Here is a 72,089-nt window from a genome sequence, read left to right on the forward strand (position 1 = left end):
TGAATTTACTGCTGTATTTGGGTACACCGAAGCACAAAACGACTTCTATGGATTACCCAATCGTAAATACGCGTTTCCGCTCTTCATGAAGCCGTAGACCGTGGACCTGCGTCTCGCTGGAGCAATTTGGTCGGCACGGTGTGACTATGACATGAGGAATGATCAATTGCTTTTCATTGAATAGGAAGTAGAGACGTTGCACGCTTCAGCGGGGACTGTAAATTGGGGTCGTAAAAAAAGGGCCCCGAGAGCGAGTGACAGGCTTCTTTGCTGGTGCAGTTGATAGAGACGGATCTTGACAATAACACCTGCGAGAGAGCAGTGTCGCTTTATCGCTTCCGTTATATTTCTCATATCATTTCTCCCACCGAGACGAAAACTACCAATCTAAGAAGTGTTGATCAGGAATTAGTGAAAGGATACTATAATTTTTGTTCAGATGGAGAGGACAGCCGCGGAACAAGGAGACGAGGCCGTCGGGGTCCCGTCAGAGGTAAGTCGTAACAGCTCACCTGTAGTTGGTATCCTGTGAAGGGGGAGACCCGCCGGTGTGTACGCCCTTTGCGCCGGGCATCACAATGCAGCCACCAGCCCTCCGTCGGTATGCTTGTTTGCTCGTAACAACCCGTTGTGTTTGCTGAGCTCCCGTCTAATCTGATGAGAGGAGTTAAGAGCGTGTTCCTTTGAACATCAAATTCTGTTCTGCCGCCACTTTTCCTCGCAGTGGGGTATTATGGGGCATAGAAGAAGAAGAAGGAGAAGAAAACAATCCTTTTCAGAATTCCTATTCCTCTGTAATTTTATCGTGAGCACTGTGTGAAGAGAACTATTACGTGCTTTGTCCGAACTCGAAAAGGCTCTGGTTTCCCAGACATCCTATCCCTGCTTAGCGTTACCTAGATACAAATCTACTAAAATATTTTGTACGACGTTAGAATACCCAAGACGGACACAGGCGGAAATAAACACAATGATAGATTTTGGCAAATTCAAAATCTTATGTTATAATATTGACAAATTGGCAGTTATATTGACTTTGGGTTGAAGTAGTACGTGTACATTAAGGATCCGAAGTAGCAATTGCGATTATCGAAAATATCAATGTGTAGAAGAAATAGCAATGGCACATTTAATATGCCTATGTATACTCGATTAACTCCCGTCTTATCCGCTTGAAGGGTAATGTACAAACTATACCTTGATTAAGACATCGATCAATGAATGACACCGAACGACTTTTAATTTAAAAAAAAAGACGTAAGCAATGGCATCTGTAATCATAATGAGTTATCATAAAATCTATCATTTTATTGCGGACAAGTACATTGTTCTTTCTTTTTTCTTTTTTCTGACATTATGTGATTGTAAAATTGTAATAACCTCTTTATCGAAGAGAATGAGGCCTATATCGTAGCAAATTTGTAGAAGGTTACAATGCAATAGATATTTGATTCCATTCTCACTGTACATCTGTCACTCACATTTGACCTCATACACCTTCTGAATCTGACTCTTGACCTAAAGTATAGATTGACTCGACGCTGCAGAAACCCTAGAAGACGCAGAATTATTATTAAAGGGAGACTTCCACTCCATGCGCCGACTGATGAAAATAAAGAGTAAAAGTAAAACGAAATACGTATGTAAAGCTTCATTATAACAGTCGGTCTGAGAATAAAATTTGCTGGTTCTGTGTGATTTTTGCGAAAGAGTGCATTGATTACAACCATAAACTAACATGCAATTTAGACAAAGTATATGTATGGTGTTGCAAGCCTGGCTACCCTGATTGGTTCGTGTACACACACACAAACGCACAATTTAATATGTGATACACGTGTACTACGAAGTTCGAGGAATTGCGTATAAAAGAGTGTTACGACGAGTTGGATTGCAAACTGATTAAATGCCATTCTTTAACATTTTCACGTGAGTCCACATCAGACAGAGCAAAATAAAAACCTCTGCTGTGATTCCTCATGCACGTGTTACTATATAGGGATATTCTTGTATTATGATTGAAAGCATCCCACATGTCTTTATTGTTTTTAGTTTTCAGCAACTTTGATAATGATTTTAATAACGATGATATCGGATTTATAAGACGCAAAATCCATCTAATACATAATATATGCTCAAGGCGCAACCATGTGCAAGATACGAATTACTGGTACATAAGGGAAAGAAACGACAAAGTGAAACAGTACGCAAATATAATATCTCAAATCAACACGAATGGATTTCACTCATTTTGCGATTAAATCCTTCATATCGCATTTGCTCAAAATTTGGATGACGGATCGTCCGGCGGAGGCAGAAAACATTAACTGCCAGTATACTGTGATAGAGAGACGGGCAAATAACAGGGCATGATTATCATGATATTAAATTGCTGTGTCTTATACCTGAGGTGGTGATAGTGTATGTGAAGAGCATAGACAACCTACACTTTAAAAAAGACATCTGGGCCCCGTTTCATAAAACTTGTTATCAGTGGCAATTGCCACATTCTACTAGTATGATAAATTAGCTCTCAGCCAATCAGATGCAAGGATTGCAATAGCTTGTAACAACTTTACTATCAACTTGTTATGAAACGGGGCCCTGGAAATATCTTGTCCGTATATCTCAGTTTTGAGCATGAAAACTCGACGGGTCACTTTTTTCAAAGAAGTAAATGACTTAGTAGTACCTAAAGGTCTAATCAAGTGCTATTCAAGATACCAATGACAATTATTATACACCACTGCCATCTCATTCCGTTTTCATTTTTGTTTGTTTTTGTTTCTTCATCTCATTTATTTTTATATATATGATATGTTTATTAATTATTATTTCTTATAGCTGATTTTAATAGGTTTTGGGAAGCTCTCAATGAGCTGCAGATAAATATGTGGCAATTGAACAATCAATCGTTATTCGAGGTTCATTTCATGACATGTTATCCTTGTCAGTTACTGTTTCAATGTATGACATCATTATTCTAGCAGGCAATTCTCACGCTTTTTTCGACACTGGATTTGATGATTATTACAGATACGGTTAGGGTTCTTTTCTTTCCCAGCCGATTTGATCGATCTACATGTATGTCAATAGTCCATTGATAAGATTGTATGTTCTGCTGTGATATTTAAAGGGCCTATACTCCATCATCATGATGACATTTTGTGTGCTTTTAAAGAGCCCAGAGTGTAATTGTAATTATTAGTGACACTGCTTACGTCGTCGTATATACATTACATACCTCGAATGGCCTGACGCGGTGTCAAGGTCGTTGCGAGCATTCACACAATTTCAATTGACGATCATCATGTGGATATCGATGAATCAGTCATTGGAGTCGTATTAAAGGGACATACCAGACGATTTTCATAATTTTACATCATGTAGTACGTAAATCAACAGCCAAGTCCATTTATAGACTTGTGGAATTTATTGTGGCCCTTGAGCAGAGACAACAATAATCTGAAAATCTTAAACAAATTACACTGAACAGTGTTGATGACATAGCAGCCTCACATAATTATTTCAGTAATATACTAGTACTATGTAGCAGTGTAATTTCATTACAATACCGCTTGCTTAACAAGTTCACCTGTGTAGAATCTACAGTATGCAAACCTTCTGCTTTTGTTCTGCTTCCTTGAGCCCCAACTCATGCATTCTTATGGTGAGGCTGCCATGTCATCATCCTTGTTAATTGCAATTTGTTATCAATTTTGAAAACATTATTATTCCTCATCCCAGTCACTATAAATTCTGGGACTCTGTACTCATTATAACTTATTTATAGTTGTTCAAATATAAAAGTCTGAAAATCTTCCGGAGGTCCCCTTTAAGAGAAGCATGACCCTCTGTTTTGTTTAGGACTTGATACTCAGTGTCATTTGAATGACGAATTTAATGCAAGTTCACGTTATTGTTCTTTGTTGTTGTCGTGTGCGTTAAGTTGTCGTGAAGTGTGTGTTACGGGACTGTGTTTACTGAACATCGTTTAGATATCCCGACGCTAAAGAACATGCTATTGTGCTTCATTAATTGGTATCAAGCACTCCTTTTGAGGTGATCTGTTTAGCCATGCTTGATTTAAGGATATAAATCGCAGCTTGGGTTTTTTCATGGTCATTGTGTATAGTTTTCGTAAGCTCCACATTTCCTTATCTCTTGTCCTCGCAGAGCGTCATGGGCATTCAGCCGTTGAATCACTGATGCTATAGTGCAAATTTCTGCATCCCATAATTATCATTTTACAATGTCAAGTTTCATTGCTCAGTCGTCCTCGCGAAGCATACGTTTAGTAAGGACAATCGATATTATTGAGGGATGGCTCTTCTGGGCTCCTGCTTTGTCTATTATACAGGTCTGTAATTCTTGTATTTTACGCCATTACTATCATTGTCTTCTTATAATGTATGGTTTAAACTTTGCCGTCGTGAATTGTACTCTTTCTTTTAAGACTAGTTTAATGTATTTATTGTGAGGTTGTTGAGACTATGAGAGTGAGGTTTCATTGCTTTCCAAGGAGCTCTCATTACCCCAGATACAGTGTTTGATAACGAAAATTAAAGGCAAACGTTTGAAGGTCACCGCAGATTTGAATTAAATGTGGCAAGTGAATAAATTAGTGGATTATGCAAAATAAACACGAATTAGCAATAAGTCGTCAAACACATGACTTTCTAAAACCCAGTTGTACAGACCTGAGAATTGTCGTATAAATCATATTGTTCGTAAGAGCACCATCGCATAAAATGGGTATAGCCGCCATTTGTGGCAAATACATGCTATAGTATACAAGACAGTGTAACATCAATCACGTAGGGCCCTATTTTGCGGCGAAGTTTGGTAGACTGTTTCTTGAACTGTTAAACGTGCTATGAATAGGGCAACCAAGTTTAGTTTTGATGTGATAAAATTTGGCATAAGCCGGTGTATTTTATGTGATCAGTGATTGTGTTTGGTAGACTGGCGTGTATTTTTTTTAAGAGGAAAATGTCACTATGTGCAAAAATTAAATTAAAAAAAGCTCTCATTACCCCAGATACAGTGTTTGATAACGAAAATTAAAGGCAAACGTTTGAAGGTCACCGCAGATTTGAATTAAATGTGGCAAGTGAATAAATTAGTGGATTATACAAAATAAACACGAATTAGCAATAAGTCGTCAAACACATGACTTTCTAAAACCCAGTTATACAGACCTGAGAATTGTCGTATAAATTATATTGTTCGTAAGAGCACCATCGCATAAAATGGGTATAGCCGCCATTCGTGGCAAATACATGCTATAGTATACAAGTGTAACATCAATCACGTAGGGCCCTATTTTGCGGCGAAGTTTGGTAGACTGTTTCTTGAACTGTTAAACGTGATATGAATAGGGCAACCAAGTTTAGTTTTGATGTGATAAAATTTGGCATAAGCCGGTGTATTTTATGTGATCACTGATTGTTTGGTAGACTGGAGTGTATTTTTTTTAAAGAGGAAAATGTCACTATGTGCAAAAATCGGTGGTTCTTCGTGTTTTCGAAAAATACAATATGTTAAAGGGGATGGCTAGTAACCGATCAGTGGGAATCAGTGGGAATGCTGAGGGATGATTGTTCCAATCCTCGTGGGATTCATTTAAGAGTACATTATATATCTACAGTTGTGTGAAAATTATTTGCTTCAGAACGGTCTCATATTCAAGTAATGTGCAGATTAATGCCCCGTCACTGACCAGACACGCTAACCTCGAAACATTAAACTGCACATTACATGTACTTGAATAGGAGACCATTCTGGAGCAAATAATTTTCACACAACAATAGATATATAATGTACACGTATAGTTCTTAAATGAATCCCACAGGGATTGGAACAATCATCCTCCGGCATTCCCACTGATTCCCACTGATCAGTTACTAGCCATCCCCTTTAAACCTTTGCCGTTATAATTTCCATATGGTACATGTAGTTATGCATGACTTAAATCGCTGTAGCGGACCATTCTTTGATATACAGATTCTATGAATTTGAGAAAATGGAGGTAAATTAGTGTGAATGCGATCATTTTATCTTAAACAACATCCTTTGACTCTGTGACATCAGAAGGTTGCAATGACAAATCGCTTCACTATTCATGTTAAGTAATAAAGTGTCATCGTCATGACCAGCCAATGGTCCAAAATTTTCATCTCGTCCTACCACACTTTTGAAATGTGCACATAATTGCTTTCATATTATTTTTGATAGATCTCAGAGTCCAAATCTTGTCAAGTGACGCGAAAATAATCATTTCCGATCCTTTTATATAGTTACTAGGCAAAACAGATGCGAGGATACATGTATTTCTTATTCCTAAAGTCCAATGTCAATAGTCGTCGTGTTTTAGGGGTTAAATACTATGTTATATTTGTAGCTGCTTGACCGCAGGAAATGATTACAAACCATTGATACTGCATGACAGAGTGCTGTCATAGTGATCGATGACGGTTCGACAATTTTCCGGTAGGTATTGTGACGTAGGCCGACGTGTGTTCAGCACTCACAAAAGTATAGAAGGGAGGCATGAATAATTCAGAAGGTAAATGGATGGGAGGGTGGGTATCGACAGAAACGGAACGATGAATGACCCGTTACGGGTGACTTGTGCTTTGAAGGGTGGGAAGGATGCAACAGCGTGAGGGGAAAATGCATTCCGTAAAAATCCCGACAGTGATACTCTTTACCGTCTGGCTTTCGCCGCCCGTCGTGCGTTCTGCGTATATGGATAAACTTACATTTTCAGCTTCATCTTGAAAACCCCATGACAGATTTTCATCAAAACATAATTTGGCAGATAGCATTCCTAAGATCCTTAAGGGGTGGGATGGGGGAGGAGGACAAGGTGGGAGGGGAAGGAGGAAGGGCTGTGGGGACAGGCTTCGTGAATATCTGTTTAAATGGCTGCATAGATCCACCGCTCTCGATCATCAATTACACCATAATCACCTCTCTACAAAACACGAAACAAAACATCCCCCAAAAAGCACTTCAGCGGCCGACAAAATTAATCTAATTGTTACAAACGCATTAAAATTGATTAAGCCACGAAAATGGTTAAACTGGGACAGAGCAGGGAGGAAGGTTTACCTGCTTTGTGATAGTCGTTCGCAGTCTTGCATGTTCTATTCGGTTTTCATTCCTTTTCGAATTTGCGCCGTTTTGATAATGCTGTTACTGCTAGGGCTTCATCAAGTCGTTGCATCTAGTTACAATGTCATAACCGTAAATGTTCGTTTAATGGTACATTAATGCCTTAAATCACACTGTCCCTCTGGTTTATGCGTTAGATTGTTGTGGTATAGGTTACAATGTATGTTAGATTGCTTATATATCCTCTATCGTCACACTCCTCTTATAATAATGATGCTAATTAATAATTTTATCCTAAGTCAGTGTCTATCAAACTGAAAATTATTATACCCCCGCCAAACGAAGTTTGAAGGGGGTATATAGGAATCAGCGGACGGTCGGTCGGGCGGTCGGGCGGTCGGGCGGTCGGGCGGTCGGGCGGTCGGGCGGTCGGGCGGTCGGTCCGTTGCAAATCTTGCGTCGCGAACTACTTCCTCAGTTTTCAACCGATTCCCATAAAACTTGGCACAGATGTGTGCCTTGGGTTGTAGATGTGCAAGACGTATTTTTTGACAGTACCCAAAAGTACGTTGCCATGGTAACGGCATATTATGGGCAAAAATGGGTACAAATCTTGCGTCGCGAACTACTTCCTCAGTTTTCAACCGATTCCGATAAAACTTGGCACAGATGTGTGCCTTGGGTTGTAGATGTGCAAGACGTATTTTTTGACAGTACCCAAAAGTATGTTGCCATGGTAACGGCATATTATGGGCAAAAATGGGTACAAATCTTGTGTCGCGAACTACTTCCTCAGTTTTCAACCGATTCCCATTAAACTTGGCACAGATGTGTGCCTTGGGTTGTAGATGTGCAAGACGTATTTTTTGACAGTACCCAAAAGTATGTTGCCATGGTAACGGCATATTATGGGCAAAAATGGGTACAAATCTTGCGTCGCGAACTCCTCCCACAGTTTTTGATCAATTTTTATGAAATTAGGTACAGATGTTCATCTGAATATGTTAATGTGCAAGACACATATTTCCGCAGTGGCAAAAAGTGCGTTGCCATGGTAACGGCATGTTATTGGTAAAATATAGGGCAAAATGCTTCATGGCAAAACTGCTTCATCAGTGTTCTTCCAATTCTCATGGAATTCATATTGAATGTTTGTCTTAGGATATAGGTCAGCATGACACATTTCTTGACAGTGACAAAAAGTATGTTGCCATGGTAACAGCTCACATATTATGAGCCAAAATAATGGAAAATTTTGTGTTGCAAACTACTTCCTCAGTTTTTGCCCAATTTCCATGAAACTTGGTACAGATGTGTGCCTTTGGTTGTAGATGTGCAAGACGCATTTTTCGACAGTACCCGAAAGTACGTTGCCGTGGTAACGGCATATTAATGGCAGAAGATCAAGGAAAGATCTTGCGGATTTAACTACTTCCTCAGTTTTTTGACCAAAGCTTATGAAATGTTGTTTTGACCAAAGCTTATGAAATGTTGTTTGGCGGGGGTATAACCAGTCGCTGTAGCGACATTTCTAGTTAGGCATTGTCACAGTTACCTATATGGCCAGGGAGGTTGTCGCCAGCGGTTTGTCTATTGTTTGTCTGTTTATGGTTCTTTGTTTGCAGGCAGTTATTACTCAAAGAGTTATGACCGAATTATAATACAATTTAAAAAAAAAAGGTCCATTGTAGTAAAAGAAACAGGAAATAGAGGATATGTGTTCTTGTTTGGTTTTTGTTTTAGTTTAACTTGTCTTGATTTGTTGCTTTGTCTAATGATGGGTGCAGTTCTATGGCGTTAGTGATCCTTTACGACCTTGGAGGTTTGTTTTATGAGTACTTCTATATCAAAATTTTTATCGTCATCATTTTCACCCATTTGCTGTGTGTTGTCATTAGTGTTGTCAACTATATTCGTACGTGGAATATATCTCGTAGAGACATTAGAGAAGGAGATTATATATCTATATAAACAAAGAGAGAGAAAGAGAGGGAGACAGAGAAACAGAAGCAGCATAATTACGTGTTAATATTATGCAATAGATTTTTCTAAAAGACCGTCTTCTGCCCTTTGACCTCTCATCAAGCAGAGTGGTAAAGGGCATTAAAACTAATAGCCCCTATTATATTGTTGTTATTTACTAACAATTTTATTATTAGTAGTAATAGTATAAAAGTAGAGGTATTATGATTATAATTATTATTATTATTATTATCATTATCATTATTATTATTATTATTATCATCATTATTATTGTTATCATTATTATTATTATCATTATCATTGTCATTATTCTTGTTATTTATCATGACTTTGTGCTGATTTCATTAACTTGTCTCGATCCGAGGCCCCTTTTGGCTTTTGAAACAACGCTGTCACGCTGTTTTGCTCTCGGTTACATTCGCTGAGTGCTCTGTACGTGAACTACAACTTCATCGGCTGCTATTGATGTGTTATAGATCCACGGTCGCTGGTTGTATGCAAAACAAACAATAAGCTCACCTCGAAATTAACTCCATGGACCACTCTGCCTCAGCATTCAATTCCCCGCTGTCTCATTAAAGGAACCAGTCTATTGTTTCCACCATTCCGTCTCTCTCGCTGTCTTCTGTTCTTTTCTTCTCGTTGTCACGAATTCCTCCAGCTACTCGTGGCCTCGCCGGTGTATCGACTATAGAGAGAGAGCATCGCGATACGAAAGGCGAAATCGATATTGAGATAATGAGACCGATCAGGGCTCTGCCTTGAACGTATCGTCTGGTTTTTGAACCACTAATTGTATGAACGATGCCTATAGACGTTTACTGTTAAAATAGATTGGTTTGTTTGAAATTTGAATTCCATACATGCATACCTGTATATAGTAAAAGTTGCTCCTGATATCCAAATAGCTATTATCTGGATGCAGCTTGCCCAACATTATAGCAACAACAATCGCAAACTGGGTACAGCACGTATTGAACTTGTGAAGCGATAGATCGGAGAGCTGTAGTTACTGTAGCTTGTTAGGGAAATTATCATTCACACACTCAATCAATATCAAATGGCTAACCGACCCATATCCAAAGTTAATCTCAGTATTGTAGCAGGTATGGGTGAAGAGGAATGTAATGGTACAGGATTTTTGCCTTGGACATGTTGGAGATTGAGCTTTTCAACGCAGTCATTTTACTTGTGATAAACTGCTTTCCATGCGTTTTATGAATTTCATTGTTACGTCTCTCTGCAAAGTAATGATCTCTCTATCTACGAATTATACTGACATCTTTATCTCATGTAATGCGCAAGATCACGGGGGGGGGGATGTACGACATTCGTTTTCAACACAGTCAAAAATGTGCTACATTCCTGATTCAGAAAAGTATCATCTAACACTGGTTATCATTATTTTATACTCTTGATAAGTAAGTGGACATGTAGGCCCTAGTTTGTCCTTAAGCGCATTACTTGTACTATGTAATTGCAAATGTGCTGCGATGGGGGAAAATGATGATAGAGAGAGTGTTCCGGTGTCAGCGAGTGACATGAGAAAAACATGTATGCCGAAAGTAACCAGGACAAGACGTTACTTGCGGCTAACAATCAAAGCACTATTTGCTCAGAGCGGCTATTGTGGCGCGTTCATATGTATTGTCATTTTCCTGAGTAAACGATACATCGGAGCAAATACTCTCTGTATTGTTGACGATGTTTCCTCGTCAAGCACTGGGTTTTTAACCAATCAATAAAGAGGCGGATACCACTGTCTGACAGTTCTCGACGATTGCTGTCATTATAACACATTTTCTTCTCCTTAAAGTGCTCCTGTAACAGTCAAGGCACACGAAGAATTCATGTATGAGTATGGTAGTAACGCTTGCCACACGCAGTCCCTTTAAATACTAAAGATTTGAATTTTTAATTTTTCTTTCCTTTTGCCGGTAAATGTTGTTTTTTCAAATTCTGACGAAGAAAAAAAGGATAAGTATCATCTTCTGTTGGCTTTAAAGGAGAGCGCGTTGATTTTTTTTTTTATTTTGTAGGCGCATTACATGATATGTATACTTTAGTCAAGATTGGTAGTTAACAACTAATTATGCTTTGTAAAAGACAAACAAAAATGCGTGCTAACGCAATATATCATGATAAAAAACCCGATGTAATAATTAAAAACAAATGTAAGAGAAAGGATTGTTTTTGTTACTTTGTGTGCAAGAAAGAGAGACTTGCAAATCACACAGGGAAATGTATTGCATGTCACTGAATCAAAGTACCGTGTTGGCTGCAATTCCCATCGTAATAACCTGTTGAAACCGCGCGAACGGCAATAAGTAATGTCATTGATTGCCTTTCCCCATCATCTACGACCTATACGTGTGCAAAGGCCGAGGTCAGTGGATTTCATTTTGATAATGAGATTAGCATCGCGCATAGAAATTCAAAGACAGAGATTAGACTGGTCGTGCTTCGTGTTTCTGTATATAGTCATTTCATGTTTCTATTCATTCTCTGCATGCGTCATATATTTAATATGCCTTACTTGCAGGCGTAACGTTCATACGACTGACAACAAGTGAACATTATCAAGAGTGATATCGGAGGCCTCTGATTCAAATAGGCCGCCTTCTTTTAATCATATTACTTTTTTTTTTTACTTGGGATGACTAGCAAATTACAATAATAGCTAAACAGACCCAATCTCAGAGCTTCTAAATTTGATTACGGGCAATACCAAGAAATTAAAATGACCCCAAGGGAGATTTGTCAACAGTATCCCAGATCATAACAGATTCTAGAGGTCATTTTTGACGGTCCTAAGTCATTAATAACAGGCGCTGATCAAAGGACTTGGTCTAATAACACACATGATACACGGTGCCATTCGCAGTCCATCTGTGTCGAGCTTTGGGCTTATGTAAACACATTGCCGCTGTTTCACTTTGATGCAGTTTTGACAAATGACCTTTTCGAGTTATTTTTTTCTTATACATTGTTATTAAACAAGATTACCACTAGCTAAATTTGCAGACAACAAACCTTTGGAATTTGTTTACCGGGAGCAGAAAGGCGCGCCGAGGTGATTTCTTAAGATGATAAGTACTTGCGACATATTTTGTGAGATTCTGTGTTAAAGGTTATTTCTCAGGGTATCACGCCAAATACGAGACACGTGACTTATATTGGAAAACTATTATTGTTATTGCTATGGGTTTTTTTTTTTCCAAGATGAGTTTAATACGTATATTTGAGGCGACAAAATAACAGCAGATTCGTAAACGCAAATAGACCGCCGAAAAGACGTGTACAGTATCGATATCAAACTAAACTGCACCGGACGTGTTCCCGTATCCTATCCTTACCGTATAAGTATTGTGCAATGGGACCCTACGGCCATGATGCTGCATTGTGATACAGGTAGGCCCTTGTACAAAGGTGATTTGTCAATATGTCAATGAGAAAATGAATAGCATGTTTTCATAACATATTGTTGGAATGTATTGATCGGTCATGCATCATTGTCTTTCTTTTCTTTGTGTTTATGTTGCAAGTTGTCAAAGCGTATCCTCGGGCATACATTTGATGGTCGGCTGTAACCGCGCAGAGAACACGATATACAACGTGCCGTCGACTTTTGCTGTACAGCGGACTGGCCAAGGATAAATTATAGATGACTTCACAAAATAATGTCATTGGTTTGAGGTCTTACTACCTCGTATGGATTCTGCGACAATTCGATTTCACCACAAATTGTGACAATTTATCACTTAACTCGATAATCATAAGCCTGGGATACCGGAAACAATCGTACACAGCGTCCGCCACTTAAGTGCTGTCGACAAGACGATGATTCATGAGTACCACAGGGCCGGCGCACTGTTTTCAAAAGTGTGGGGGCCCACTTCCGGGTTTCATGAGCTAACAAGCAAAAAAAAAAAAAAAAAGGTCCTCAGCTCATCTCTCCCCGTCCCCGTCCACTTCCGGGTTTCTTCAGCTGACAAGCAAAAAAAAAAAAAAAAAAAAAAAAAAAAGGTCCTCAGCTCATTCTCTCCCCTCCCATTGTAGTGCCTCTTACGTACTTCCGGGTTGAAAAAAGTGTGGGGGCCCAAAGTGATGACACCTTATGTATTCCTTTGTATGGTGCACAAAAAGTGTGGGGGCCCGAGCCCCCACGGCCCCCACGGCTGCGCCGCCCCTGGTACATAATGTATATCAATTACAGACAATATTGTACGTGCAATCAGACTTAAGTCATCGGAATCAAGATGCCATAGTATACATATAAAACGCTATCAAAACAAGCCCTGCTTTGCACAAGAGTAGAGTGTTGCTAAGCAACCAACGAACGAAAAATCGTCTTTCGAGTGGCTCTCAAGGAACTCGAGATGATTTCATGCTCAGTGGAATCTAGTGAAGAGAAACGCAATGGCTATCAACTAAACTCCAAAATCTATTATTTTATCGCTTTCCGAACTCGTGTTTGCAATTTATTGAACGGAAATGTCGCTTGAAAGATGAACAAAAGAGATGCTACAAACCTTGTGCTTTTATAAAAAGTATCTCGTAATGAAGATAATCGTATTTTGACGATTAGCTCCTCTTGCATAGAGCAATGAGTACGTATGTAATTAAAGTATTGCGCATCCGTAGTTGAGCAATCAATCCTGTTAAAAACCAGCAACCTTGACAATGGATCCTGATGGGGACAAAAACAAACAACCATGAACATGTCAACCCCCGGCGATGCATGCGATAACTATAAATAATCCACGAAGGTATATAGAAAACTGCATGCTGTGGAATTGCGTTAGCATCCACTTTAGTGTGACTTATTAAAAAGGGAATCTCGTGACGGCCACGATAATTGAATGATTTGGAAAGGGTGACACTTGATGAAATAAATCGTTCTTCATTAACGTACAGCACTGCTTCAAATGCATCAAACAGCGGCGAGAAACTGTCGAAATATTTGCCTGTCAACATCGCTGGAAATTTGCTTCATACAATATGCACAGGTCTTCTACACGCGAGACCAAGGGTGGCCTATACTCAAGCTGCTCTATACACATGGTCCGTTGAAGCATTCTCGTTAGGCTAATGGATTGAGACATTATACCAACGTATATAGATGCCACGACATTACTGCAGACCGCATGATGTTTTCCAGGCACTGTCCTATAATAGTAATGGATTGACATTATCATATCATTAAGTCTATAGATTGACATTATCATAATGATTGAAAAATAAAGTTAGTTTCCAATCTTTCTCCTTCATTCTTTCTCCCCCTCTGTCTGTCTGTCTGTCTTTCTTTCTCTGTCTTTTACTCTCTCTCTCTCTCTCTCTCTCTCTAAGGGAGAGCAAACGTTCTCGTCCTGCCTCGCCCCATATTTTTTTTTGAAGGGGGGGGGGGGTGGAGGGGGAGTAAGAAAAAAAAATCTGTGAACCATGGGAGTTAATTGCGCAGACCAGATTTGATCTCAACCCAGAATTTCGAAATATTATGGCACAAATACTTCATGCTAAACGAAACCCTACGAATTCTAGATTTTTCTCATCTGTACATACAAGGATATAGAAACGAATATTCAATGTTTTTGTGGACCAGTTATTGTGAAGAAAGGAAATGACGAAGTACTTAGCTAACGCAGCCAAAGACACCGGGTCTTCATTATGTTGTATCAATCCACCTGCAATTCATGTCTCTCCCATTCCTCGCACGTAAACAGGATCACGATGACCCTTTGAACGGTGACAAACACGCGGATGACGTCGGCGAGGGAAACGGGCGACCCGACACCGTGGGCGAGCAGGTCAGCGTCCGCAAAGGGTCCGGTGGAGCACCGGTGCTGGCTACGGCTCATTTGACCATGGACCGACGTCGATCGAAAGAGATGGGCGGCGGTGGCGGGGACGAGTCCGGTGTCGGTTCGACGGCAGACAGCTCGTCCGTCGCTAACAGCAGTGTCAGTAGGAGCAACAAACAGGGTCGCGATGACGATTCTGATCAGAGCGATAGTGGCTGGGACACCGATCTGGAGATCGACGGTAAGTATTTCAGGCCCGACAGCCATTTTACACTTGGAAAAAACTTTGAAACAACAGAACCGTCCGGGAATCTGTAAGGCGTTTATGGTTTCTTCAAGTTTTGTCTTTATTTCTTCTAAAGAAAATGTTGGTGAGTCAATAAACGGGGATATATACGATATACATGTACATTATTCTGTTTATCAAGTATTCAATTCCATATTTAGGGGAGAGAGGGTGTATCTGACATGAGTCCGTTCGATAATTTTCGTTTATACATCATTTTGTAACTGTGTTGAATTTTACTCTCTTTTCGTTGGATTCAGTTTCGTTTCAGCATTGTAAATTTATTTTGTTTAACGCTGTGTGGATTACTCTGCTCCTTTTGCTTTTAGTTTATTTCATTTCAATCAATTCCTTGCATGTATCATGTTACGAGGAAGGAGTCAAATGTCCAACAAAAAAAAAAAAAAACCTATACGTACCAACAAAACACTCTTTTATTTTTGGAAGTTCAATATTTAATGACTAGGACGCGAAGGATCAGCGGAAGTCATGCACTCCTTCCTGTTCATTGTGCCATTACACGATACCTCGTATATCCTTTATTTTCGAAGGAGTATACCAATTTTTGAATAGGTCTTTGATATCTAATACAAGAACGCTAATACATTACGATGATAACGAGTAGTAATCTTCAGTACATTCAAATTCTCCGCTGTTGTCACATACAATGTACTATCAATGTTATGTGGTATAGTATAGAAGACATCGCTCTTCTAGTAATATTGTCAGAGAACGCGATCAGTGTGCCGTAAAATACAATTGTATCTAGCATTCCCTCCCAAGCGCAGACAAACAGATAACGAATCGTCAAGCGGCTAATTAGTCCAAAGGTCATTGAAATGAAAGCTCATTTCCTAATTTATCGCCCATTACATACAATACAATTTGAACCATGAAGGTCGTAAACATAGTAACCAAGGAAAGAGTCTTACCCGCCTCAATCTATCAACGGCAGGAAAGAAACCTGCTACCATGCATATGCATGTGTTATTACAGGTTGTATAAATGCGTATACGATCAATGCGGAGTGTAGTTGTTCGATATGTAAATCTCGTCTTAATGACCCACTCGTTCTCTCAATCGGTCTTTGTAACTCACAAGTGACATTGCACTTCTAAAACATACATGACAATATTTGAGACTCTGTATTATGTGATAAGATTCCTATGTAGGGCCTATGTGATATTCACCCTTTGAATATGGCTAAACAAAAATACATCTCCTTTATAGATTAGATATGATGTGAAGTTTTGTCCCCCCCCCCCCCCGTCAGTTTGTGGTGAAGATAATTATGGAAATAGCGGCTTTAAAGCTCATCAAAATTAGCTCATGTTGCGTCAATCATTATGCCTTGATTGATTTTTTCTTTTTTTTACATGTCAGGAGGTAGTGATTGGTTTTCTCAAGGTTTTCTGTCAAGCACTTTGTGTCTATACTTGAAAGAGAAAATGGCGGACATAATTATTTGAGCTGTATAGCGTTGGTATTCTTTGTTAAGATACATTGGTTGATAATGACAAAGAATGGAATGTATATGTGTATAGGTGACAAAATACATACTGCGTGATATCACATACGCATCATGACTTTTATAGAATTACGTACATTATCGCTGTACCTGTCAAATGCTGATAAACATTTTTTCTTATCCCATCTGATCTCAATCAGAGAAAGATGCGACGGAAGAGTACGACCCGACGGGCCGGAAGACATACGTCCAAGCATGCCGGGATATCGGCGTGGTGCCAGCATCACACTTCTTACGCCACATGACGTCACCGAGGATCTCCATGAAACACCACGGTCTGGGGCCGCAAGGGGCTAAAGCCATCGCCGTAGCACTTGTGGTAATTGGAACCGCATTGTCGTTGTTGTCTTTACTGTAATTGTCTTTTTTCGCTAGCATCAACATTTTCTGGGTTAATGTGATTGCCTCTGAATAGACTGCACACTTTCAGCGTCCCGTTATTTTTTTCGCCGTCAAAAACAACCACAAACAAACATTTTTTTCTTGTTCTTATTCTTTTTTACTTTCTCAGAATTGTCCCACTTACCTCGCTGACCATCTTAGGGACATGCTTCATCCTGAAGTAGCTTATCACCATTCATTTCAACATGTCGAAATGGATGTTATGACTGATAAGTGCAATTCAAGAATTTACGAAGACCTACGAATTTATGGCAACCAAACAGTGATATGCTATTCTATTCCTCCCCCATCTGTTAACATGGGCGTCACCGTTTGTAGCTATAGCTACAAACGGCAGTTTGGGGACTGTAAAATGTCACAATTTTCAAGCTCGCTTGCTAAGCTCGCTCGCATTTAAATTCTCCTGATATTGCTGCCAGTAATTGCCAACAGTTGCGCCCGGTGCGCCCCCCTTAATTTCGAAAGCAAAAAAAAAAATCTTTCTATAGCTTCAAACGGCAGTTTTTGGACTGTAAAATGTCAAAATTTTCAAGCTCTCTCGCATTTAATCTTTATGCAATTCTTCTAATGTTATTGCCAGTATTGTCAGCAGTTGCGCCCCGGGTGCGCCCCCCCCCCCCTTAATTTCCAAAGCGAAAAAATATTGCTACAAACGGCAGTTTTTTACTGTAAAATGTCAAATTTTTCAAGCTCGCTCTCTTCGCTCGCTCGCATTTAATCGCTATGCAATTCACCTGATGTTGCTGCCAGTAATTGCCAGCAGTTGCGCCCGGTGTCCCCCCCCCCTTAATTTCCAAAGCGAAAAAATATAGCTACAAACGGCAGTTTGGGGACTGTAAAATGTCACAATTTTCAAGCTCGCTTGCTAAGCTTGCTCGCATTTAAATTCTCCTGATATTTAATTGCTGCCAGTAATTACCAACAGTTGCGCCCGGTGGGCCCCCCTTAATTTCGAAAGCAAAAAAAAAAAAAAAGTTCTTTCTATAGCTTCAAACGGCAGTTTTTGGACTGTATAAAAATGTCAAAATTTTCAAGCTCTCTCGCATTTAATCTTTATGCAATTCTTTGGATGTTACTGGCAGTAATTGTCAGCCGTTGCGCCCCGGGTGCGCCCCCCCCCTTAATTTCCAAAGCGAAAAAATATAGCTACAAACGGCAGGTTTTTTTTACTGTAAAATGTCAAATTTTTCAAGCTCGCTCTCTTCGCTCGCTCGCATTTAATCGCTATGCAATTCACCTGATGTTGCTGCCAGTAATTGCCAGCAGTTGCGCCCGGTGTCCCCCCCCCCCTTAATTTCCAAAGCGAAAAAATATGGCTATAACGGCAGTTTTTGGACTGTAAAATGTAAAATTTTCAAGCTCGCTCGTTCCGGTCGCTCGCATGGGCTATGTAATCGTTATGCTCTCCTGATATTGCTGCCAGTAAATGCCAGCAGTTGCGCACGATGCGCCCCCCCCCCCCCCTTAGATTCCAAAGCGAAAAAAAATATAGCTACAAACGGCAGGTTTTTTTTACTGTAAAATGTCAAAATTTTCAAGCTCGCTCGCTCCGCTCGCTCGCATATAGTCGTTATGCCATTCTCCTGATATTGCTGCCAGTAATTTGTTCAACAACAATTTCCATCAAAATGTACTGCTACCTTAAACAAGTGTGACACGCAAAAAGCCTGCAACAAATTGCACCATTTACAACATCAAAATGCAAAAAGTTCTCACCGTGGGAGGAGGGGGGAGGGGGGGGGGGGACAACAGGCACTTCCACACCCTCCCCCCCCCCCTTGCTCGCTCCCTCGCATACTAACCCCCCCCCCCCCCAAGATGAAATCCTAGATAGGCCCTACGCCGGTGCCCTTTCCCCGCTTGGTTTCCCGTAAAAAACAAACAAACAAACAAACAAAAAACAATAACAGTCTAGGGATTGAGAGCTTCCTATATTCCAAATGTCTGTCAAAAAAAAAAAAAAATCTCGTTACATTTAATAGTGTCAAAACGCACCCCCCTTGAAAAAAAGCTGGTGACGCCCCTAGTTAATGCTGGCAGTTTTTGTTTTGGGCTGCTGTTGTCAAATGTGGACATGAGGCATTATAACCTGGCTTGAAAGTCAAGTGCTGGGGGGGGGGGGGGGGGGGGTGGGGGGGGAAGACTGAGAAAAAGTAAGACAGTGCGCAAATCCAACGATTCGCGTTATTGAGCACAAGAAACCGTCAGACATCAACGCTGCAACAGTATCGCTCACGATTTGATCATCAACATCATCTCCATCATGATAATAACAATGACAATGATGATTATGAGAATGTATAATATATGATGATAATAATAAGAGAATAGGCCACTTATAGTATATTATGCATAATAACGTCTTTCTCAACGCGTTTCCAATTAAATATTGTTAACTTGTGTTGGATCAGACAACGTGAATACGAAATAGAGTATGTTAAGGCCCTGCGCATGTTTCATGAAGCGTGTGTTATCGTTACGTCACTTTATTGGGCTTCGAGAGACAAGGCTGAAATGTAATTAATTTCTCGTTTGCAGCATGGACAGCGCGAATAATCCAGCGAGATTTTGGATCAGGAATTCAATCAAAATTAAAAGCTGCGGCAAAAAAAGGAATGGTTAGCATTGATTCATCAATCACATATTGAAAACCATGACTTGATTTTCTTGAAATAAGGTCGGGTCAAATAGATGATACCTGAGATATGTACACGAATAATGAAAAACGTGTACAATCTACACACACACACATACACACACACACACACACACACACACACACACACACACACACACACACACACACACACACAGGGAGATTGCTCAATGCACACACTTTATTAAACTAGGTACCATATATACGTTCATTATACTGCACAATGATCCTATATGATGAAAGATTTTGGCCATAGGGTCAAAAAACTTAAATGAAAATGTTAAAATGTCACAAAATTGCTGAAAGTACTGTTGTGAAACTTGGGCGTTCCCAGTTAATGATAATTTGAATAAAGTTGTGAGTCATGGTGTATAACGGCAGGGTCAAAGGTCAACTGAAAATGTCAAAAGTCTCAAACACTTGCTCTCTGAAACAATTCAGCCATCCCAATGAAACCTGCTTCAAGGTAGTTACTATCAATATTAAACACATTCTGTGGTTGTGCTAAACTTTCAAACATGTCATTTCAATTTTCTTCCTTTGCAGTCGTGATTGTGAAACTGTCATCTCACATTGTCAAAATGTACAATATAATTTATCGGGAGAACCATGTGATATGACGGAGGCACCCCAGTCGCCTTGGCGACATTTCTGGTTGATCTCTGTGCAATTTTTAATGTAAGGTTGTTTTGTTGTTGTTGTTGTTGTTGTTGTTGTTGTTGTTGTTTTTGCGTAGGTGCAGTATTTTAACACATTGATTGCATTGCCACTATGCTGTTACCTATCCATCACCCTTTTCCCTTTGTATGCAGGTGGCTTTTCTTCGTTGTTCACAGGAAGGTCATCTGAGCTCTACCAGTCTCATCCTTTTCCCAGAATTTTTTTAAGTAGATGGCAGCCACCAACTCTTTTCATTAATTAGTTTTCGGTGTATTGAAAATTTGTATTTGTTGTTGTTGTCTATTTGCAACAGGTATACTAATACTAATTAATAGAATAAGCTCTGGTATAGCAAGCGACAATGACCTTGAACGATGAGGTATCAGCCTCTGGCATTCGATCGGTTTTGTCATTTCAGATTGGCAGTAATCAATTTTAGCATATAATGACGGCGCTGCACATTGCAAGTTTTGCATTTCCTATTAATAGAGATATCCTGGTCTAATTACCAAAGCGATGCATTTCACCTGTGATAATTGAGCGTGAATTGTGTCAATGCTTAACCTTGAATGTACGGACTCAACTACCTCCGGTATTATTATCGCTTGTCGTCATTTGTGAATAAACAAGCTGCACCGTTTGTGCTTGATTGATATTTGGTGTTTAAATAAATTTACTCCCCAAAGTGGTTAATGAATAAAAATGCGCGCTGTGCATGCTTGGTCATAGCTGTTTGCTGAAGAGGACAAAATGAAAAGGGGGAAAGCCGAGGGCTACTTTAAATTGAACTTATACAACAAACACAACATTATCTTCTTGTTTCTGTTGCGTTTGTTAAAGTGGGGCGTTGGTTGTGACTAACTACACACGTTAAACTTCTCTTTATATATACTGCTTCATAACATCACCAAATGAATGATATACTATATCAGAATGTTGCAGTATAACTCGAGCCACATTATCACTCACCTTTAAGAACAATACTTTTAAAGCAAAGGCACACACATTAACGATACTTTGATGATACGTGCATCTCTGCATATTCAAAAGCATTTGTACATACAAGTGCAAATTCAGAGCTTAAAGAGGCAAGACAATGAAAAAAAAAATGTGGAAAATAACAGTTAGTATCTTCTCCTTCTTCCCAGCGTGACTTCATAAATCGTCTTAAAGAGAGACCGCGTCAGCATCACTGGTAATAATACCGTGAAGAGATTTGGAAATGGTGCTTGTATATATGTACGTATGTATGTATGCATGCATAATTATGTATGTATATATATATATATATATATATATATATATGTGTGTGTGTGTGTGTGTGTGTGTGTGTGTGTGTATGTGCGTGTGTGTTTGTTTGTCTATTTGTATGCATACATATAAATACATCTTTATCAAACGTTAATGGAACGCGACTGCTAACTTCAAGGCATGGACTATGGACTCGATTGACTCATCGTTCACAGGCATATTAGGCGTTGATGGGGGAGAGGGTCGGTCTTGTTAGATCTATCCCTAGAATTTTGCTTGAACTGACCGTTGGATGACATCCATTAATAATTAGATCGTCAAGGCTTGCCGAACAGCGTGTTGACCTGCGGGATGAACTTCCAAAGAGACTGATGGGATCACGGGAAGGTGAGAGAACTTTAAGTCAACTGCAGCCTACTTTTGCTGTCCTCATCAATTTACTGGATGTGAGTAAACTCTCGGCTGAAGGCTAATTACGCGGTAAAAAAAAAGTGTTCATCGCCTGAACACTCTGTAACGAATATTGAAAAACAACGACAACAACAAGAACGAGGTGATATAGCGAATAACTTCTCACGATATCTTTGCCAGAAACAACGACACAAAAAAGTCAATCAGCGTAATAACGAAGGCCAAGGCAAGTCAGTGGCATTCATGCAAGTGTGCAAATAACCAACAAGAGTTTAAAGGAAGTGTGCATTCACGTCTGACGAAGAGTCTGTCTGGTGTTGGCTTTGCCAAGCAGCATGAAGGTGTTACATCAACATTTCGATTCCCGAAACACCTTAATGCGAACTGAAATGCGAACTGACCTGATGGTTTTAATCGTAGCCGTTTAACACATTTGCGAAAATGTCTAATTTGAATCGAAGTTGACATCCACAGGAAAGAACAAGGACAGAAAGATAAAACGATAAAGAGCGCGGTAGATGAGGAACAAGGAAACCGTCATTTTAAATAATACATTAAAGAACCGAGATAATTATCTCATATTGCACTAGATGTGTTTTTGAACTTGTGAACCCCTCTCTTTACACACACACACACACACACGCACGCACGCACACACACACACACACGCACGCACACACACACACACACGCACGCACACACACACACACACACGCACGCACACACACACACACACACACACATGCGCACACGCATATTCACTCTTCTCCATACTGAATCATTATCAGGATGATAAGATCTTAACAGGTTTCCATTAGGACTGAGAGTGAAACGCACGTATACACACATTCTTAATCATATTCCTTCAACATTTTTTTTTTTGTGTGTGCGAAGGCGAGAAGTTTTTCTAGTCTGTAGGCAATTATGATGACTACATGATTGATAATCATTGACTGTAGCCCCGTGCCTCCAATCTTTAGAAAGGAGAGATTGCACATCATGCGGGCTTTTGTGCAAGTTTTGTAGTGTGTGTGTGTGTGTGTGTGTGTGTGTATGTGTATGTGTGTGTGTGGGGGGGGGGGTCAATAGCCCTTCACATCCCCCCCCCCCTCATTCGACGAAAAGAATCTTGGCGGAATCCTCCCAAGTCATTGGTTTTTTTTTTTGTTTTTCCCCATTTTTAAGCTATATATGATTGTGTGTGTGAGGGGGGGGGGGACTGCAGCCAAGTTCCCCCCTCCCCGTTCAGCGGTCCCTGTCATGTACAAACACAAGGCGAAAAACAGAGTATATCCTCTTATACTGTGACATCCTTACACAATATAATTTCATCCATTGAAAACAGAGTGGCTAAATTTTCTCATGAGTAAAGGTGATAATTGATAACTCGTGTCGTCTTGTGCTTAAGTTTCATTACATGACGCGCTTATCATGTACGCAGCACACAAAACGTGCGCTTTCGAACAAACATGCACACACCAAAACAATCAATCTTATATACACGCATCTCTCCTCGAACAAGAATGCGACACACTTGGACACAAAATTTGATAATCCCTTACGAGGATTCAACACATCTCTTTAGTGAATCACTGTTTGAAACATTCGCCTTACACAACAATGACACATATACTTGTCAATAAAGTACTTCGAAACTGGTGACCGAAGAAAAAAAAATCAACACTTTTGTCTTTCTTTTCAAAATGGCAATGTAAACTTGCTTTCGGCTTCCACTAACAGAGACATACTTGATTTTCGGTCGATTCTTATCTTGCGTAGATGGTAACGTACTGGTTGTGGTTTACACACGTATAGTTAAATCACCTCATAATGCTCAACAGTAATGGAAAATGTGCGATGATATAAACACTTTTTTTTTGCGCGCTAGGTTTGTAATCAAGTATCCTACACTCAGTAGATTCGATTCGTGTTCCTATATCCCGCCTGTTCCATGCCCCACCACTCTTTAAAAGCAATTTTGACAGGAGAATATGAAAAATGATGAGAGCACCATGTGCTTTGCCACCGTTTGTTTAATCCAAGTTGCTTGAGAAAAAGACACGTAAAATTAGTATTGTTTTGTTTAGACCAAGGCTGCAGAAGATTCAATAATTTCCGCACCACACACATCTTTACTGTCTGGAGTGGCGTGGACCTTAAATCTTAAATAGGCAATTCACTTGGTTTCCTTACTGCAATTTTTGAACAATTCTTCTTTCCGCGTGGTTTAAAAAGATGACTCAGATCAGAGTCAGCTCGTTTAATTTTCATGCCAGTCGTCAGCGGGAAATGAAACAAAATGTCCCCACAAATGAATGCATTTCCTCTATCAAATTTGTTTTTTCTATTGAGTATGGGTAATGAACGAAAATTGTTTTCATTTCTGTCGAATTATTTACACTAAGGAGTATGATACGAATCGCGTAGCCACTAATAAAAGGCTGTATGCACTGCCGGTGAGATAAAACAGCGTGCGAGGGGTGTATTTTACATCCCATCGGATTGCCGTTGGCGGCGAATGTTTTGAGAAGTCGTGGCAGGCTCAAAGTATCATTGGTTCCCGTCCTAATGAGAATAGATGTTTTCATACCTTAAAAGAATCACAGCCTAAAGATGACATCCGCATCTGCAGAGGAGCGTGCTGTGTTTGCTGAGCTACGGGCAGTCCGCATTCTTAGAATATGTCCGTCACTCTTTAATACCTTTTGAAAACTCTTTTGGCCAGTGGGAACATATCTGTCTTATGCGCATTGAGGGTTTCAATCTCTTAAAACATCCTTTCACCAGGCAAAACATTCTGCATGCAATAATATCATTGCTACAGATTTGTTGACCGATCCATTTTCATCTATTGGAACGCCTATTCCCCAGTCTGAGCGAGATTATCTAAGTCAAATCGCACGACCTAATTTTGAATGGACCGTGCTTGAAAGTCCTTGTGAGCGTGGTGTAATTACTGACAAGCTACGGGCATAATTAACAGGGCTGACAAGGGAAACATATATTCACTAATAATGTCGACATCAATTTAAACTTTGATCGTAACTGGGACAGGAAGATCAACGTAAGTCCGTGATATCTTTGTTATCGACAAATTCAAAAGTGAATAATCTTGTTTCCACCATTCATTCAAAGGAAAGCCAGGGACAGATTCGGTGTAATTAGCAACATAAATGTGAAAATCGGCCAAAATCCTGCCAACAGATTGCACCAGAATGCGTTAGCCATGGAGAGAGTGATTGCAAAACGTCGACAGATGATTGTACGGTATTTCTCCCTCCAACTCCCCTTATGAGACCTAGATATCGATTTGAATTGTCTCCAGGGTCTCTGGGTAAAGATGGGGTAGGGGAAGGAAGGAGGAGAGAGGGTCATTCGGAGGCTGCGATGTTTGATTTCCAATGGTCTGTTGGACTTGTTTGTATCGGAGTCCGTAATATTATGACAATCAACACAATATTTTTATATGGTAGAATCGTGAACAAAAATACAGTAAATAGGCATCAAATTAACAAATAATCTACCAATGAAATAAACAATATCATTTGATACAAACTGATAAGATATAACTTTTAGATGGTCGAAAGACTTAATCAATTGACATTAGAAAAAATTCAAGGACTTTATAGTACTGTTCTACAACCTTATATATGAAGAGTTCCTTCTCCAGAGTACTTAAGATTTATACAAAGTGAGTGAATGCCACATTATTACATTCAGTTAAATTGAAGCTCTGCACATACACTCATACATATTCATTTTCGGAAATGAGAGGCTGAGAGTGCTAATTCACTTACAGTCTTTACCCTATTTTACAGCAAGATGAGAATCTGATTGTCGGACGGCCACAAGAGTCTTTTCTAGAATCCATCTACCCTATTCACATGTGATGTCAACCCCCATGCACTTTTTCCCAATATCCCATAAATCAGTAAATTCCATACTGTGGCAGTAGGAGTGGTATCTTATTTATTCTTTTTTTTTTGGGGGGGGGGGGGTATATGAAACTGATTTCAGCCGGGGTGATAGTGGGAGCCTTACCGTACTATGCCTGGACTTGCATCACTGCTGAGAGCTTAAGTTGGAACGCGCCATGAGTAATCACCCCAGCTCATGCTTGACATTCATGTACTATTAACGCTTCCTCCACGCACCCCCACCCCAATCCCAATTCACTAACCACAACAACTCCCCAAGCTCGCGTTGCGAACAGATACGAGCGACCTTAACCGTGATACGGCCGCATATTGATCCCTCTCTCTCTCTCCTTCTCTCTCTCTCTACTTTATCAAAACTCGGCGATAACTATTGTGCAGCTGAGATTGCGATCACCCGCATCTACCCCGCTCTTTCGGTGCCATCAATATTACTTTTGCCCTGCTGCACACCCCAAATCAATGGTCCACGGGAGCAACCTCGTGAATCTGGCAAGAATTGATAAAAATGATTTGATCAATCACAACAAAGGAAGAAATTTCATGCCGAGAAGTATGCGGTTGCTCATAGCATTGTGTTTGCTCAAATACAAGTACATCGAAAGTTTTTGTAAAGATTAAATCACAGTCATTTGCATCAAAGTACAATAACAACTTGAACTCCTCTCTTGGTGAAATGGTACATATGTCACAAATGACGACTTACGAGAAAATTACACTTGTACATGAGTTATCAAGCGATGCATATCCTTTGCTGTGATATATCTCCCTCCGTGTCGTCTACATCGTTCTTGTTATCAAGACAATGTAACATTGACACTAACAATTTCACCATTACATTCAACACAAACTTTAGTTACGTCATGATATCAATATGAACACTGCAGCGTTTGAAAAGTATCTGATAATTATCAGATTATGTCAGGAAAACGAAAGATGTATATGACACTCTTAAAATAATTGATTTTTAATCAAACATTTCGCTGAAAAAAAACACGTTTTCATACATGCTGTATGTTCACAATTGACAACACTTCGTGACTAAATTGCCTCTATGTTTTACAAGCCTGGCTGTCGCTTGGAATAATACGCTCGAATGCGCTATTACAGTTAACAGGAAGAAAAGAATATATATTGCGCTTTGTTATTTATACCCCTACACAAGGTAACATAGTTTACATGTCTAAACATAAGTGAACATCGTCTGTAGTGGGAAATATCTTTTAGTAGAAGAGAACATTAGACATTACTGTGGTTATCATACAATTAAAAAAGTAAATACAGACAATTAAAAGGACTTTAAGAATGATCAGTTTGTCATATTTTATCCTATCAATGCTCGTAAGAAATCCGTTATGTGTACTCTTTTAACAAATGAATCTTATTTACAATTTAGCACAAAATGGCATGATTTTGGTCAAGTTGCATTTACTTCATAAGCACATGTCCTTGTACTAATATACAGACTTAGATAAGATCAGAGTACACACAATATGATGGCAGCTGCTGTTACAACATGAATGGAGATAATAGTTTGTACGAGTAAATATCTAATGCATCCGGCCAGAATGTACTCATCAGAGTACTTATTGTAACATGTTTGTTAGGTTATACAAACTAGGCCTACAGATCACGTAATGTTCGATTTACCAGGCACGTAACACCTTTAAAACAACACTTTGTCACAATTGCCACACATATTAACAACAGACTGATTATCTTCAGAACATACGCCATCATTAATCGCAAATGACACTGCCAATATATGAGAGACATTCATAATAGACTTCTCGTGCATGGTGCATCGGACAGCAGTGAGCCTATTACCAAGTGTGTCTGGTACTTTGAGAATATTGAGAAGGTTATATTATCTAAGCTATGGTAACATGTTTTGTAGGGGTATGCTGCTGACGTTACACTTAGCCTTGGTGGTAGCTGCCCGTGGTGATCTTCCTTCTTGCTAATTCGCCTAGTCCTCCTCACCGTCTTTAAGCCTCTTGAAAACCCTGGTGCACGACACAGATCCCTTACTGCACGTCATCACCATCTCTTCGCCCACGACTTCGCGCACGACGATGTGAGGCTCGTCCGACTCCTCCTCCTGGATAAGTTTCAGCTTGTCTTCGCTCTCCAGGGTTGCCACGGTCATCTGCTTCTCCCCGCTCGGGAGCAGGTCTTCGAAGGCTGTCCCCAGTGTGAACTGCTGCTCGTGGATTGTTATGACAGGAACGTTCATCTTAATGGCAAACTGGTCACCATTTCGCGTGATTTCGCACGTGGGGTACATATGGATGGCTAATTTACGCATAGGTGCGTTAACACCCATCTTCTTCAAGTACTCTTCGAAGTTATCACTGCGAACTAATTTCCACTTGCCCACGAGTTGCGACATAGTTTTTTTGCTTTTTCGAGTACTACTGCTGTAGTTTACGAAAAGGTGAAAATGTAAGGCTTAAGGTGACCAGCTTCTGTTAATTTCAAGTTCAAATTGAACAAGTACTGTTAATCTTTCAATGTGGGTGATCAAAATGTGCCGGAAGTGAAGTATTCTGATTCAGATATTCTTGTTGACGAAACGGCGCCAGATGGGGACCAGACGGAATGATGTTAAGTCTGTCTAAGAAGTTTCGATTCAGGATTACGGAGGATTTGCCGCGGAATTTTTCACGAGTGGAGCTCGGGCGACTCCCGCCAAATGGCTGGCATAATTCGTGGATGATGCCTCCGCGCCGGTGCTCGCCTTGTCTCACAACCGTGCTGGCGAGGGAGAGAATTTGATATGACTTCGTCTGGGGCGGAGGATTAGCTGGCTGGCTGCTGATGGCCGCAAGATGCACACCGTGGTTTATATAGTGAGCAGACGACAAAAACACATCGTGAATGCCAGCCTCGCGGGGGGTCTGCAGTGAATTTGGCGCATTCGGCCTATGATGCCAACTCTCAACTCCTGATTGGTCGGCAAGTTGGCAGTTTCGTCTACGTCATCGTGATGGAGAGCATCTCTTCTCGCGGATGCTGGTTGAAAATATGCTGTGTTTATGTACAGCCAAAAGATGAACATCTGGGTAAGGCACGACGGCAGTTCATATCAAAATTAGCACTGGCAATAATTTGTATAATAATGTACCCGTAGGAGGGGAAAACAATATCCTAACTTTCCATAGTGACCTTTGTCTGCAAAGGTATGCATTCAAATTACAAAGAAGGGTGGATTTCTGACATTAACGATAAAGTCTGATCCATTATCCGAGAGGATTTTTCTTTGTTTGAACTGCAATACTGCAATGTATAGGATGCGTCCGTGCACGAAATTGAACGAGGATGATAGTAGGTCAATGTCACAAGCAAACGATGTCCTCGTATGCAGTTAGGCCTATCATGTGTATTACTAATGACTGAATTGCAAATGACAGCAATATTATTATTAAGCAAGGTAATGGCCTTGACAGAGCAATAACTGTAATTTGCTTAATCGAACCGAGGTTGCTGCTCGCATTCAAACTGGCTGCCATGATTACTGTTGACGTTGATGATGATGGTGCTAAAGTCATCTTAAGAGATGTTGGCAAACTAGCAAATCAATATGTAATAACAGGACTTGATTTCTCATCTTTGTCAATAAATACATAAATATTGCACTATTCTGTCGATATTACATCGAACAAATTATATTTATGCAGCTTGGACGAATCCCATTCTTTGTCCGACCCCAATCATGCGAATCGTGATATAACAAGGCTCTCGATTTATTGATTTCCGGCCTGTAATTAGGACATATGAACATGACGGCCATTCACTTCGCACCCCTACTCAACCTAAGCGCCGGAGGATGATCCATATAAATTATTCATCAAATTACACATTAAGAGTCTTCGAGTCGCAATGGAACGTACACCCGGAAACGAGGTTGCCCTTGGCCATAGAAAGATGCTGAAATGACATGCACAGAGGAGGCGTCTTATTAATGAAAGAGAGAGAGAGAGAGAGAGAGAGAGAGAGAGAGAGAGAAGAAAAAGGCGAGTTCGACCCCTATTTCACTGACCGACATTACTTGTTTTTTTCTTATAGCTATAGGGGTAGAGCATGAGTTGCAATAATTCATCTTACTGAATGAACAAGTGTACTTAAGGCAGGGTTCAAAGACATTCCATGTCAGAGCAGCTAGGTTAACAGTATTACAACGATTCCTCGCTCTGTTCTTACCTACTGGTCGATAACCTTCTAACAAAATTTCTGTATAAGTGAGCAAAATTTGCTAGAAGGATGCCCTCTGCCTCTCTACTTTTATATTTTCTCGATGTTGCTTCAGTCCCCAAGAACGAGTGATATCTGCGGATTCTTTCACTCAGCCCTATTCGAGTTTAACTCTAACCTTTCAGACGTATTTTTGAACGAGTGACTCCATTGTTCATGCTTGGTCATACTGTGCTTTTTTTTTGGTAGAAAATTTAATCACTTCTTATTCATTTGGCTGACACATTTTTAAAAGTAACCTTCGATACAAACTGTTTAGTTAGAGTTTCTCATTACACATACATATATAATTGAGAGATAATGAGAGAGAGAGAGAGAGAGAGAGAGAGAGGATGTGGGAGAAACGTGTGTGTGAGAGAGAGAGGGAGAGAGAGAAACAAACATGTATTTACTGTGTTTTTATGACTGTGTTTTGTTATGCCGAGGAGCGTCTTACACAATTATGATGAACACGTGTTTGCATGAAAGTTGCCCGTGTTAGCGTAAAATCTGATGTGTAAATTCTGCAGAATGCTACATTGCGCTATACTTGCTGAACTATTCTGTTAATCAAATAGTATAGAAGGAACGGACCCTTGATTCTGTTGTATGAACCCATACTCTTACATATCTGTCATGCTCCGAACGTCCGAATAAAACTAATTCGTATGGTAATATGTCAAAAATGGTCAAAAGAATGTAAATTCCAGTTCATTTCTTCAATCATTTCAACTTGAGTGTAAATACAGGTACAAGGTACATAGTTAAGTAGTCGACTGATTGCTGTGTAAGTGTAAGACTAGATCTCCATCTTCGAAAAAATCGATATGATGTCTAGTATAATATGAACGTACCGTACTTACGTTCCGAACAGCGAATCGTGAACGACTATTGAACCAGTATACTCGCCAACAATCTTCTTTGATTTTAACAGTTAAAGGAAATATGCGATTGAAATGCATGTTGACTTGTATTGATTCATAACACCTGATCATCACTGAAATGTGGCCAAAAGAATATCTGAATATGTTCCATATGTTTTATAAACATTTCTATTCTATTTTCTTTTTCAGATTATCCCAAAAAACAAACAAACTAACTAACTAACAAACAAACAAACATCAACTGACATCATCTGTCAATTATTGCTTAGGTGCTAATAACATTGATTATGATTAACAAAAGACGTTGGAATCCACCTTCTCCAAAACCGAGCATAACCCGCATGTTTCCCTGCAAATGTCTTTTGTTAATCATATTGTAGCGTGGAAACATGTAAACCCTAGATTATGCTCAGTCTATAGGGAAAGATGCATTCCAATGTCCTTTTCAAAAATCATATCAGTACTTTCACATTATATCATGAATTTGAATACAGTTTTGGCAACGAAAGTGCCTTTCTTGGAATTTGGCATCATGTATTTTCATCGTATTGTCAGGTTGCTCTTTCTATATAGCCATCCAGATTATTAAATTTGTGGATAATTCTATATAGCATCCGCGTGAAATAAATGTATCGGCCACTCCTGCACGATTATATCTCTTACAACTTTGTTGAGCATGGAACTGTTCAACTATTTGCAAGATCCTCCTCCTTCTTGTTTTAAACGTTATTGTGTCCACAAGTATGAGTTTTCTCAAGAATGTTCCAAGGCTTTATACGCCATATCCGAAAAAAAAACAACAATCAGCAAACCAGCGATGCTTTCGTCAACATAAATGTGTCATGGAAGAAACTGGATCGTCAACATTAATGTTTGCCCTTAGCGTCCAATCGTGTTAAACCTACGGCCTCACATTAATGTTTCATGTTTGTGTGCGCTTATAGAGATACAAGTTTCATAGCGTCACAAACTCTAGGACAAAAGATGATCGCACTTTGAAATTATCGTGATGAATCCTTGCTTGTCAGGTTTGAGCTTTCTTACCCTTGTGCCGTCCATCTGAATCATGTATGAGACTCATCGTCTACGCAGTCCCAAAGCAACATCATGGTGTTTCATCTTCACGAGGGGTGGAGTAGGGGGAGATGACAAGATTTTCCAAAACAAAGAAAAAACAAAGGAGAGAGAAGATAAACGTGAAAAAGCCGCAGAGATGCAAGACATTGTTCTATTTCTCGAGAAGTAGGTCACGAGCTCGATGGAAGGCCTTTCGATCTTCCAGGCATGAGCGAGCACTATCGCTGGCTCGACTTATACGGGCGGCATCTTCGTGATATCATCTTCCCCGGAGCTTCTTCGTGCGCACTCATCTGAGAGATTAAAAGGCGTGTTTAGATTCATCCACCCGGATGCAGTGTGAAATTCCTCATTCTGTCTGTTTCCACACGGCTTCATTCTAATTTGCTGATTCATGTACGTTTTAACGCATCCTTCGTTTCAAAATCGCGAAATTGAGGTGTCTTGGGGTAACACGAATGCCTTGATTGTCTATTGTGGCATTTACTCTTCAAATATTTTGTATAAGAACAAATGCCATAGGTTTTCATTCATGTTTTCATTACCCATGGCATTATCAACCAACTACTGCAATTGATGATTATTTTTTTTTATAATGTGGAATCAGTAGACATAAAAGCAAGTTTCTTGCTGTTTTACTTTTTTTATGATGATCACTCATGTGCGAATATATGAATTGATTTACGAATTTCGTTGCGTGATCTATTACTTCTGAATAGGAGTTTTCATGACAATAGACATGTTGCGACAAGATTCCTGAAGTTATTCGTGTATATATATCATACCAAGGGAAATTCAGATGCATTGTGTTTGATGAGTATAGTGCAGTGTGGTTTACTCATTTATTGATACGAGGGCCACGGCTTATAACAACACAGATGATGATTATTAATACATTACTGCTGGGAATCGCATCATACGCTTTGCTAGGCTTGATTCATCCGCACGCGTGGGAAAGAGAAATGTGTCATTAAACATTCTAACATGGAATACCCGCTCTTGCAGAAACCTTAGCTGAGCGAAGCCGCAAACAGTTAAGCTTTCGGCACACTGCGCAACCTCAATATCATATTGATGATGAAATAAATGTCGATTTGTAATGTATATGTTCACAATTTCCAGTTAAATGAAACATTAGATTACTCAAATGAAAATGGATTAGTTTATGATGGAATGTATCTGAGAAAGGTATAAGTATGGCGACGCTACACTGAGTAACATCACCTACCGGCTACGGGACATTCAGTACAAAGAAGACGCCGATAAGGCATGAATGTTGCAGGAGGTCGTTAACACTTTAACCTACTTTCGTTCAACAATGATAAACCAAGAGTATTGTTTCTGCTCATCACACAGTTAGGATCGAGTGACAGGGCAGAGCGCCGAAATGTCTCTCAAATTCATGTTTGTCGGGACAAAATGGAACAACACATGGAAAAAAGGCCGGCATTCTTAATGTCTTGTATCGAAACCCTCGTCCAGACGACATCAATACTAGTGGAACATTCTAGGTCCCTTCTCTCAAGCAGCGTTGTTAATAAACGTTTTCAACGCAGCGAAGTGCGGAAGAAGGATTCTAAGAACACGTGTCGAAGCATGCTTGCCGTAATATCATGTCTCTATGGAAACATACCGTGTAAGAAGGACGGGATCCGCGACAGCTCCAACTGGGCGGGTTAAAGGTGGTTGTCGACCCCTTGTTGTAACCGAATCCCGGCCACGTCGCGACGAGAAGGTGGTCAATCGACACAGCGCTCTTCTCGCTTACAACCACGTGTTCCGCAGCCGAGGGAAATGGCGACACAATTTGGCTTGAAACCCACACCACGCGGCGCGACCAGGTCTTTGACATTTCACGGTACTCAAGAAAACAAAAGAGATTTGAACTGTCGTATTGGGCCTACAGTCAATGTTAATTAAGATAATCTAAAAGTATATCTTTAAAGGGAATCAAACCCCTAGTAATGTGGCTTGAGTGAAAGCAGCTATATAGTACAACACATCAGCGAAAGTTTAAGGAAAATCGGACAATCGATTAAAAAGTTATGAGTTTTTAAAGTTTCGGTGCCATCATCGCTGGATAATAAGGCTTTTTCATAAAATCTCCTTTGACTACAATGTAAAGAAAATGTAAGAAGAATTCCACAAAATCTTATTTTTTCATGAAAAGTACACATTTCATTACATTATCACTGAAATATTTTGTTAGGGGTAATATTGTCTGTCCCCCCCCCCCCCGCCTTCTGAAAGAGGTAAGTCAAATGCTCTCTCTTTGTTATCGCTTTAACCATATTTTAGATATCATTCCCGATAGCAAAGACGTTACAGTAAGAAATAGTTTATATCAAAGTACTTTTTGAAGTGCTTTGATTAGACTTTACTGGCTAGATAATGTTAAAGCGCGAGGAGTAAATATCTTTTTTTTTTCTTTTTTCTTTTTTTTTTTTGGGGGGGGGGGGGTAATCATTTGGAAGCATATGACAGTGAGAAAACATGAATAGAAATGCAATGAAATACTTGATCGTTTTATAGTATTAACCAAAGCATCACATAGGACCCAACTTTGGAATACCACTTTAGACTCTGAAAATCATATCCTCAAAAAAGATGAATTCCGACAGATCAGTAACTTCAACAATATCCATTATCCATATATACATTTACATTATATTACATGCCACTTTCAAATATACATTATCCATATCCATTATCCATATCCATAATATTGCTCTGTCGCTTTCAAATATCCATCGTATATATATATATATATATATATATATATATATATATATATTCACATATCTATGTATATGTCACTTTCAAATAACCATTATCCATGCCCATATATCCATGTATATATATCCATATCAATCATACTACCAGATTCAGTAGTGTTCATATCTTCAGTAGACGAAAGGACTGGCAGTTGTGAGAGAAGCTGAAAGATATTGGCATTCCATGTTTCTTGACATACTTGTTTGTTGTGTTACATTAAGTGCAGTTTTCGAAAACTGAATACATGCCGCGTAGGCCCTACATGACCATTGCATCCAGAGTAAACATTAAGGCCCGAATTCACGAAAGTGGTACAAATGAAACCATAGCTTAAACCATGGACAAATACCATGGAGCGCCAAGTGTCGCATGGAATATTTCGTTACGATATCAGTCATTTCGTTGATGAAATGATTATCTTGTAACGAAATGACAACATATTGTAACTAAATGAACATTTCGTCCACGAAATGACTCTAATTTCGTTAACGAAACGGTCATTTTGTCGACGAAATGACCAATTTCGTAACGAAATATTCCGTGCGACACTTGGCGCTCCATGATTTTTGTCCATGGTTTAAACCATGGTTTCATTCGCACCACCTTCGTGAATTTGGGCCATATACTGTGTAATTGGGCCAAATTTAAGCTGACAAAACCCCATTCATGCAACCTATGGTACAACATCTCAAATCTGGTGTTTCTGTGTGTCGTATGTTGTGTGGGTTTTTTTTTAACTTTCATTTTCATTTTCTTCGTTCACAGAACATAACATAATATACGAAAACTATCTTGAGTACACAATAATTGACTGTATCATACAAATAAGAGGTAATTAACGAATTAAAAGCATGTATATATATATATATATATATATATATATATATATACATGTTTCAAACCAAGATTGTTACATTATCAATGCTCTCGGGAAAAAAAATAAGGGGCCCATGAACACGTTTGTGTGCGTGCGTGTGTGTGTGTGTATTTGAGTGAGTGTGTGCGTGTATGTGTGTGTAGTTATGCGAGAATAATGAAATGATAATCCTACACTTCTGTTTACTACTCCAAAAACAACACACGTCACTCTACTTTTCAGCCGTTCATTACATAAGCCATCCTTCGGGGGAGGAGGAATTAGTGTTACTTATTTCAATTACACTGATAAGATTGTTTTGACTAGCCTTGTTTTTTGTGCGGAGTGCCACAATGAGGGTGTTTTGGTGCTGCTGCTAACTGATCCTAGCACACGTCTCACGTCACAGAAAGCTATTTCCGATGCTGATAAAATAACCACGGGCAAGGACCTGGATTTACGAATAGCAGGCGAGCTATAGCTGCGCTGCGCAGCACTCACAGTCGTTTAAGACGTATACATTTTTGCATGGTAGGAAAAAAATGGTGTAAACATTATTTTCTATTTGTCACTGCATAGGGAATCAAACTTCTCACTAAGATGTCTCTCTTTGAAGGAAGAAATAATTTTAGATCTTAACGGGGTCACCAGTCTCGTCCGATTGTACATGTCCTGTCTTTTCAAGATGACTCCTTGTCTTCAACTAATAACTCAAGGCTATTCAAGCTGTCTCAAGTATGCAAGTAATTAAGCTATACGGACCAGTGGCTGGGTCTCTGCTTTGTCAACAAATCTTGAAATGAAGAATGAATGATATTTTGAAATTTCACATGTTAGAAACCTTCCCCACCACCTTATATTGGTTATTACCACATACGCAGTAAAGAGGTGATGATGTCATCGCATCCGAGCTTTCTTATATTTGCCTGCACACAGTCATGCATAAACCTTTATTCGAACAAACTTCTTTGGGAATAAAATCGATTAGAATATTCTGTATATTTAATAGCCTGTACCCCGTGTGCTGTAGAGAATGTATAGTTGCTATATTGATTGCTCTCTAATTGCTCTTCACATCCAGCATTAAACTGCCCACGAAGAGAATTATAATGCTGTCCTCAATGATTATACAACATAATTACATTCTAAGTAGAGGGCCACGTATATAGAAGGACGTTAACCCCAGGTAATGTTCGTTAGTCCAAAGGTTCGCTAATCCGAAAATGAAATAGAGTTCGTTAATCCGAACATTATTTGTGGCTTTATTCCGAAGGTTCTTTATTTTTAAAATGAATAACGAACCTTCGGAATCACAAACTTTACTGCGTTTTCGGACTGACGAACCTTCGGTAGAATGAACCTTTCTTCATTTTCGGAATAACAAAGGTTCCTTCGTCCGAAAATGGCAATGTTCGTTAATCTGAAAAAGAAAAAGAATGTTCTCATTCAGAAGGTTCGTTGATCCGAAAATGAAACAAAATGGGTATTAACGAATCTTTGGAATAAAGAGCTGTAACCGCTAACCCCATAGATCTTAGGCAACACCATTAACTTTCACCCTATATCAGAATTAGAAGTCACCAGATTAGCTAAATAGGACCACCATCAATAGGTCTGTTTAATTGTTAAAACTCTCCGGGACATTACTCACTGAAACATATCAAATTGTTGTGTTCGAAACATGCATTTTATATGAATACTTACTCTCTAAAAAAAAATCGAGTGAAAATATTCACTCTTAAAAGAGTGAATACAAAAAAGAGTGAATTTAGAGTGGAAGTGGAGTGAATTTCGAGTGAAAATGTTCATTTTCACTCGTTTTGGAGTGACCTCAGAGATCACTCCAAAATCTTCGAGTGATCCCTGAGGTCATCCAAAATGAGTGAAAATAAACATTTTCACTCAAAATTCACTCCAATTTCACTCTAGATTCACTCTTTTTTGTATTCACTCTTTTTAAGAGTGAATAATTTCACTCGATTTTTTTTAGACCGTATGGCGTAGTAAAATAATGATAATTTACTCTTCGAAACACACGTAAAACAGGGATGTTTATTCATTGTTATTGTTATCTTTTGCTTGCTCATGTTCCTCCTGACGACCATGCAAACGACATCACATTTAATACATGGAGAACGTGGATGATACTGTTTGAGGTCGGTGACTGTCGCACCGGAGTCATCCCACGAGCTAGACACCCATGAGACAGACGGCCCACGAGTTAGACATTGAAAAAGGTCTATGAGTTATACACCAGCGAGTCATATACAGCCCATGAGCTAGACACAAAGGTGGTACCATTGAAACCATGGTTTAAACCATAGACAATTTGTATGTGGAGAGCCAAGTGTCGCATGGCCAATTTCGTTACAAAATCAGTCATTTCGTCGACGAAAAATGATCATTTCGTCGACGAAATGACTGATTTCAATACGAATTAGGCCATGCGACACTTGGCTCTCCTTACCAATTGTCTATGGTTTAAACCATGGTTTCAATTGTACCACCTTCGTGAATTCAGGCCTATAACAGGCCCACTAGCTAGACGCTAACGAAAACAGGCCCGTGAGCTTGACACTAAGCAAATAAGGCCGGTGATCTCGACACTAGGCAAAAACGTCCAGGATCTCGGCAATATACGTACTATGCCCTAAGCCCAGTAATTATAGTGTGACTGTCGAACTCGTGAGCTTTTTTCCCCCACTGTATCGCTCGTGGATGTCTTGAATTTATTGCCACTTCATGGGGTGGAACACCCTGATCAGCAGAGCTGGTTTCCATAGGGGTCCACAAATTTTTTTTTTTTTTTAGTTGATGTCGAGCTCGTGGGCCTTCTGCACTTATGAGTGTTTAGCTAATGAGTTGTATGACTCGTGAGCTGTTTGACACGTGGGCTGAATGACTCGTGGGCATTATGACTCGTGTGTGTCGAGCTCGTGACGTGCACCTGTTGCATCTGATGGGCCTTTCTCCTCTAACTCTTGTGTCTCCAAGTTTCATCCCCGAAGAAAAAAAAAGAAGCCTTTGTTGTGTTATACTCCATATCTTTTTACAGGAGGTTCATGCGTAGCTGCACGTGTCAATACATGTCTTGGGAAAAATAAAACACGCTTTTGAAAGCTTAAGACAAAGTTTGAGAGAGGAGAGGCTCTCAGCAGTGACAGTTTGACGGTCAAGTTGAGCAGGTATAAATGAATTCTGAGAATTCAGACATTTCATGATTACTTTAATGAATGTTACGTGCAAGAGTTACTCAGAGTTTGGGGTTCTCCTTCAACAATACATCGTGCAGCTAGATGAATTCTGAGAATTCAGACATTTCATGATAGCTTTAATGAATGTTACCTGCAAGAGTTACTCAAAGTTTGGGGTTCTGCTCCACAATACATTGTGCATACTGGTAAATTGCGCTGATGCTTCCAATGTTGAAAGACGAGGGGTTTTCGGGGCCAATCGAAGCAAATCGTCAAGACACAGTTCTCTGGATTACATGCTATTATGGAAATGCACGGCGCGGGGCGAGGGTTCCGGAAAACTATGCCGGGGCATGCCCTCAATGACCCCAGCGACTCATAAATGAAACATGACGACTGGCTCTGGGTGTTTCGCCCCAAGTCCAGAAAATGATCGTTAAATCAACACAAATAGCAAGAGCGAGAAAGTGTCAACAGTGCTACAAAGGGGAAGGTTAGGACACCACAATCGCCAAAAAATGATTTGCGACAGATTACGACGTGGCATGATTTAATCAGAGCGCACTGCTTGGCTCACTGGTATTGATTTGCGGAGAGCCTGGTAAACATCGCGCAGTCAAGAAGAAGAAAAGCGCAAAGGAGAGAATTTCCCTTGTCTGGATCGCAGTGTAATAACTTCGCTGCGCTACCGGAGATGGGGCTCGAAATGTTTCTCTTATCCGCATCTCGTCGATTCTCTCTTTCAAAATTTGTTTTGCCACCACAGGTTCTGCGAAACCAACAACAGAAGATTATAAGAGTGCTGCCAATAATGTATTTTCTCGGTCAGGAGCTGACAAATACACGGAAAATATTGTTCATCAATAAACCGCGAAAAAAAGAACGCGCCTCCAGCGCACACAATAACATTGCAGTTACAAAAGAGTCCTCTTGCTGTTTTCAGGCAAATTTTGCCGTCTGATTGCCAATTCATTTTGACTGCCAATGTAGTAATACAACGTGATATCGAGGGGCACTGGTAATATTGGTGACCCAGATGTGGTGTCCTCTCCTTGCTTTACCTTGAACAACATGATCTTCTGTGAACAGACCATGCTTGCTTCAGTCGAGAGCAGCGAGATAGAGGTTTACTTTTGACCCCAACATACTGCATCAGCAGATTTCATAATCAACCAATGAATGAAAATCCACAATTCTTAATCTAATTAGCTGATCTAATTGTATCGAAGGTGAGGCAACATATGATCATTTGTCTCGTCTGCTTCCGTTCAAGTTCAAGTTCAATGACTTTTACTTCCTGTAAACAATATATATATATATATATATATATATATATATATATATATATATATGCGAACCTGTGCTTTGGCGTCTTGTCCGCTACCGGCGGTTTCACGCTGTGGCGATCTTCATGCAGACTGACTGAGCCTAATATGCTCTGCTTTGCAGCGTCGAGCACTTTTCATCAATCCTCAACAAACTATATTATATTCCCGACGGATATATACCAACAGATATATATATATATATATATATATATATATATATATATATATATATATATACAAATAACAACATAAATTTGGAATATGCTGCATTTATGGGGGCACATTATAGAAGTAGAGAACTTGTGGCGAGTGTGCCCATAACATCAATGAATATTATGCGCAGTGATATATATATATACACGGAGAAAGGGCAAGGACAGAGACATACAGGATCAGAGAGAAAGACAGGAACACACATAATGGACTTTGACGTTGACAACGATGTGAACACGGACTTACCTAACAATAGCAAGAAAGACATGGGGCCTAACAGTTGCAGTGCAGGACAAGGGGAGTGTAATGTAACGGAAATAGAAACACTCACCATCAAAGAAAATGATGTATACCACAACAGTGATATCATATGAAAAATAGAATGTGTGCTCATTCATAACATCATACAAAGAAAATGAAAGAATAATAGCATGATCATGAAAGCTTCTTAAGCTTTGCATCAAAACTGTTTAGAGAGCCAGCACTTTTTATGAGGAATGGCAACTCATTACTAATTTTCGGGCCAGTGAATCTTATATTATGTTGGTTTATAGATTGTGAACGTCTTGTGAAGTGACATGTACAAGTGAGAAGATAAAGACGAACAGATGCGGTATACCGTTAATGACAACAATATCATGTAAATGAAACTATAATTCCATTACAAGTATATGTTTGCTTAGATCTGAAGTCGCAGTAGCTTACATATATGTCCAAATTCGCCTAGTTGTTACAAGGAGTAGGTCCTCCAAGTCTCCTCTTGAATGTACCTTTTATTTTACAAAGTGTGAAAAAACAGTTGAAACTAAACAATCAAACTTTCTTTAAGAGACATCTGAGAACTTGATAGATAGCGATCAGAAAGAAGCTGTGTTTTACGGTCAAGCTCTTGTTATCAGAATGATGCGTTTCGGCTCAATAATTTATGCGGCTATCAATACTGGAATTATGTATGACTTGCAGAACAAGAATAATGATAATTGCCGGGGGTGTATACTGGCTTGTGTATTGCAAAGATGACACGGAGGGTCAAAATCTGAAATATTCAAGAGGGCCTCAGTACATTCAGCTGAGGCAAAGTGTTTGGCGCTTCTTTACTGTCATACATTGCAGACAGACTTATGGGGATGGGGTGACACAGCTTTTGACAAAACATGGTTTGCTGCCTGCAACAGTTCAAAAGTTCACTCTCGATCCTCCTGGTTGTTCAACTGCCCTGTGATGAACTATATGCTTTATTTTTTGTTATGTGAAAGAAATAGTTCATTGGCATGATTGAGTTCCCCCTCTACTTTGGGCGGAGAGACTCCTTCCTTCGGAATCTGGGACGATGGCAGAAGTCGAATGCTCTCCGCGAGGAAACATCGCCCCATCACTTTTCCGCGCCTTTGCCACCGAGACTCCCGTGCATTTCCGGCCCAGACAACGCTTTCCAAAACGAAGGGGCACTGCGATATGATCACCACACCTCGGGAGAAAAGGCATTGTATGGAACCATCTCGACAATAGCGCGCCACACGAATGTCACTCCGATGTTTTCGAGGAAAAGCGATATCGACGAGGCACCGGACTTAATGTACCGGGAGGAGCCCAGACGCGTAAAACAATGTCTTATTAAAACTACTCCCACTTATTGCGCTGAAATGTCTACGTTTTATGCACCTTATTCAGGTCATGTTTGCGACTAAAGGGAGCGCCATTCAAGCGAGAGAGAGAGAGAGAGTCAACCGATATTCCACAATTCACTCACATTGTTTGCGTATGTGGTTTTCAATCAGATGAAAGTAAACCTTGCGAACTTGATTGGACGTTTTTATCCGACGGGGCGAGGAAAGAAATTAAGGAACAAAGTTAGGCTAGTTGGTCTTGATTGAGAAATCTTTTTTTTCATAATTCACAACCATGTGAAAAACCCGATTACGACTCATTGGTGTTAATGATATTTGTTCAATGTTATTTCTTCGAGAAAGATTTAATGAAGTTATGAAAGAAACGAAAGACGTGTTTGTGCTAGAAATGAAAATACTCCGTCCGCAGGAAAAGGGTGAAGAAGAAAAAAAAATGAATTGGCGGTGTGTAATTGCAGACGTGTATTCCTTAGTGACGAACCCCCTCTGGATACATGACAAGCAGTTCCTAAATCTTGCTCCCTTAAGTGGTTTCTTTCATCGCTCTCACACCGTATTTAGAAAGATGATTAAATTTGCTTCGTCTAATAAACTCATCCCGCTACCAGCTGACGATGGTTTGGAGCAGTTTTTTTTTTTCTACATGATCAAACGGAGCAGAAAAATAAGGCAGTGCACGAAACCACTTAAACCACGACAAGTCTTCGTGGTATATACCAGTATGTACGTGTGTGTGTGTGTGTGTACGTGTGTGTGTGGCGTGTGTTTATTAGTGTGTGTGTGTGTGTGTTTTTTTTTTTGTATTAGACATTATTATACTATTGCATTGGAAGAAACATCCGATTAATCCAAAGTCAACGCCAATGTTAAGTCGGATACATTCGTTTCGTCAATTCTAACCGAGTGTGGATTATAACCGTATAGCCATCGATAGAGTGTTATATACATGCATTTTTGCATGTGCGGTTGTTTGTGTCCGTATTTATACTTGCTTGTATTTATTTGTTGTATGTGAGAGAGAGAGTTAATGTATGGGCAGGCTTTTGCCTCCAAGAGAATGAGTTTGTGACTCAGGAAGTTGAAAATTGAACAAGAGATGGTGTCCAAACCATGATATCCATCAGTCTTACCCTCCGGCGTTCTATGTATTTACGTGATATCCAGTTTCGTCGCTGCCGACTGAGCTTAACATGAAATATCACATTGTTGACGCCACTTTGCTCCATTTCCTGAAACGTCGGGCCGAGATGGCAATCATGCCCTTTGTTCAATATTCATCAGTTCTGATACTGATCATTTATCAGGAAAAAAAAAAGACCTCACGGACATGAAGAATAATTCCTCTGCGACCTAGTTTATGAATGCGCCAAAACGGATCTTGAAAATGGGAATGCTCATCTCAAAGTATCAGTTTTAAGTTTGTTCGATTGATAAAGTGTGTATGCCTGGCTTGTTTGTTTGTTTGTCTGTTTGTCTGTTTGTTTCCGTTTGTTTGTTTTGGTTCGTTTGTGTGTGTGTTTTTGAAGATACAAAAAGGAAGGCTGGAAATTACCGTCACTAATGATCCAAATCGATACACGTCCTCACATTTTAAAAGCTTGTTTTGCCTTTTGGCATGCAATCTCTACAAGAACGTGATACTTATAGTTCTTGTGAAAATTGTAATATTAAGTACATCGTTTGTTCAACGATGAAGTATATTGACCGCCAAAGGCATGAATGTGCTCAGTCCCCCAGTTCCCACACTTTTCGGAAGTAACAATAAAAACAAAAATAAAATGTCACACATAGACCTACTCAAATCCAGGATTCTCTCAAGGCTATTCAGGAATGATGTATCTAGATAACAGTCCAAGTTGACTAAAATATACATGTGGTCTAAAATCAGTATTGAAGCTGACATTTCATCGACATAACATGTCTTTTGTTGCTGTTATTGTTTATTTCTAGTTGAAACGTTATATTTATTAAAGCGAGGAAATATTCGCAATACCTGATGACTCGCTGTCCTTGAAGATACGCAGAAAATTTCCCTGTGCTGACGTCAAGATGTTTCTCCAATGTTTGCTGCAAGTTCGACACGGCACAGAACACACAATGACGCACAGCCGGTTATAGTGTTGTCTGAGGTAGATATGAAAAAAATGTCTTCTACAATAATTCGATGGTTCGCCCGATACGTATGCTGTTTTGCAATAAGGAAAATACTTTATGAAGAAAACCTACATGACATGAATAGTCACAGATTCTAATCTGTCCTATTGGTCTGCGCTCAATCATTTGCGATGCTGTATGCCACTGCTTGGACCGATTTATATTCTAATAAAGAAACATCAGCAGCGATCAGTTGTTGAATAGAAGCTTCAAACTATCGTTCCAATCGTTGCAGTGCAAAGGAGGTAACGCCAAATTACACAATACACTGTGTCATACACTGGATTATGATTATGTGTGTTACTTTTCTCATTCGTAATGCTTATAGAACAGAACACTGGAACGCGAAGAAAGTGGAATTAATTGACCAATTAATTGAACAATATATTGTATTACGTCGTGCGAAATGACCGCAGAGGGGAAAAACATGAAGAAGTAAGATGACCCACACAATGCTTTAAAACATTTCTGCTTCCCCTGCTAACATCTTTCCATAATGTCTGTCTTTCACATACACGTACGCCCTTTTCCTTTTTCTTCTTCTTTGTAAGAAATGTGGATAGTCAAAATTATACCCCACGTATATTTGCCCGACGTATTTTAGTGTTCACAGAGAATAGGGTACATTTCGCATTATGGCATCATTGAGACCAAGGAAAACGGTGTCTTACCCACGCACAATATAACGATTTCGTAGGCTAGAATAAAGATATTTGTCATATCCCTCATTAATGAATCCTGTTTAGTGGTTGGCCTGTGCTTTGGGTCATGTGACAAAGCATAACATTACTGGGATGTTGATGATATTGAAAAGAAAATGCGCATGGGGCAAAATGTGCTATTCCCTGACGACATTCATTGCATAGTGAGTGCACTATACCGCGATCATCGTCATATTAAACACGCGTGATCGATCAATGTTTTTTTTTTTTCATCAATAGCATGTGTAAAGTGCTATCTGTATCTTTCTCATATGATAACTGTGTAAATCGCGTCCATCGCAGTACATTGATAGTCTGCGGTGCTATGTGGAAGGATTATAAAACAAATAGCATGCCATGTTTCTAGTCACGAGCAAAATCATGGATTTCTTGGTGACAGAAAAATTGAACTATTTCTTCGGGGCTGCACCCGTCAGAAAATAGTGTTATTTCTGCCTCTTTGGAATCCATAATTTCACGCAGAGCTTTTCAGTGCATGGCATTATTATGACCAGTGTTTACCATACCTACATAAACTACCCATTGTTGGCAATGTGCCAAGACTTAATGCCTTGAAAACCGGGGTTAAACATGGAAGAGAGTTTCATCGCGCACTCAACCGTGTATGTCGCCACTGGTTTGGACGATGAAAATGCGTACACGCCTTTCTGGACTCAGCGGGCGGGACCCGGACAATTATTAGTGCAAGCAGTCATGAGCACACACGGGGTAATCAACTTAGTTGTCGAATGCACCTCACTTAAATATTCCTTTAGTGGTTCAACAGACTCTCTCTCCCTTCTCTCTCTCTCTCCCTCCTCCTCTCTTTCCCTTTTTTGTACTTTCCCCTCTGTACTCAATTCGTTTATGTATTTTCTTTTTATTACACACATTGCGGCTGATTTACTAGTAGCTTTTTCCCCCTTTTCTCCAATGTGCTTCCTTTGGGAAGTTGTTTCATCCTCAGTCATTATTTCCGGTTATTCAGGCAGCATCGATTAATCCTTCCTAATAGAGAAACCACAGGAATGGAGACCATAGCTCAATGTTAACAAAATTTTGATTGCTGGTTCATACACGCATGCACATGTGCTTCTGTGCGTGGGTCTGTGTGTTTAAGTGAATGTGCCGTATAGGGGTGTTGATCAAAATTTGCATGTGTGCATTGGTAATCAATAAACAGTAACAATGATGTATTTACCTTAGGTTCCTTCTCGTTGAATTCAGTATTGGCCTTGATATACAACATGAATGGGTAAATTCGTTTGTTGGGATTTTGTTTTGCTACAAACCCTGATTATGCACTGCTCAGGTTTTTTTTTCTCCGTTGTTTAACATAGCATGTAGATACTCGAAATGGAAGAAAATGATAAAAATCCCCCCAAATTACGCCTCAAAATGGAGACCGAAGTCGCATTAAGCCAACAGGAACATTTCTTGAATTTTAGTTGCGTTTATAGGCCGCTTCCGTTAAGAAAGTGTTGGGTACTGTGCGCTAAAACGAGACGTTGTGCTCAGTGGATAAGAGGCCCCATGGTAGAAGCATCCACGTTCGCGGGGCTGGATAAGGAGTTTTCCTGAGCCAATTCTACCACCACCGTCATCTACATTTAACATGAGCTTTTGCTCTGTTCCTACTTCTTCAAAGTATAATGGTTTCCATCGTAAGCTTGCGTCCCGGAAGCTTGCGTCTTTCACAGGACGGACGGTAACTGTGATGTCCATCAGTGTCGAAGGGTTTTCCTCAATGAAAACACAAGTGATCGGAAGACTCTGCCATGAGAATGACTGTGACATTCTGTGCCTAAAAGAGACACACAGAGGCCAACACCAGATTCGTCCCAGAATTCCTGGAATGAAGCTTATTGTCGAAAGGCCTCATGAGAGATATGGCAGTGCAATCTCGATCAGTGCAATTATCGACCAGACATCATTAACTGAAAGCGACTATGAAGAGGTCCTGTCGATCAGCCTGGGGAGACTGTCGGTGACAGTGTACAAACCACCTGGCACTATATACGCATTTCACATCAATGTCATCATTGGAGATTTCAGCAGTCATAGCACTACTTGGGGCTACTGTGAAACAAATGAAGATGGTAATTTGGTCAAGAAGTGGGCTGAAACTCACCAACTCAGCCTTACCCATGACGCAAAACTTCCTCCTAGAACAGCTGCCGCTGGAGAAAGGGATACAAGCCAGACCTGGCCTGTCCTTCACTAGTGAGCGCATATCAGCCCTCAGTAAGAAGTATGTAGTAGATCCTATACCCCATTCCCCCAACACAGGCCAATTTCCATCGATATCATTGCTGCTGTGGTAGGCCTACCCCCAGGATGTTCCTCTCAGGCGACGTTTCAACTTCCAGAAAGCCATCTGGAGAACTTTACCAACGATCCCGACAACGCCTTGGCTGATCTTGACCCTACTCCAGCCAACTATGACAGATTCATCAAGTTGATACGAGAAATATCCGAAAAGCATATCCCCCTGGATGCAGGGAACATTGCATTCCTGGTATCTCTGCAGATAGCCCAACCCTCTATAATGAGTACCTGTGGCTTCATAATGAGGATCCCTTCTCAGATGACACCCTGAACGCAGAAGAGATGCTTATAGAGGCCATAGCAGAAGAGCGAAGGAAATCCTGGCAAGAGCTCATGGAAAGTGTGGATATGTCACACATCAGCAAGAAAGCCTGGTCAACCATTAAAAAAAAAATCCAACAATGACCCCCAAGAAGGAAATAGTGCATTCCAACGTTACCGCCAACCAGGTTGCCCACCAGCTTCTGTTGCATGGGAAAACTCAACATAAGCTGCAGCAAATAGAACATCCACAATGGAACCAGTCCAATTAAAAAAGAATACCCTTGGACTTTCACTTTGAAAGAACTTCAGACAGCAATCGGCAGTGGAGCTGGACTTGATGATATCTGTACTGAGCAAATTAAGCATTTTGGACAGGTTGCTCAACTATGGCTTCTCCCCCTGTATGACAATGTGCCGCAGTCCCAACTACCAAAGATCTGGAGGAAAGCTCGAGTAATCGCTATTCTCAAACCAGGCAAAGATTCAAATGTGGCCAAAAAACTACCGACCATTTTCCCTACTATGTCATCTCTACAAGCTTTTTGAGAGCCTTATCTTGAACAGGCTTGGCCCTACTACGGAACGACACTTAATCCCTAGAAAACAGGCGCTTCTTCGTGGAGCTGAATGGGAAGCGCAGTAGGTGGAGGATACAGAGGAACGGACTTACTCATTGCAGGGCAGCGTTCTCGCTCCAGTTCTTTTCAACATTTATATGAATGACCAAACTGTCTCAACAGGCACAAGGAGCTTCATTTACGCTGACGACATTGGTATCGCAGCTCAGAACAGCGACATCAGTGAGATAGAGGCCACCTTAACATTAGCCTTAAACAATCTGACGACATACCACAGAGACAACCAGCTGAAGGCGAATCTTACCAAGACCCCGGATAGCTTATTCCATCTTCGCAACCGAGATGTTAGGAAACAGCTGTCACTCACATGGAATGGTGAAAGGGAAGTAAGAACTCGGAACAACCTTCTTTGGAAACTGGCAAACTCTTCTTTTGGGTTCTAGTGCTTCTACACTACGGGCGACTGCTCTTGTCCTATGCTACTCAGCTGCGGAGTGTGCTTGCCCAATCTGGGAAAGACCTTGTCACTCCAAGAAGCTTGATTCAAGTCTCAACGACAGCTTTAGAATTATCATTGCATGTCTCAAGCCGACAAAGTAAACAGTCTTTACGTCTTTTCCGGCATTGTCCCACCTGACATACGCCGGTCAGTATTCAGCATTATGGCACTCAGACAAAGTCAGGACTGCCGCCACCCATGCTAACGCTCCCAACCAGCCCAGAATCAAGGAAAAACTTCCTTCACTCTGTCCAACCCATGACTGAATCCCCACAGGTGGTCAGATGTAGACTATGGGAGGAGAGACGCAGCAGCAACCATCATCATGACAAGCTACCTCTCCCTACTAATTATCAGCTACCCCCAGGGCACAAGCATGACGGGAAGACATAGAGTTCTCTTAAGCGACCCCGCACAGAGATGGGCTGATGTAAAGTCAGCATGAAAAAGTGGGGATATTCAACTGATGACAACATAAATTGTGACTGTGGCACACCTCAAACCATGCCACACCTTCTCCATTGCCCTGGCCTTGAGGAACAGTGAAGTCTGACCTGTTGGCTGCAAATGAGAGGGCTCTGCGATGTGCCAAATCCTAGCCAAATATCTAATGACAATAGATGTTGGATACGACAAAGAAGTGGATAAGACCCCGAACTCTCAATAACGAGATCCCTAGTTCGAGCCCCGTGGCTATAGCGGCTGTGCCCCTATTATGCAAGACGCTTTGTATCCTCAATGTCAAAGTCCTCTTCCATAGCGGGCGCGTACCAATTCGATTGAAATCAATAAAATTTATTTAATACTTAATATCAATGAAATAAGTACGACAGCACAGTGTAAACTTATCTTCACATCTACTGACGTGCATTCATAAGACATTTCAAACCACTCAGGTACTTGCAAGCACTTAAAATACTTAGTATCCTAAACACAAAAAGTCCATTCACCTTTGTGAAATTATTGTGTTTTGTTTATCTGTGTTCAGATTACGCTATATAGATAGCTTGTCAAATAGAGCAATATAGACCTTCATATTCCCAAAATAGTTGGTGACGTCAGTCTCAACGACTTTGTTTTTGATCTGTCCTTGACGGTGCTTTTTAAATCTGCCATTAACCACATTCAGATCTCGAGGTTGCCCTTTCCTATAATGTAGTAGTCGAGATTGTTATTATGTAAATGGAAATTCGTTTTAGCCGTCTAGACGGGACGATCAATGACGTACATTACCCTAATCCTTATCATATCTCGGAGTTGATTTCACTACATGTTTGTTTTTCTTTCTTCGTTATGCAGCACCTAGATTTCGGGTGAAGGATAATCTTTTAGTTTAGATTCTATTATGCAAAAGACCAGTGAGATATAGGTGATAGACATCCTGGGGTACATTCCGTCAGCCTAAATTTGCTGATGACTCTCTCTCTCACAGTCTCTGATGTATCTCCCCTTCCGGCAGACTCCCTGTCGCCACCCAGTGGACGCCTGTATGGATGACGCATGTGTTGAGTATGTGTCCATGCTAAACTTTTCATGATCATCCCACTTTCGAAAAGGTCTCTTTCCCTTCTCTTATGTATAGCGTGCTTTGCCACAGCATGCTTCTTTGCGCACTTTCCGTCGCGCCCATTTATAGCTGACAGAGTAGGGGTCTTGTAGGGCGTGAAACCTGAAAAAATAAATAGTTTGCCAGAATGCTATAATGTTTACTTGTAAAACTATCAACCTCACCCCCCCCCCCCCCATCCCCAGCCATTCCCATTCAAAGAAAAAAATGCGTGGCGTGTTTACAGTTTTCGGTTCACTTGTTCACAAACGTGTTCAATAATTAATATCAGCACAATGTCTCCAAAAGCTTGTCTTATCTGATAGTTTTTTAACACAAAGATGCCATTAGCCCGCATGTCATAATGAAATGAAGAAATAACATTAACAAAACAAAATACTATGGATAGCTATAGTGGCCTGAACGAGAAAAGTTGCCTCTTTATCAAACTTTCAAGTATTTGGCATGATATGAGCAGAACACGTCAACTCAGGATATTGGGCTTGCCCATAACCATAAGGAGAGGTGATAAAGAGCCAGTAGTATCATTTTCTTTTAATAAATGGATTGGAGCATTTATTCGTGAGCATTCCAACCGAATCTTTACGTGTATATACGCAAAGTGCCCTACTTTTACCTGTGCTTTACCGGCTGAATGTCACACTTTTCCGGTCGTATAATTCGTACAGAAGAGCTGTATGCATTTTATGGCGTTACTCATCTCCAGTGTAACGAGAATACCCCAGTATATGACGGCCTCTATAACACGCACAGTCCCCTAATTGAATAGTCATTATGCATGTGATAGTGGTGTGTGTGTGTGTGTGTGTTGTGTGTGTGTGTGTGTGAGTGTGTGTGTTTGTGGGGTGTTTTTTTATGAACACCACGGCAGTTTCAGGAGGGCTCATTTGCCTCGTCATGCAATATTCTGCTTCTCTCTCTGTCATTATCTCTCACCTGCTTTATTACCTTCAGGCAGAAATCCTATAATAGCTGTTGTAGAGTGATCTTCATGACTACATGCCTGTGTAGCTGGACTAACACACACATACACAAGCACACACACATACACACACACACACACACAAACACACGCACACACATAACACCCACAAGGTATACCTACATATTTATATATATATATATATCTATATATATAAAATATATATATATAATACATGTATATATATATATATATATATATAATATATATAATATATATATATCAACAGCAAAGGGTTTCTCTGCTCGGAGTCTGTAGGAAGGTATTGATTCACAACAATTAAAAGTATAATGGGCGCGCTCACACTGCATGACTCATCTGTTATTTGATTTATACCATCTTCAAAACAAGATCTGTCATTAACTTCACAAAGCCCTATGGGCAAAAAAAAAAAGCAACGTCTTTCACAAAGTTTCCTTTAATCACTACTGTTGTGCAGCTATATAGGGCAAAATGTTCTACGTATTTACTGTGATATTATGAGATCAAAATAGAAAATTGTATCCTGTATCATTCTTACAGTCACAAGGCCTATCACACAGGCGCTTATTTTGCAGCATGCTTAATACATACATGTATTGTAGAATTGAAATAGCAGATATAAGATTCGATTATATCTATTTTAATGTCATGTGATAGAATTAGTCGCTGTTTTTTATGCTTTATAAGAACGTGTCTGTATAGGTGACTACACTGCTCAAAACACAGAGTTGATTTCTTATCTCTGTTGTCAACCGGTGTCATTTCACAATCAAATCGAATTTGCCTGTCAGTGAACTAAAAACTTTACCGTCACTTCCATCGTTGCGAACAACTTTGACTAACTTTTTTGTCTCACAATTGTTATTATCCATATGTTATAATTATATATATATAATATAGTATATATATATATATATATAATTATATTTATACACATTTATACATATATATATATATATAATTTATATACATTTATGTATATAATATATATATATATATATATATTCTGTATTTGAAACCACTATGTATACGTACTACATTACAATGCCCACGCTGCGATGGACGAAGAATAGATTGCCGATATAAGGATAAAAAGTAATGCAATTTCCTGTCTTTGACCTAAAAATAAGGTTCCCGTTTCACAAAATTTGAAAAACGCTCATAAAACGGAATTTTATCGAGACAAATTAATGGGTCATTAAAGAAGTCACATCAGAGTAAAAGATGTCGGTAGGGGGCAAAAAGCCACGACGATGTCACGAAATGAACTCTGTCGAGCGTTGCATTGGCTGAGTTTATTTTTCCCCCTCACAAAGATATTAAACCGAATCGCGGTTAATTAAAAGAAAGAGAAAACAAACTCTTCTCTCCATATTCAACTATTACTCACTGACATAATAAAACTATAACTTGAGCTTTGTGTCACGAGAAAAGCAACGCAAGGTTATGTATTGCTGTTTTTTGCCTTCTCTTCTCTTTTTCTTGTACATTGTTTTATGTACAAGGTAGTCAGATAAATCTTGATATAATTGATACAGACTTGTGAGTGTTTAAATTATCTATCATTGATTCTTTTTTATTCTTTCAAATTCCACACTTTTTTGAAATGTCTGTTTGAATCAAGAGATAACGAAGAGGGTTAAAAGGGAAAAGGAAAGTACAAGCGCTGGGGTTGGACCTAATCTTCTCCGAACTTGACGAATTTTACCCTTCTCTCATTGGTGCTCCGCGAGGGTTACAACATAGCTTCTCGACAAGTTTCTATCAAGATCATATAGGGATATTCACGTAAGAATGGTAGCCGTATCTCCAGTTTTGTGGTTCTTGTATTCTGTTCTGGGAGGAGTGTTGAGATAGTATTGATGACAGAGGTAATTCCAGATTGAAAACGAAACCATGAAGCCAAAACCAGAAGATGAGCGCGTGTCTTAAGATGAACTCCTTAAAGTCATCATCGTCACTACCAAACTATGGCTCTCGCAATGCACTTCCCATTAAACTTTGGAAATTAGACACATAAGAATGATAAATTGACATGTACTTCACTCATTGTGAATACATATCATCGAAATTGGATACTTTCCCAATATTGTGTCAATAGATCTGTCGCAGAGTTTCTGTTCAAGAAGTATAGTGTAGATCTTGGTGTTTCAAACAAAATTATCGTTCTTTATATGGTTATCACAAATTGGTTATACATGTACTGAACTTTATCTCGAAGTTCCTGAAATGGTTAATCTACAGAATGTCTACAAAACAATACATTGATGTACATTATGCATTCTGAGTCGCTGTGATCTGTCTAAACGCACAGCTTGACAGTGCCAAATCTGTTCTGCGAAGGTTCAAAGTGACGATATTTAGTCTACGGATTGAAGGGAATCGTTCCAATTTACATAACGATCTATAATTGACAGCATTGATTGAGATCTCCTTATCCAACGCTCCTCTCGCAAGATCTGCCTCGTCCTAGATTAAATTCTAACACAGAGCACCAGATTATTATAGTGATTATGCTCGTCCCATTTTCATTCTTTCTCACAACATCAATATTCACTTGTGTGTGCTCGACAAGCAGCCGAATACTTCTGCTAACTCCTGTAAAGCATCAGGGCTAATTAACCGTTTGAAGAGGAGGTTCGGAAACATTTTCACAATAACTCGAATGATGAACTGAGTGAATTTCAGTTCATCACAACAAAACCTCAACTTAATTCTGAGTAATTTTTATGTTTATCCTGTGTCAATGCGAGGAAGACTTAGTGTGCAAGTTGATTAAGAAGGTCAACGGTTGCTTGTATCAATGTAAATAAATGTCAATCTGGGTATTCAAACAAAATTGTTCATAGGCCTTATTTACAAGGATATTCTTCCCAGAAAACGTTACAGTCTCCATTACTATATTCTATATAATAATATATGTCGTAAATGTCACTTCCTCTCAGATTGCATCACAGAGTGGACAGCTATGAAGACGTCCTTGCTTTCCTTCCATGTACATATTATTGATTTTCGCGAGGGATGATAATGTGGAAATTTGTCTTTGTATATAACGTTTTTATTATTTATTTTGTTGTTTTACAGCCCCATGCGTGCGCCTCAGAATATTTTTCTGGAGCCGTTAGCGCATATCACCACCACTGTCATGACCATGTTTTTCTTTCCTTTGGAAGAGAGAGAGAGAGAGAGAAAGAGGGGGAGAACGAAATTGACCCCTTCCTAACCTGTTCTTCCCGTTCCGCCTCATTAGGCCCCTGATATCGCCCTATTACCCCCACTATGGAGTGGCATATAGAGTGGCAATTCTTCACCTTTAAGAGTAACCTCATACAGATGATACAATATGACTATCAATATGTATTTTCAATTGACGTAGCCATGCTTGACCGATAAGTTTAATAACGAAGATCATGCGACACATCCGCTATTAGGCTCACATCCCTGTTCCGATTCAAATATAATTCTATTTGTCTATTAAATATTTTCATAGTATAACTATATTTTGGCCTCGGACAGGAAGCACGCACTGTTGCATTTGCCTCCCTTCCCCGTCCCCCATGTCGTGTCGGGGTTGCCAGTAGGTCGACAAGGTAGAGACTATATTTGTTTGTTTGTTGGCTGGTTTCATTTCCATCCGAGAAGATGGCTGGATAGCCCATATTCAGCCTCAATAGCTGGTCTTCCGTGGGGTCCAGTTGGATGTTAGGCGGGACCACTTCACCGGGTTAAACACCCTACTCTTGGCAAGGAATATAAATGAAGCGGGATCTCTTACGTGCACGAGTTGTGACTCTCTCACACACGGGACCTCCTTAAATAAAATTATAATGTCCTATCTGAGGGACACAGCGTTTTTGCCTCTAGAGGAGACGGTATGATTACACACAACATAGCCCAGTGGGACTCGGGAATCAAACCCAGGTCCTTTGGATAGTGAGGCAGACTCGCTATGGACTGAACTATATACTCACCGCAGGGCTAGCATGAAGACATCACAATCTCACAGGCATTTTGTTTGGTGGACAGCTTCATGTGGTCGATCTATTCTCATGGTCGGACATCCGGGTATTTTGCGTGTCACGGGGTCATGGATAGCGGTGGAGTGAAAACAAACAGTCGCGTGAGCCTGGCCTTCTGGAGGGGTAACGCTGTACGTGTTTTCTGCCGGGGCGCCCCGCGAGCACAAGCTGTACTACTGTAGCAGTGCGGGCAGCAGGATTAGGCCCTAGACTAGGCCTACCCTAAATTAGGCCCTACCTTAAGCCTACTACAGTACTAACGTTATATAGGCCTATAGACCTACCTGAAGTTTCTATGAGGTACTAAGTAAACGTAGATATCGGGGTAGGGCCTACTCAATGAGGTTCTACAGCACATCTGGCCATTTTCGGGTCGTTGATCCAGAGTCTGCCGCGATTTCATACGGGCACAGGTCCAGTCCGGCTGCCTTCAACTTGGCAAAATACCGGGATCCGACCGATCGATCGACAGGATCCAGATTTTTAGAATATTGCTGGCAAGACATGATGTATGTATCTCATGAATAAATGACAAAATGAATACTAGTAATGAAAAACAGTCCCCATGTCTGCGTAGAGTTGCACATAAAACGCGTCGCACATGCAGGCACAGCATGCAGTATGCGCATTATGCATAGCATATGCAGGCTTAGCGCGTGCAAACCGCAAGCTGTTTGTTTTCACTCCAGTCAACCGGAAGTGACGTGTAGCCGACCGCAAGAATAGCCCCATTATTATAAAGTTGTTATTTTCTTACGTTTCTGGACGATTACTCTCCAAACTATCTATCATGAGCAATACCAAATATATCCTTTTCAACGTAATCACTGCAATCTTATTCTGAGTCTTGGTGAGAAATACGCACCAACTGAACCATAAATGCACTATTAGCAGCAGCAAAACGACAACAAAATACTAGTAAAACGACTTGGCTTTATCACTTTTGGGCTCTGGAGTGGATGGTTGCACTCTACACAGTTTATGATAACGAAATGCAGATATAGAGCAGAAACCGCAGTATCCCAGTTGAAAGTGCCTTTGGCTCAAACGACAAATTGTGAAACTAAGAAGGGCCGCCGAGGAGAAGTTTGTAAACTGGTGTACAAACTCTTAACCTTACAGCGAGTTTAAGCAGAAATTTCGATTAGTTCGAGAAGGTGTTGATGCGTGTGGTTTGGTAATATCCCTGACTAGGTTTGTATATTGTTTGGTTCCGGTATAATGGAGGAATTATATGGATGACATACAACGTTGACGTCATAGTCGTCAACATGCTATGGTTGGGGGGGGGGGGGGGAGGGGGCTTTGAATTATTCCTTCTCCCACTCCCATCCTTACTAGGTTGTTTGAGATTCTTTTTAACATTCTACCTACGTCTTATATGTGATTTTTCGGCTTACCCAGTCTTTAACTTACTGCATACGACCCCATCCTGTAATATCTTTCATGAATTATGTAAAAAGGCATGGACAGAGGAGTGAGTTCTTGCAAAATTTAACCCCATTTATGTCCTGAGGCACTGTTTTATGAAGAGTTAGAATTGATTATAATAGATGATTTCAAATGTAAGTCTATGGCAGCCTGTGCTGTACTAAGGAAATCTATAATCGATTATATCTTTTGATAACAGCTCGATGTGGGAAGGTCCCTGTTATTTTAGTCATGGTTGTCATCACAGTAGAGGGGTGCTTGTGTTAATCTCCCCAAAGGTGAATATTGATGTGTTTCAGGTTTTTCGAGATAATGAAGGTAGATATATAATGTATAGATTGTAAGATACAAGGTATCAGATTGGTATTAGGTAATGTTTATTTCCCTACAAGAAATCATGAAAGCAATCAATTGATATTTTGGAAAAAGGTTTGTAAAACTCTTGCTAAAATTAATAAGAAAGGGATCCGGTGATAGTAGGCGGTGATTTTAATATGATTAGGGATATTGAATAAGATTATTTTGGTTATTCCGTGGATAGGACTTCAAATAGAATTAATCAAGCAATTGAGGAATTTATGTCAGAAAATGATTATTTGGATATTTGGAGAATTAGGCATCCTTTGAAAAGGCAATTTACTTATACTACAAAAAAAAAAATCCTTCAATGCAAAGTAGATTGGATTATTGGATAACTAAAAAAAAATCGTTTCATGCAAAGTAGATTGGATTATTGGATAATATCCGAAAGTTTGGATGAAGTAAGTATAACACGTGAAATAATTCCATCCATTGCTCCGGATCATCATGCAATATTTTTGCATTTATTTGACAAAACAGGAAATAGATTGGAAAAAAGAGGAGGATCATATTGGAAATTTAATAATAGTCTTTGTGAAAATCAAGTATATGTATGAGAGATGAAAAAGGAAATTGTTAAATAAAAAAAAGAATTACAATGGAAATACAAGATAAAAGGTTGTTCTGGGATTTTGTGAAGATGAAGATTCGTAGTTTTACACAAAAAAAAATCTAAAAGGTTGGCAAAAGAAAAGAGAATGTTAAGAAAGCGATTGGAAAAAGAAGTGCGGGATTTAGAACAGATGCTTGTGAATGATATATATGAGTGAAGAGATTTTGGAAAGATTGGAAAATACAAAAAAGGAGTTAAGGTAATCTTATAATTATGTAAATGAAGGAATAAAGATTCGATCACGAGCTTCGTGGTATGAAAGTGGAGAAAGGGATTCACGATATTTTAATCAGTTGATGAAAAGGAATAGAAAGAGAAGTATCATTAAGAAATCGAAGATATCGGATGGTGCTATTTGTGGTGATGAAAAAAATATAGTTAAAGAAATTGGGAATTTTTTATTGTAGATTGTATAGTACATTAGAGAGAAAGGATACAGAAGATTGGGATGTACGTTTTTTCAAGATTTACCAAAATTAAAGGAGGAATCTCGAGGATATTGTGAAGGTTTGATAAGTAATGAAGGGTGTATCGAGATATTAAAAGAATTAAAATTAAATAAATCGCCGGGGAAGGATGGTCTGACAACTGAATTTTATAACATATTCTTGCCGGAGATTGGAGGGGTAGTAAGAGAAGCCTTAAATGAGGCATATAAATTAGGGGAAATGTCATCTTCACAGAAGCAAGCAGTAATTAAGTTAATTGCTCAGGATGGGAAAGTCCTTTTTTATTGAAGAATTATAGACCGATATCTCTTCTTAATGTAGATTATAAGATTTTAACAAAGATTTTAGCTAAACGGATAAGGGAAGTTTTGAATGAAGTTATTTTGGGAGATCAAGTAGGTTATATCAAGGGAAGAAATATTGGGGAAGCCATTCGAATTATAGATGATATGATATTTCACACATCTCATTATAATTTACCAGGGTTTTTATTGGCTATAGATTTTGAAAAGGCTTTTGATTCTATTTTATTTCCCATCAATTTCTTTAAAAGGTTTTGCTTTCTTTCGGATTTGGCCCGTCATTTCAAAAGTGGGTAAAAGTTTTGTATACAAATGCTTTGAGTTGTGTCTTGAATGAGGGGGTTTCTACTGTTTATTTTAAAGTGGAGAGAGGTGTTCGACAAGGTGACCCACTGTCTTCTTATTTATTTATTTCATGTATGGAAATAATGGCACATAGATTACGAATAGATAATTTTGTAGAAGGAATAAAGTTTGGAGATGAGGAAATTAAATTAGTTTTATATGCAGATGATATGACTATTTTTATACGTAATGAGAAATCAATTTATAGGTTAAAGATGTTGTTTGAAGAATTTGAAAAAATGTCGGGATTAAAGATAAATATGGATAAGACTAAAGTATTCAGATTGGGATATCAGCATTTGCAATTGGATACTTATTTTGGAGAAACAGTTGATTTTGTGAAGATACTTGGGGTTTTCTTTTCTTTAGATGAGGGAAAGAAGGAAAATATGAATTATAAAGAGATTTTTAGTAAAATAAAATTAATCTTTGGAAGCAAAGAGATTTAACTTTGATGGGAAAGATTCAATTACTTAAAGTACATATTTATTCAAAAGTTATATATCGAGCTTCTCTCACTCCAGTTCCCAGGTGGGTTTTTGATTTCATATGGAAAGGAAAAAGAGATAAAATTAGAAAAAAATATCTTGTTTTTAGATTACAAACAAGGCGGGTTAAAAATGATGAATTTTGTAGATGTAGATATAGTTAAATCACAGCGAGTTATGTGCGATGGGTTAAGAAACTTCTTAATAAAGATGAAAGTATGAAATGGAAGCAATATTTTGATTTTGTTACGAGAGACATAGGAGGAAAATTTATATATTTTTTTTTTTTATCTACCAGTGCTGTTGAAAGTGAAAGCTCCATTATTTTATAGGGATCTATTAGAAGTGTGGGTAAATACGAAACATATGAGAAGTAATGTGAGTAACAGTTTGTATAGTGGCAATGTTATAATATTTAATGATAAATATATACGATGAAATAGAAATTGTATATATGATGAAAATATGCATAAAAAGGGAGTTTATAGATTAAAACATATATTAGGAAATAATGGTGAATTGAAATGTGATAGATATTTTAGAGATTTAGGTTTAGGAGTTAAAGACTTTTTTTTTGGTTAAGATGTGTCTATGAAAATATATCGATGGATTGGAGGAGAAATATGAGAGAAAAAGAAAAAGATATTTTGGAAACTGATTTTATCATGGGAGGGAAAACAATTGATATTAGCAATTTAAGATCAAAACAAATGTATTTGCAATTCCTTAAGGAAAAAGAAAGTGCAGTACCGATTTTTGATAGAATTAAGCAAAATTATGGGTTTTCTGTTAAGGAGATACAAAATGTGTTTTTAAGGCCAAGACAATGTACATTAAATAGCCGATTAAGAATGTTTCAGTTTAAATTGGCGCATGGTATTGTTTATACAAATCACCATCTTTTCAGGTTTGGTTTTGCTGTAAGTAACTTATGTTCTTTTTGTGAAAAAGAAGAAGAAACATACAAACATTTATTTTACACTTGTGAGCGTGTGAAATTAATCTGGGAATTATGTGAAAAAATGACAGAGGATGTTGATTTAAAAAATTGTATTTGGGAAGAAATTCTGTTTGGGAGGAAGGAGGGTAATAGGGGAAAACACCAGTTGTTAAAATTAATCATATTTTAATTTTGGTTAAATATTTGATTTTTAAAAGTAGAGAATATGGAAAGCCGCCTACATATAATGAAATAAAAAATATCTTAGAGGATAGATTTGAGGAAAAGAAATTAACATCAATGAGGGGAACTTTAACTATTCATCTTAGTAAATGAGAAAATTTGAAAGTAAGTATGGAAGGACCAGCAGCCAGATGTCCATGGGGAAGGGGGAAGGGAGGGGAAGGGTAGTTGGGAGGGGAGGAAGGAAGTAATTAAAGGGAATATCGATTCCATTTGGGTGTATATCGATTTCATTTGGGTGTATAGATTGATAATGTGTTCAGTTTTTTTTTTATGAATGCACTGTCATGCTGAAAGTACAGCCCCATTTGATTTTAATGAAAGTAGGTATGCAGTGTATGTTGTTGTTCTGTTTTTGTTTTGTTTTTTCCGGTGCAATACATATTCTTTACGAATGTACTGTTTCTGCTGAAAGAAGAGCTTGGCTTGATTTCATTATAATTGTGTTTTGCTGAAGCGTGAATTTTGTAATACATGTGATTTGATCTGTTATGAAATTGTATTGAATATGGAATCAATAAAAGATTATGGAAACTCCCCCCCCCCCCCCCAAAAAAAAAAAAAAAATAGATAAAGCGGGGCCCTGGGGGCATTTCATGAAGCGTTTTGGTCGGATATTTTTTCTGACAAACTGTTACAAGCTCCTGAAATCCTTCCATCTGATTGGCTGAGGGTATTTTGTCCGACAACTTTGTCGGACGAAATGCTTCATGAAGCCCTGATGTAACAATAAGCTTTGTGATTTTGAACTTTAAAACTTCACGGAATCACAACAGGATTTACGCAGGGACTTTAATAAAGAAATTAGTGAGCAGTGGTAAACACGGACACAAATTACTAGTACGTATTTGGACTCCTTCTCCAAACGGTTTGTCCTCTTTCCGGGTGCAATTCGTTCTGATATTACCATCACGCAGATATTGATGTCATCAGTCAAATTGAGCAATGTTGGGTTGTGACTACCCCACAATTCGAGGTTTTTACTCTCAAAGCTAAAGTCGTATACATGTATATGCTATATATATCCTCAATCCGACACGGGAGAAAATGTCTGGCACATGAATTTTGTCAATTAGACCCTACTGGTAGCTCGAAATTCGGAAGATAGCATAATAATAAGTCGCTGTCTGGGATAGTGAAAGTAAATCTTGCGAAATCCATTTGATTTTGAAAGCAGACTGATGAGGTGAGAGGAATATGCCTAAGATGATATCAGAGATCATAATGTTATTGTCAAAATCAATTTTCCGCGGACTGCCCTAAGTAAAGTGTCCCAGGTCCCACCTTATCGAAAGTGGGCGAGATAGGAAAATGAAGGTTTGGGTCTGGAACCAAGCCTAACACTTCAATAACATGGTAGAGTGTTCCCTTCGGTTGGTAGGGCCAGGTGAGGGCGGTCCAGAAAGATGACTTCAGATATAGATGCCTTTGAATTTTAGAGAAATGTGCGCCCCGATATCAATCTAATGCGAACTGAGGTTTTGCTGTTGTCTGAATGTTGTAATCTAAATGCTAACAGCCCCTCGTCCATCATCCCTCTTATACCGCGGGATTAAGTTGTCAGGAAACTGTCTGGTCCACATATCACACTTAAATGAAATTGCATGCAATGTGCATGAATAAATTAAAGGAAGCAATAAACATGGCTTGACAACATCAGCCCGGAGCGCTGGACTCTCTGCGGGGTGATTATTATTTTTCTATGAAATATAGTTTCTTTGTCGTAATACCAGATAAACTTGATACACTCAAAAGATCAGCGCCTTCCATCGGAGGCTTCTCTTCAGTTTCCAGTAGATATCATCATGATACATGATGCGTGTTACAATGTAAATCCTCGTCTTTATTGGAACTGTTACTCCATGGGAAAAGAACTCGTTATCCCACTATATTTACCTCTGCTGCGTGTTTGTGCGTATGTGTGTCTGTGTTATATGAATGAAATTTGTGCAACTTGACAAAAGCATAAAAAGGGAAAAATCAGTCTGGACTAAATATTGTATGCCCGGTTGAAATCTCAAGTCGTTCCTAAGTGCAATGTACACAAACATGCGACCACATACACATGCACATACGCACACACACATTTATTCATACAATATAATAGGCTTATACATATACATTTATATTCATAAGATTTAAGTGTGTCTGCAATGCATTATGAAGTCCTACATCGTCATAATTATGACTGATTAGCTGCTATACCGTCAGTGGTTCGCAATTCTGTATAAAAACCATGTAATGCAACAGTAATATAGTATAACCAAACATCTGTCGACCACTAATCTAGACTGAGAATTGATTTTTTTTCTCTCTTGTTTTCATAGGACAATGACACAGGCTTATAACTTACTCTTATTAAAGGGTGAAACCTCAATGCATAGTGGATTGAGTGAATACAGCAACACAGCGTATTATAAAGGATACATCAAACGAAGTTCGAGGAAAATAGGACAATCAGTTGAAAAGTTATAAATTTTTACAGTTTCGGTGTCGCCATCGATCGCTTAATGAGAAGATTACTTTAGTTCGTGACGTCACACATGGACAACAGTGTAAAAAAATGTAAAGAGAATTCCCCAAAATTGCATTCCTCATGAAAAGTACACGATGTGTCGTTCCCTCGACTCGTTACCAACATACCAAGGGTAATATCATTCCCCCTGCTTTCTGAAAGAGGTTAGTCAAGTGCCCTTTCATACATGCCAGGAAAGTGAAAATATGTTGAACTTTCCTTATACAGTTTCTTTATGTCTTCCGCACGTGATGTCAAAAATTTTTGTAATCTTCTCATTCTGCGTTGGCGGCACCGAAACTTTAAAAATTCATAAGTTTTTAAGTGATAGTCCGATTTGCCTCAAACCTCCTGATGTGGTCTACCTATATACTGCTGCATTCCCTCGATCCACATGCCTAATTATGGTTCCAAGACATTTGCTCCTGCGACAATTGCTCCCATGAAATATCTGCACGGTACGCCTAACATAGATTCTAACAACACACATAGCCCTTACCCTAATCCTAGTCCTCACATCGAACTAAACCTAAAACCCTATCACAACCCTTACTCTAACCCTAAGTCCTTAGAGAAAATAAGACCGCAGCAATTGTTGCAGGAGCAAATGTCTTGTCACCGCCTAATGTGTCTCATGACAAAACATCAGTTACCATAATGACGCCATGGAAAATGTGATGGCGCCCTTCAATTTCATGTTTGCGCTGCATTAGCTGATCAGAGGCAGAGTTTATCTCAATCAGGAAACTTGTACCCCCCCCCCCCCTTGTTCGTCATTACCATGGCTATCTTGTAATGCCCCTGTCACAATAGACTGCAACCGTTTGCAACCGTCAATTTTGGTTCCACGACAGGCTACAATAGGCTTTAACCGCCGTCGATCTCATTGCAGGTCACAAAAAGGCATTCACAAATGCAACAGCTGCAGTCGTACAGCAAAAGCGACTAGAAGAGACCATTGCACAAGTATAAAATCGAATTAGCTCGTATTTTACTCGCATATACTCGTGCGAGTGGTTGTGGCGTTCACACATTGTTATCATCATAAAAATATTGGCGATCAAGGTAATGCAATCATTATTAGTTTTACTGATGACATCTAGCCTACTGAATAGCTAAGTTTTATGATTACCCATGTTGACTATAGAAAAAAAGGAGATAACCAAGAATTGAAATAGATAAATTACAATAGTATATCTCCCCCCCCCCCAAAAAAAAAAAAATGCTGAAAGCTTTCTTCAAGGCTGTATGAAATCAAACGCAAACTATCATGTTTTAATTTTCGCAAGAATGTGTCGTAGATGCCACAATTCATTATTTTCTTTCTCAATTGTTTATCTTCTGTGCTCATATTTTATTGTGTTCGACATAAGGAGCAGTTCATACTATCACATGACTTAATGTAAGTGTTATTTAGACGTAAGGTAATGGTTCATTGTTTGTATGCAGTCTTATGAATAAGGCCCCTAAGATGGACTGTAAATAAAATTCACATAATATCGTACACGATGTATAACCATATTGCACAAGGATTTTGGCCCATTAAAAGACAAACAAAAAACCTATGTCATATCATTTCAATGATGCAACTAATATGGTGTGACTCATAATATATTCCTCCACTGTTGAAATGGTTTGTATTCACTAAACTATAAGAAATCTATATCATTGAAAAATAATTTTGCATGTTTCTGTATTTGAAGGCTTCTCGGGTTGGTGTCAAATTCATAGCCAGCGTCTGCGCAGTAACATTCGAGGCCAATACTTGAACCACATGTGAACAATTACAGATGTGCAGAGAAAGAAGTGTAGCTTGTGTGGACAGGACTACTCAATATAATGTTTTGCTGTATAGCAGGGGTTGCAAGCTTAGCAATATCTTACAATAAACGACACGGAATGAGACTAGTGTGAGTGATTGCCTGGGACGGCTATGAGACAGGAAGTGCTAAGGGGAAATGTGCAGGCATGGGATGATAATCACCTTGCCATCCACAGCGGGGCGCTGCTCGGTAAGTAACGGCTGGGTTGCCGTTTTTCAGGCAATTCTCAGGCTGCACTGTTGCTGCTTCTGTGCATGTATTCAAGGAAGATGCATGTTGAGAGTCGCAGTACGAGCCGAAGCAGCCGACATTTCTTCGTGAAGAGGCCACTGTTCATACTGAATACGCCGTTTGGCCGATGACGTAGGGCCTGCAGCAGGCAGCCGAATGGATACATAAACAACTCAGCACGAAGAGTAGAGTTACATGGCTGGCTGAACAGAATGAATGGTAACTGAATCTCCCGGTTGCGCTCAGAAATATACAGTACACTACAATATGTATTTAAGCACCTTTTTCACTTTCGTGTATATTCGCGTGGCAAACTACGCTCAGGAATAACGGAAGCCAAAGGTGCTGAGATCTGGCTGAAAGGCGTGGTAATACGCAAAAAGGTAAACACTGTCTAGCACTACGAGCCGGAAAACACATTAACAATTCATATGTTTGTATTCTCATCCGTGTTTCATCCTTATGATAAGCAAAACTGTAATAAAGGCTTTTTCAGATACATTGTATATATACACGTACTTTGTGTCAGGAAGGGAGAACATGCAATGGATGTGGTGGATATGAGCGGAGAATGGGAGCTCGTTTCGAGCGAAAACATGGACGCATTTCTAAAGGCCTGTGGGGTGGGGATGATTCACAGAACCATGGCCGCAAGGGTCAGTCCGACAGTCTACATCAAACAGAGCGGTATGGAGTCCTTCGAAATCACCACCAGTACTCGATTTCGTGATCAGAAACTTTGCTTCACGGTGGACCAGGCCTTCCGCAGCACGATCCCTTGGGAGGACAGCGAGCGAGAGATGCTGGCCAGATGGGAAGATGGTCGATTGGTCATCAGGGTTGTCGGCGACGTGGACGGGAGCGAACCCGTTTTCGCTAGGTATCTTCAAGGAGATCAACTCGTCCTGGCTCAGAGCAAGAAGGGTGTCGAGGCCAAGCGATTCTTCCGGAAAATTGTCAATAAGACGTAGCGCAGGAAGCGTTCTGATTATCTTCCTACGAAGACAAACACGAAAAGTATGTAAATGCGACAATATTGACATTGATCCGGTGCAGCTGAACTAGATATAAAAAAGGGCTTTCTTAGCTCTGTGATACATGGTTTATCATTCATAATAATGGCAGGTTGTAGATCGTCTTTACGTTTGCTAAGTAGGCGCCTATCCAGCAGCGCGCCTTTTGATCCTTATTACAACATGATGAAGCATAACGTCAGCAGATGAAACAGGTGAATGGAACAGGCTAGCTATAGTTCATAGCAGGGAGATCCACTTATAGGATCTTTATGAAGTAGAATGTGTTTAAAAGGAAGAGTATATCTTTTCTTTTGGGACTGCTTGAGGCGCAACCCAGTTGACAGTATTAACGCAGCTTGATATACCTCTTAAGCCGTAAGGGTAACATAAGTACTCTAAGAATGAAATGATAGCGCACAGTCTTGCCAAATCGCTGCAGAGAAGCGTCACACAGTGTATAAATTGCTTAGATTCTAAGGGTATAATATCAAGATGAAAGATACCAAGATATTGCCAACTCCTGCCCCAACAAATAAAAAGGAGTACTAGCTGCCAGTATATTTTTCATGAAGTTCACTCTGATGTATATGCAACCACGTGTTTACGACCTCCCCGACGACCTTCATGGCAACCTCCTCGGCAAAAAACAAAAAAAAAAAAAAAAAAAAAAAAAAAACTGCATTTATTACCGTCCTATCTTTGAGTGTTTGATTTGAGAATGGTTTATACATTCCGATAGTGTTACAATGGTTGGTTGGAATGATATTGTGCGTTACTGTCAACGTAAAATAATATACTAACCAGACCATTTTTAAATGTGTATATAAAGTGCTATGAGAAGCTTGTATGTCTATATACTGCGGTTAATAGTTACACAGAAATGTTCAGAATCATGATACAAGGCGATGGTTTGAGCAAAATTGCATGTTAGTTGCATACTTTGATACGTGATTATTAATGTTGTGGGAATACAATTTGTTCGGAATGAGTAACCAATGAGAAATGAGTCACAAAGAGATGCTGTGTTTTCCCTAATAAACCACACGTTACTGGTACGACTATCGCCACAGGCGTAATCATACACAGTCATGTAATTGCATTTTGAAATTTAACGAGGTTCGTACATCTCGCGTCTTTCGGCTATGCATTCCAAAAGTACACAATGAAACTGAAACTTAGGGAAATGCATATAAGGTGTAAAATTACACGTACATAAACTTCCATCCTGCATAATGACTCGTATAAGTGCGCTTTAGTATAATGATAGTTATAAAAATCAGACTGACACTATAATACTACAGCGTGTACAAACAGTATAATCTTCATCCTTACTCGGCAATACATGATACGTAATTACTTGCGCAAATGACTCGAAGCACTGCAAATTTATTTCAAATAATACCGCGCAGATTTATTAAACGTACATTTTCTCACTCAGCGTTGTAAATTGCATTTGACAAACTTATTTGACAATCACTTGAGACAACGATGTTTGACAATTCTTGCTCTGACTAACTCTACCAGTATCAGTGTTCTACAGACCGTTGAATTCAGATTTGACGCAATTTATTGGCATCGGTGATTTTCCGACAAGTTTTAGATTGGCACATTCCATGTGAATTTTTGTTGTTGTACCGTACTCTTTATGAAACAAATTAATGAACTATGCATGCACAACATTTTGAAAAATAAGGCATTCCTTGTCTTTTTTTTAAAATGTGGATGTACATGTACCACATACCTCAAAGACTATAATGATTCTGACTCACCCATCAAGCTGCCCCCGTGACGCGTGGTCTTATGTGCTTGGAAATGAAATTTGATGCGGTTTGCATGTTTCACAAGTGATGGCTGAAGTCGATATCTGCACAAGTAAAATCTTGCCCTTTAAGAGGAAATGTACATGTACTTATAATGTAGCTTGTGTTCTGCATGTATTCGTGTAACTAAGTAGGACAGGTTACGCTAACACAGATATTTTGTGTATGTACACATATTGTATCTGTGGGCGTTATCTTCGTCGTGCGTGGTAGTACATGTATTACCAATTTACCGTAATGAATGTAGCATCTGTATTATTGTTGCAATTGGAAAATGCATAATGGTTTTATTTTGGCGATAAAAGACACATTGGCTGATGGAGAATGGTTTCGTCTTCCTAATAAGATTTTCATCTTATGTTTTTCAAACAGAAGTACGGCACTCTCAAATGAAAACATTTTGATTGAAAAACGATTCTCCTGAAAGAGTTACAAAAGTACATTGTATACTTAGTAGTCTGACAAAGGGCCAATGAAAAGAAAGTCTGTGCAGCTAATGACACATGTGCGAATAAAGAAAGGGAGCAGAGACACCGTATAACAAGTGCAGATGTATCTAAAGTGCAAAGTGAAATGTTCTTTTGGGTCACCTCGTTACAATTATGTCATATACAGTGTCATATAGAGTAATAGCCACAAGGATGTGGCATTTTAATATTTCTCTTATGAGCAACACAACCACTTGCCATAACATAATTCCGGTATATATATATATATATATATATATATATATATATATATATATATACATATAGGCCTATGAAATGCATCGTTTCACACTATCCAGTTTATTGTAAGTACAAATGTAGAACGTGTCATCAAATTTACAAAATATCTTTAGATTTAATATATATATGCATAAGTCATCCCTCACTAAATCGAGCAGTGCTACTTCTATGTACACACAAATAAATAAACAGACAACTGCTGTCATGCATACATAAACGCCCGTTTGTACAAGTTTGTTTCTGAAAGTGTGCGGAGCTATATCCTGACGTACACGATATGCCGAATACTATTTTAGTACGCAATACAATGTAATATTATTACATGTATTCGCACGTCTCCCACTTTTCTTCAATCTTGTTCTTTTCTTTATGCAGTACAAGGTGTTTGTTGTTGTTGTTGTTGCTGTTGTTGTCGTTGTTGTTGTTGATTTTTTTTTGTTCAGTGACTGCTAAACCCTGTAGCAAAACCCAGCATTTGAAAGTCAGCTGCTTGGAGGTACAGTTGTATGTCTCAGTTGAATTTTAAGTTGTACACAAAAACATGATTATGATTTTCAAGTTGATATGATTACTGGTTTATGAAATACATGTATCTTGATATCATGAAATATACCTGATATGTAAGGGACTCTATGCAACTGCACATGCATAATTTTCTATATATTTATTTCTCTATTTGCTCGCGTACTTGTGTTATTTTTATCGTGTGAATTGAACACTGTTGTTTGTGGAGGCCTACAAAATGTAGCATGAACAGTATACTTGTGCATCTACAAACATTGAAACAATATTACATCAACAAAAACGAGTAGAATATAAACATTGAATCTGTGATTGCAAAATATATTCAGAAGTCAATTAAATTTAAAAAGAATAGCTTAATCAATTGTAATAATACATTAATGCATATACATTAGCTCACATCTATTTTTAACAAAACATGTACAAATTGCAAGATAGAGAGAGAGAGAGAGAAAGATAGTGTGATATTGATAAAGCAGTATGAGGTTTGTCCCCCCGCCCTCCACCTTTAGAAGACTGCCCAACCCCAAATATTTTACAAGAGTTTAGCTGTATATTATATCTGTTGTCTATATGTTATATATAAAAGAATACAGAAAGCATCGATATTACATTGATACAATTTGATTACAAATGTCATACAGAAACATTGATTGCACATGTATCAATGTATCAAACAATCAAGGAATGTTTTGTGAAAGTGTTTTCTTTCCATAGGATGCTGCCTGAAATATGAACAGGAACAGAAACTGTTGGCCCACATTCACTGATTTTTTTTTTTTTTTTTTTTCTCAGCAACTACTACTACAGCAGGGGCGGATCCAGGGAGGACCGCAACCGGCGCATGCCCCCCCCCCTTTATTTTTTGTTGAAAGAAAAGAAATAAAAGGAAAAAAATGGAGGGAGGGGTGCGTGCGCCCTCCCTTTAATTTTGTAAACGCGCCCCCTCTTTACAGAATTCCTGGATCCGCCCCTGCTACAGTGTACTCCCGTTATAACAAATACAGTTAAAATAAAATTTTTGAAACAATCGAGTAAAAATTGAGGCCCCCAAATTATCATCTATACATCTTTATACACTTTACTGTTCAGCTACAAAGAAATCTCGATATACCGAAGTAAAACTGCCGATCCTGAGGACTTTGTTATAACAGGAGTGTGCTGTAGTTACTGCTGTATTGAAAATGCGACATGAAAATATTCACAACAAAAATAAGCTGGATTCAACACAAGCACCATCGATTTAATCAATTATGCATTTCATAGTCTTTCATAAAAGAGACATCAGATCACAAATACATTTTATTTCTGCTTTATTGCACTTTACACCACTTTCTGAATATATTCTGCAAAACCGAAGGCTTAAAAAGTTCCATATGAATATACAACAAGTTAAAAAAATACAATATTTACTATAGAAATCTTTCTGCCACTTGAATAACCCTCAAAACAGTTATCAAAGTAAATGAAAATGTTGATTAAAGATAGTGAAAAAACACATCACATTCTTTACAGACACAGTTTTGTAAGGGGGCTGGGATAGGGAAAGAATACTTAGGTGAGCTTAATGAGTGCAGGAGAGAATGCCTTCTACAAAGAGGCAGTGACACAATGAACTTGGAACAAATACCCAAGCTCCGAAATTCCAACATTGTTACATTTACGTGCAAGTAGTCCAAGGTGGACAAGGCATATCAAATGTAAGTAAGAGATTATTAAGCATTAACAATATCAGAATTTCGGAGCTTGGGTATTTGTTCCAAGTTCGTCGTGTCACTGCTGGCATTCAGGAATAGCCTGGTGGTAGTGTCACTGCCCATCAGAAGCAGTAGATGACAGATTCGATTCTGGCTGGTTCCTTTTCCCCGACAGGTTTGTTAAAAATGTAGATCAGCAGTTGCGATCTTACAAATTCCATTTGTACAGAGGGAGACAAATTGAAGAAAACTCATACCCTATAACAATAGCTGTTTATAAAATGGGTTTAAGAATCTAGCCAATCAGAAGCGTTGGAATCAGTCATGTGTGCTATCTCTAGTTTTCTCGCTAATGCATGGGAGTGCAAAAAGTGCACAGTAAAAGAAAAAGAAAAAAAGAAGCATAACAGTGCTGCATTACTGTATTTCATGGCCGATTACCAAACTGCTCTGTGCAGCTAGCTGTGCACGGGGCATGAACCTCAACAACTGCTTTAATTCACATCTTCGTCTGCATGGCAAGTCATAGAGCAGCCACAGTGTATTGACATATTGAGTTTTACCAGCTGATATTATAATTCATGGACCCATTTTATAAAACAAATAATGCACAGCTGAATTTAAAGGTACTGTTTACCATTGGGAGCAGTGATTTAAACTTGTCTGAGTTATCACATTTGATGAATATGTGTAGGTCACTTGCATCACAAAACAGCCTACCATATAAAAATTTTGCAATAAAGCCTAAAATATAAGGAGATATCACTATTTTTCTCACTAAACCAGAACTGTAGATGGTTTAGTCTAGAAACAATTATATTATAACTAACGATCACATTTTGTATATTGAACAACACTTAACATTGATTATACTGATTAACTTTTTTACACCGGTTGTTTTGTATCCCCAACTCACATTTCACAACTATTTTGAAGCACTAAAGCTGGGTTTTTGTTTCATCTGCAAATGGTAAACAATGCCTTACTAGTGGAGATGCTGCTCACATTCAGGTATGCACAATGTCATGCAACATACACTTGGCTACCCCTCATGCATGTTGCACCATTGTGAATACCGTCAAGTGAGCTGCATCTCCACTAATGCACTCTCACCTCAGCATTATTTGCCTATTATGACACTATGTGGCACATTGATAATCATCTTAGGCACAGAGACAGTTAAGCAGTGTATAAACCTAACCACTCCTCATGAAGGAAACAGGAAAAGCGTGATATGATTATGTGTGTATGACGTATGCAGCAAATTTTAGT

The 72,089-nt window shown here is 39.2% G+C and overlaps 3 protein-coding genes across 3 annotated transcripts; 2 read left to right on the plus strand and 1 right to left on the minus strand.

Moving 5' to 3' along the window:
* Window positions 1-320: 320 nt before the first annotated feature.
* On the plus strand, window positions 321-17,075 carry LOC139719516 (uncharacterized). The gene is made up of 3 exons (XM_071630931.1): window positions 321-493; window positions 14,826-15,144; window positions 16,858-17,075. The coding sequence occupies exons 1-3, from the start codon at window positions 440-442 to the stop codon at window positions 17,073-17,075; spliced, it is 591 nt and encodes a 196-aa protein (XP_071487032.1). The 5' UTR covers window positions 321-439.
* A 10,586-nt stretch (window positions 17,076-27,661) lies between these two features.
* LOC139719480 (fatty acid-binding protein-like) lies at window positions 27,662-28,424 on the minus strand. Its single transcript, XM_071630896.1, has one exon. The coding sequence runs from the start codon at window positions 28,422-28,424 to the stop codon at window positions 28,002-28,004; it is 423 nt and encodes a 140-aa protein (XP_071486997.1). The 3' UTR covers window positions 27,662-28,001.
* Window positions 28,425-65,579: 37,155 nt separating this feature from the next.
* Window positions 65,580-66,005, plus strand: LOC139719517 (sodium/calcium exchanger regulatory protein 1-like). The gene has a single exon (XM_071630933.1). The coding sequence runs from the start codon at window positions 65,580-65,582 to the stop codon at window positions 66,003-66,005; it is 426 nt and encodes a 141-aa protein (XP_071487034.1).
* Window positions 66,006-72,089: the final 6,084 nt, after the last annotated feature.

This window comes from Diadema antillarum, unplaced genomic scaffold (genome assembly GCF_040938485.1).
Source record: "Diadema antillarum isolate AM-2024a unplaced genomic scaffold, OU_Dant_1.0 scf00000111, whole genome shotgun sequence".
Classification (NCBI taxonomy): Eukaryota; Metazoa; Echinodermata; class Echinoidea; order Diadematoida; family Diadematidae; genus Diadema; species Diadema antillarum.

Bases quoted from the DNA above. Each gene is read 5' to 3' on its own strand.
- LOC139719516 (XM_071630931.1), top strand. From the start codon at position 440: ATGGAGAGGACAGCCGCGGAACAAGGAGACGAGGCCGTCGGGGTCCCG. The intron at 494-14,825 runs GTAAGTCGTAAC...GCACGTAAACAG, and splicing joins CCGTCGGGGTCCCGTCAGAG to GATCACGATGACCCTTTGAA. The intron at 15,145-16,857 runs GTAAGTATTTCA...GATCTCAATCAG, and splicing joins CACCGATCTGGAGATCGACG to AGAAAGATGCGACGGAAGAG.
- LOC139719517 (XM_071630933.1), top strand. From the start codon at position 65,580: ATGGATGTGGTGGATATGAGCGGAGAATGGGAGCTCGTTTCGAGCGAA.
- LOC139719480 (XM_071630896.1), bottom strand. From the start codon at position 28,424: ATGTCGCAACTCGTGGGCAAGTGGAAATTAGTTCGCAGTGATAACTTC.